The 72,089-nt window shown below is 42.7% G+C and overlaps 3 protein-coding genes and 2 pseudogenes across 3 annotated transcripts; 3 read left to right on the plus strand and 2 right to left on the minus strand.

Moving 5' to 3' along the window:
- Window positions 1-28,678: 28,678 nt before the first annotated feature.
- On the plus strand, window positions 28,679-30,099 carry LOC122655404. The gene is made up of 2 exons (XM_043849600.1): window positions 28,679-29,765; window positions 30,077-30,099. The coding sequence occupies exons 1-2, from the start codon at window positions 28,679-28,681 to the stop codon at window positions 30,097-30,099; spliced, it is 1,110 nt and encodes a 369-aa protein (XP_043705535.1).
- A 3,426-nt stretch (window positions 30,100-33,525) lies between these two features.
- Window positions 33,526-35,359, plus strand: LOC122655653 (annotated as a pseudogene).
- A 1,485-nt stretch (window positions 35,360-36,844) lies between these two features.
- LOC122655655 lies at window positions 36,845-51,337 on the minus strand (annotated as a pseudogene).
- Window positions 51,338-58,445: 7,108 nt separating this feature from the next.
- LOC122656300 (wound-induced protein 1) lies at window positions 58,446-59,047 on the plus strand. The gene has a single exon (XM_043850784.1). It carries the CDS (start codon window positions 58,662-58,664, stop codon window positions 59,019-59,021), a length of 360 nt encoding a protein of 119 aa, XP_043706719.1. The 5' UTR covers window positions 58,446-58,661; the 3' UTR covers window positions 59,022-59,047.
- An 11,001-nt stretch (window positions 59,048-70,048) lies between these two features.
- LOC122656376 (senescence associated gene 20) lies at window positions 70,049-70,611 on the minus strand. The gene has a single exon (XM_043850867.1). It carries the CDS (start codon window positions 70,594-70,596, stop codon window positions 70,075-70,077), a length of 522 nt encoding a protein of 173 aa, XP_043706802.1. The 5' UTR covers window positions 70,597-70,611; the 3' UTR covers window positions 70,049-70,074.
- Between the last annotated feature and the right edge of the window lie 1,478 nt (window positions 70,612-72,089).

Genomic DNA, 72,089 nt, shown 5'->3' on the forward strand with positions numbered 1-72,089 from the left:
TATCATCTAATATCACCATTCTCATAAGCATTCCCTGGATCTTGTCTACATCCTGCTGGATCCTGTTTACCTGGAATGACAAAGCCCATGGTGCGGGTCCACAGATGTTCTCATACTTTTCCAAACGCGCCCTTGGTTGCCAAGGTTCCTCATTTTTTGTTTCTTCTTCCCCTTCGGGCTCTTCATCATCGGATTCTTCTGATGCAGATTCTTGCTCACTTTCATCTTCTGCAGATGATTGTCCTTCTTCTAACTTCTCTTCCCTTTCATCATCGATGTCCATAGGAAAGATGCCTCTGGTGGGGTCATTCTAAAATTCTCTAAGACTGATATCATTGATCCATGCCTCCCATGTTTCACTTCTTCAGGGTGGATCCGAATAGGAGAATGAGTCTGAATACAGGGCCAGATCTTCAGGAGGGGTTTCGAACAAATCCCGAGCCAGGGTATTGGCTAACCAAGTCATGTTTTACAACTCATGGAGGGTCCTAGCAAGTATATCACTCTCATTTGGCATCTCCAACTTCTCACATCGTGCTGCGAAATTACTACACACGAGGTCTGGGAATAGAGAAGTGACCTGGTAAAAGATCTCTTGAGTATTGGTGGAAACATCCAATATATCTGCCAATTGGTAGAATATGTTCATACTCCATCACTCAAAATCTTCTCTAGAAACGGTCCAATCACTTCTAGGGACTTCTGGTGAGGATATCTCCTCATCATCCCTGCTTTCGTCCTCATCTGACGATATGGGTTGGATAAGATTGGTTGGGTCACTGTTATCATCGCTCCAGAGGTTATTCACCCAATCCATTGCAGCCACTCCTTCATCATCCATCATCGGACTCTGCTCGGCATACTCTATCCATTCCTTGTGGATCTCTTGGTCATCCACCTCATCTGAGCTATTGTCGGTATCTCCCCCTATATGGATAAGAGAGACTTATTTTGACAGAGCTTGACCAATAGCCAGTGCGGAGACTACTTTGAGGAGTTGGGGTGTGACTCTGGTGATTTCATTTCCTTCTTCTTCTTCAGGGACTAGGTGGCATACTTCGGATGGCGAGAAACCATATTTGCACAATGGCGTCATTGACTTGAGACCTTCTAGTCCAAATTCCAAGAAATCCAATTTTTAGAGCCGGTTGATGGATGATATGCCTCTGCAACGATCACATGGCTGTCCGCCTATTCGGATATTCCCGTCATAGTTAGTTCTGACACAATATATGCAGACCTGCATCTTCCTTGCCCATACTTGTCGTGACTGCTCATTTTTCCCTAAATACCATGGGATGGGCTGGATCAATGTAGTAGGATCTTGGAACAGTGCTCCTCCCTGCAACATGCTCACCGACCCTGTAGATGACTCCGGAGAATAAGACCCCTTCACTAGTGGTTGTAGGACTTTCTGTGCAGGCATCAGGTACTCCACCCAAGTGGCACCTTCTAACTTTGGATCATAGAAAGGGGAGTTGGGCTGATCCACTTCTTGAGACATCTCTTGTTGAGTTGGTAGTTCTTTTTCCTCTTTGAGTCTCTTGGTCAACATTGCTATATAGATATGCGCCTTCATGAATTTCCTCTTCTTTCCGATTGGATGAATCAAGTTGGTAGGATCTGCATGCTTGACATCTTCTTGAAGCATATTTACCCCATGATTAGGCAAAGGATTTGTTGTGACATTGAGCTGCTGTTTCTTCTGGAGTTCAATCTTACCCTCATCAATCAAATCCTGGATCGCATGTTTGAGGTGTATGCATCTGTCAGTATGATGGCCTTGTTGATCATGATAATGGCAGTACTGATTGGGCTTATACCATGTTGGTGGATTGCTCAAATCCACTGGCCTAGGGGGAACTGAGTTGATCATTCCCTGCTTCTTGAGCTTGGTGAATAACAACGAGGGTGTCATCCCTTCGAAGTTAAAAGTCCTCCTGGGTGCTTCAGGCTCAGTTTGGATCACAAGAGGGGTGGATCATGTGGCTACCACATGGACTTTTTCTGCTTGGTTGCTCGTCCCTGCCATATTTCCTCCTTTGGCTTTTGGATTCTTCCTTGCCGAATAGTTTGCTGAGGCCTCACGGGTCATACTCTGATTCTGCCTTTCTTTGAAGATCTTGTCTTCAATCCTCTTCCCAATTGTCATAAGAGCATCAAATGTCTTGATATACTGGTAGTATATCTTCTCACGATACTCCCCATACAGGTTTTCTAACAATATCTTGACTTGCTCCTCTTCAGTAGGGCGGTTCCACATCTTCGCGGCCTTTTCTCTGAACCTCATGATGTAGTTTTAAAACTCTTCACTTGGTTCTTGCCTCAAGGTCTCCAACTCTCTTTGAGTAATAACCATCTCTGTATTGTACGAATACTGCTTTGTGAACGCTTTAACCACAAATGCCCATGATTGGGTTTGAGTGTGGTCAAGCTGTGTTAACCACCTTAGAGCAGATCCGACCAATGAGTACAAGAACGCTTACCCCATTTGGTTTTCAGAAAGTCCCCATGATCTAGCAATGGTGGTAAAGATCTTGAGATGGGCTCTAGGATCTCTTGATCCATCAAATTTGTCTAACTTCCACTTGAAGTCTTCAGGAATTCTTCCTTTAGGGAAGAACAACAGGTCCTCTTCGTCTTTCTCCTTGACTTTGCCTTTGACAACCACTTCTAGTTCGGCCACCTTTTTTATCATCTTCTTCTCCCTTTCAGTTTCGGGAGGATCCATAGGGCGGCTATCATCCCCTTCTTCTACCAGTATGGTGATTGGAGTTTTGGGGGTCGCGGAGTTGGTTTTTCTGACTTCCTGCTCTATTGGCCCAAATACGGATCCGCCCTTAGACAGTTCGTTGACTAACTACACCAATTGTGTAATGAGTTGCCACATTTTGGCCATGTCTGCTTGCAGCCTATCCACTCAATTTTTGACGTGACTTTCAGACAAATAGTCCTCCATAGGGTCCATGTTACTCACAAGTGATATCTCAGCCGATGAACTAAAGGAATGAGAAGAGGATGGAGAGCTTGAGAAGAATGGTGGGCTGGCCCGAGTCAGTCTTCCATCGCATCGGATCCAGGCAGGCGAGAACAAAATTGTGCTTCTACGAAAGAGAGAAGAAAACCTAGTTTAGATCCTAAGAAGGCTTATTCCTACAAATTTTTTTTTATTTTTTTTCTTTTATATATGTATATATTTTTTTTTATTTTATCCTTTTGGGTTTTTATGATTTTTTTTTGTATTTTATAACATTTGTTCCATATTATTTTATTATGTTATTTGGATCAAGTAATTGGAGTGGTCATCAGAGTTTCAGCGGACTCCTTCTGAGACCAGACTTCGAATGCCGTCATTGCCAAAGCATTTCTTTTGTTTGGAAACATAAAAAAAAAAAAACAAAAGAAAGAAAGACCCTAGTTATCAGGTTACTGATGATTATGCCTGAAATCAACATGAGACGCCCTTATTTCGAGGGACACGTAAGGTTCCATCATATGGAAGCAAGCTTCCATTGTTCTTCGAGGGACCATCACGGGACTATGGAATTCCTTACTTCAAGTGGTGTCTCGATATTGAAGCCAAATTAATCATCCGGTAACCCTAGACTCGGTCTTTCTTACAGCTACCAAGGGTTAGTTTGTGGCGTGCCCTAATCATATATGGTCTATTTTCCTATATGATGCATGCAATGTGTGGGTTTTAATAGGACAGAACAAGGCCACCCTTGACAGAATCGATATACCTATTGCTCGTGGTCGCGAATTATAGGTACGTAGTTTTTTTAAGATACCTGGAGATCTCAGAGCAATCAAGCTAGTGCTTTTTTTGGGTGGCTAAAGCACCCCACAGCACACTAACGACTACCCTCGCTGGTGATTCTAAACTCATACAGTAAATATCAAGGGCTGTATGACGTGCCTCACCTCCCCGGGGGCAAAGGCACGACAGGGAGTACCCTCACCGTTTGATTTCACTTCGAGCACTATGCATGATGCAGTTAGTACACACAGGGGTTAGCCAGACAAACATATTATGGTATTTATTATTATTTTCTTTTATTTTTACACAAGAATTTGGAGAGAACATTTTGTCATTTCTTGGTAGCATCCATTTAGAAAGTTTGACCTCGAGTGGATGTTAGTCCACTCCCATCCCCAGTGAAGTCGCCATTGTAAGTACCGTAGTCCTCAACGTTGGACGAGGGTTCCTCAGCCTTAGGTGGGGGTGCGGGCATAATGATGCCGGGTGATATTGCCGATGTTTAAGAATGATAGTAGGGGGTTGGGATCACGCATAATATGCTAAAATAATGTGAAGTCGCCACCTAGGGTTAGGGCCTAGGACCCATTAGGTGTAGCCCTCTTCATTGTGAACAGAATCAGGCTACTTGACTCCATATGGTCTTGACCAAAGGTCCGAGTAAAGGGTCAGGTTACGAGTGTGGGAAGGTGTTAGGCACCCACCTCGCCAGGCCAAAATCGGTCTCTCTATGATAAATGCTACATAGCGACGAATATTCTCTCTCTTTTATTGCGGGGATTGGGGGTATTATGAACTACATTTATGAACTAAATTATAATCTAATGAACTACATCATATATGTAAGAAATATATACTAAAATGATGGAATGTGAAAAGACTACATTGAAATGATAGAAATGTGGTAATTATACCTGTGCAGATATATTCCCTTGGCTCAGGGGAGACGGATGAATGGACCGACCCCGATTCTTTTTGCGGTAGAGTAAAGACTCTTTCAAATGATCTGGTGGGGAGCAAACAGACAGAATAACGTCTGTAATCAAGGGGTTTTGGGTTATTAGCCGTACACTGACAGGATAACAACGCCTAGGGGTAAAAATGCTCTATGCTCGAAGGGATAATCAAAGGATCTATCCACGTCGAAGAAGGCTTCACTCACTCACACTCTCATAAGAGAAAGAGGGGAAAGAAGGGTGAAAATGGAGAAAAGGAGGGTGGAAATCACTTGGGGAGGGTCTCTCTACCCAAGAATCCTTAGCAAATGAGGGAGGGGACCCTCCTATTTGTAGGGAGGGCCCCCCTCTCTCTCCTGGCTGGATAAGTCCTCTACGGCGCCGTGGGTGATGTCAGTAAGCTGATGTCACACCCCCTCATGGCACTATGGAAATCAGGTACACGTCTCCACGATGCCATGGGAAGGATTCCCACGGCACCGTAGGAAGGATTCCCATGGCACCGTAGGAGCGCAGTGCCTTTTTCCCTTTATTTTTGGGCTTGAAATGGGCCTTTTTAGGTTAAAAATGTTTCAGGGTTCATGGGCCAGGTGTTTCGGGGTCTGGAAAGAGGGAAGGTACGTCGTCCATCATCCGTGTCCCGTCGTCATCATCACCAGAGGGGGTGACAAAAATCGGTGTCTACACAATGACTTCTCTTTCCTCTAGAGGCACAAAGTTTTATTGATAATTGGTTCGAGTACGTGAATACTGAAAAGGTAATTCAAACATCAAGCTGACATCACTTGTTTGCAACATGTATCTGATAGCAGAATCACCATTTCCTAAGTCAAAGCCTCTGGAGGTTTAAACTGTTCTGGTTTTAGAGGCTCCAAAGAGGGGAACCTAAACTAGTGTGAGTCAAACCCATGAATCTCACGCAGTTGCATCCTGGAGTCTCTGAGGACAGCCCCACTGTGTTTCTCGAATATTCTTCTTATCCAAGTATTCTTTTCAATCTTGGATCTCGTGAAATTCCTGTGTTTCCCTTCTTGCTTGGCAGCGCATAGGCCGGGGTTGATTCCCCCAGTTTTGACCCCGTCTGGGAATTTGTTTTATCTCTCTCTTGTCCATGATGAAGGAATCTTCCAAAGTTTTGAAAAGTTGCTCCTTCTGCATGACCAGGAGGAATGACTTTCCTTGAGGAGATACAAGCCTAAAATTCTTCAAGAGGTGGGGCTGTCCTGACCTTCCCAAAATGGAAGACATGCAACCGAGGATTCCATCATTTAGATGCTTCTCGAAGTGAATCACGATGAAGCCTAAAACATCTGATTCTCCAAAGTGTCAACAAATTGAGATCGTCTAGCAACGTAGGACCATTCACATGCATACGGAGGGTTCGTAACTGTTCCCTTTCCTTCTTCGGCCCTCGCATAATCCCTGCATCAAGGATCTTATTAGCACCTTGGACATTAATACGTCTTTAGGTAATAGCTAGCCCCTAACAACCCTAGGTACACTATAAGTCAAAAGGATAGATTTTGAAGGCCAAATGGCGGGATTTACCCCATTTGTAGGGGACGCCGGTTGGCGGGATTATGGAATGGACTAACAAAGTGCCCCCCCTTTTTTTGTTCTTTTTATTATCTTTCTTTTTTTAGACCACACTCGAACACGTCGAGTTGCCTACGTATCCCTTGAGAGGAATTAGGTCAAACATAGTTCAAGTTAATTAGAGAATTTAAATCAAACCCAAAATCTTCCCTCTCAAGGTCAGTGTGTTTTGCCTGGCAATATTGCACTCGCTCTATGAGGACCACTTCGACTGGGTCAAAATTTTCTCCTTGGATCATGTATCGAGGCCCTTCACTTCCTTAGATCCAAACCTCCTTCTTTGATATTTCGAGAGTGTACCCCCTTGTTGGACGCTCTAGCCATTCTTTGCTGGTATGACTTTAATTTCCTTTTCGTTCAAGAGATTGAATTCTAGACCTCGTCCATTCCTCTGCCGATAGCTAATACTCGAAAGGAAGGGGCCTGAATTTCCACAGGTAAAATGGCCTCTACTCCATATGCTTGAGGATACGGAGTTGCCCCAGCTAAGGTCCGATTTGATGTTTAGTAGACCCATAAGGCTAGTAGGAGCTTCTTGGCCCAATCATTATGTGCATCTGCCATCCTCTGCAATATGACTTTCACATTCTTGTTAGTTGCTTCCACTGCTCCATTGGTTTAAGGCCTGTGGATAGTGGACTTATTCCTTTTTATGCCAAATTTAGCACAAAACTCTTCCACCTTTCCTTGGAAATGCAAGCCTTGATCTGAAATCCATTGTTGGGGTGCACCACACTTGCAGATGATGTTTTCTTTTATGAACTTTGCTACCTCAGCTACGGTTAAGACCACATAAGATTGAGCCTCCATCCTCTTGGTGAAATAGTCGATGGGCGAGCTCATACCCATAGATAGCCTTTGGATTTATCTTTCCTATCACGTCAATTCCCTAAGTAATAAAGATGGTCATGGGGCATTCAACGGAAGCAACCCTATAGGAGGAATGTGTACAAATATCTGACATTAGGGGCATCTCTTGACCACAGTGGCACAGTCAACTTCCATTGTTATCCAATAATACCCCATCCTAAGGATCTTCTTGACGAGCATTTTTGCGTTCACATATGGTCCACAGACTCCTTAGTGAATTTCTTCCATAGTGGTCTGAGCCCGTTCCTTACTTGCGCATAGCAGTTGAATGCCATCATAAGACCTTTTATACTGTAGGCTTTCTTGGAGAAAGAATCGAGTAGAGTGCTTTCGCAGATGCTTCTTTTTTTTTCTTCCGTGAAGTATTCAGGATATTTCCTATAAGCTCATACCAGGGGCCTCCCATTCTTAACTGGCTCTCTGTATGCTAGACCAGTTCCCTCTATTTTTCTTTTTTTCTTTTTTTTTTGGAATTCTCATTCATCATTTTTGCTCTTTTTTTTTTTGGAATTCTCATTTTTTTTCTCAGAGTCTTGAAAATGGGTTTGCCCGTCGGAATTAAGTGAGTTACGAATCTGCTGATGAATTGGATGCAGCCTAAGAACCTTCATACTTCTTTCTCCGTCCTTGATGGTGGCACTTCCGTGATGGCCTTTATTTTGTCAGTGATCTGCCTACAAAATGGCCTTGTCAATTTGTTAATTTGACCATTGACATATGCTTCCACTTTTTGGTGCATCATGTCGCGCAATATGGTCGTAGCTGCTCCTTGATATGTTGCCCTAACATATTTTTATCCAAAAGGCATCACCTTGTAGCAAAACGTTCCCCATGGTATGATGAAGGCCGTCTTTTCTCGATCCTTTGGACACAGGCTGATTTGATTGTAGCCAGATAAACCATCCACAAATGACAGTAAGGTATGGCCTACAGTGTTGTCGACCAGTATGTCGATACGGGGCAATAGAAAATCATCCTTGGGGCTGACCTTATTTAAGTCACACATTCTGACCTTCCCATCCTTCTTAGGAACTAATACGATATTGGACAACTCCTGAGGGTATTGAGTCATTTGGAGGAAGCCTGCATTCCATTTCTTGATGACTTCTTCCCTACTCCTTTCCGGTCGTATCCGTCTTGGCTTCTGCTTAACAGGGCAAGTGTCTGGGTATATAGGTGGCCTATGCTGCACAATTCCTGGATCGATTCCAAGCATGTCCTTATAAGACCAGGCGAAGACTTTCTCGAATTCCTTGGGGAGAGAGGTCATTCGGGATACTTATTTTGATTATTCGAGGGCATTGGTCAGTTCCCAGATTTATAAGATGAGTGTCCTCTCAGACGGGTTAAGCTTTTCTTTGCTCTAGTTATTCTAACAAGTTGTTATGTTAAAAGACATTATCGTCCTTAGAAGAATAAGAAGAAGAAGGAGACAAGTAATACTGAAATCAACAATTTTATTCATAATAAGAAGGGGAGTACAAACGGACTCAACAGACTGGAAGTTTCTAACCTTTTTTGGGAAAGAAAATACAAACTCAAAAACAGACTCAGACAGGACTACATGAGAGTTGGTTGTTGTGGAAATTTTCCATCATTCTTGCTCCGTTTGCTATGGATCCTTGCAGAGATCATACGAGACACTGAGGTGCTGGCCCTCCTTCTTCCTTACTGATTGTTGCCATTTCAAATGGTCCCTCAATTCCATGATCCTCTCAGATTCTAGCCTTGCTTGCTTGATCTGGTTCCACGGCTATCCAATCTACTTCATCTTTGAAGAATGTCTCAACTTCTGGTTGAAGCCATGGCTCATTGTTTTCACAATAAGGAAAGTTCTCTCCTTCCTTCATGATCCTCGAGGATGACCCATTCGCCCTATAAACACATGCATCTATTAATCTCTTCTTTCTTGCGGTTGGCTTGGTCAAAAGGGTGGGATCCCCTTGTTTGGAATCCTCCTGTAGCGCATTCTCTCCGTGAGTTGGCCAAGGATTTGTAGTCATAATTGGTTGTTGCTCAGCTTGAAGTTTGACCTTGCCATCATAGATTAAGTCTTGAATCACGTGTTTGAGGATTAGGCACCTGTCCGTGTGATGTCCCTTCTGGTCATGATAGTGACAATAAAGATTGGACTTGTACCATGTAGGTGGATTGTTCAGATCCACATGCTTAGGGGGAACCGAGTCAATCATTCCTTCCTTTTTGAGCTTGGTGAACAATAGTGTTGGCGTCATTCCTCTGAAGTTGAAGGCTCTTTTGGGAGGTTTTGGCTCTACCTGGATTACAAACGGTGAGATCCATGCAGTCATCACCTGCACTTCTGTCGTCTGGCGGCTTGTTCCTGCTGCATTTGCTCCTTTTGCTTTTGAGCTTTTTCTTCTAGAATAAGCTCCCGTAGCCTCTCGGTTTACACCCGACGCTTGTTTCTCCTTGCAGATCTTATCTTCCATCTTCTCCTCAGTGGTCATGACTGCATCGAAGGTCTTGATATGTTGGAAGTATATCTCTTTATGATACTTACCATACAAACTTTCAAGCAAGATCTCTACTTGTTCCTTTTTTGTGGAACAATTCCACATCTTTAAAGCCTTCTCCCTGAATCTTGCGATGAAATTCAAAAATTCTTCTTGGTGCAAGGTCTCTAGCTCCTTTTTAGTGATGTCCATCTCAGTATTATATGAATACTGCTTTGTAAAGACCTTTTCCACAGATGCCCATGATCGGGTCTGGGTATGATCCAGTTGAGTCAACCATTTTGACGCGGATGCCGTTAAAGAATATAGAAAGGCCTGTCCCCACTGATTTTCCATAAGTGATCCACAAGATCTAGCAATGGTGGTGAAGATCATGAGGTGAGCTCTAGGGTCGCCTGATCCGTCGAGCTTCTCCAACTTCCACTTGAAATCTTCAGGGATTTTCCCTTCGAGGAACAACACCAATTCTTCTTCACCTTTTTCTTTACTCTTGTCTTTAACTGCCACCTTAAGCTCTTCAACCTTTTCTCTTGGTTTCTTTTCCACCTCAGTTTCAGGGCAATCCGAAAATCGACTGTCATCTCCTCCTTCTACCAGTATGGTGCTCAGAGTTTTGGGGGTCGCAGAGGTAGTTCTTCTTACTTCTTGTTTCGTGGACCCAGATGCGGATCCTCCTTTGGAAATTTCATGGACTGACTGCGTCAATTGTGCCATGAGTTGTCGTACTTCTGCCATATCTATTTGTAATCTCTCTATTTGGTGCTCTATGTGACTTTCAAATAGGTGATCGTCCATTGGATCCATGTTGCTCTCAAATGATATCTCAGCCGATAAACTAGACGAATGGGAAGAGGACGGGAAACTTGAAAAGGATGATGGACTGGCTTGGATCAGCCTTCCATCTTGTCTGGCCCAGATTGGTGAGAACGGCTTTTTTTTTTTTTTGTTGAGAAATGAAATCGTGCCTCTACGAAAAAGAGAAATCCTAGTTTAGATACTAAGAGTGAGTTTTAGTTTGATAAAAATTTCCAAAATCAAATAATCGAGGACAAGTTATTTATTTATTTATTTATTTATATTTTATTTTATTCTTTTTTTTGTATTTCAATTTTATCATTTTTTTGTATTTTATTTTTATCATTTGTTTGTATTTTATTTTTATCATTTTTTTTTGTATTTTATTTGGTTCAAGTAATCGAAGTTGTCATCGGAGCTTCCGATATTGTAGAAGTTCTTTCAGACCATACTTCAAATGCCATCGTCGTCTAAACATTTCTTAAAAGGAAAAATAAACAAACAAAGAAGAAAGCCTAGTTTTAGGTTCCTGATGATTATATCTTGAATCAATACGAGGTGCCTCATTTTCGAGGGACATGTATGAATCCATTAGACGGGAGTGGACCTCCATCTTTCTCTGAGGGACTATCGTGGGACTATGGAATTCCCTACTCCGGGCGGCGTCTCGTATTGAAGCTAGATTAATCATCAAGTGACCTTTAACTCGGTCCTTCTTATAGCCAACAAGGGTTAGTTTGTGTCGTATCCTAATCATATATGGTCTATTTTCCTACATGATGCATGCAATGGGTAGGCTAATAGGGCAGAAAAAGGTCACCATTGACAGAACCGATATACCTATCGCTCGTGGTTGTGAATTGCGGGTACTTGGTTCTTTTAATATACCTGGAGAGTAGGTCACACAATCTCAGAGTAACCGTGCTAGTGCCTTTTTTGAGTGGCTCAAGCACTCCACAATGCATTAGTGATTACCCTCGCTGGTGATTCTAAACTCGTACAGTAAATATCAAAGGCTGTGGCTTCACCGCGAATTACCCATGACTACTCATGGGGTCCAACGATTAACCACGAGGTAAATGTGTTCCCATGCCGTGTGTGTGTGCATGAAAGTGGTATAGGAAGCGGCTATCATCCGATCTCAGAGTACTTAGTATGACGTACCTCACCTCCCTGGGGGTAAAGGTACAACAGGGAGTACTCTCGTCGTATGATTTCACTTCGAGTACTATGCATGATGTAGTTAGTACACAGAAAAGTTAGCCACACAGGTTTTCACACAAAATTGGAGAGAATATTCTTGCATTTATTGGTAGCATCTGTTTTAGAAAGCTTGACCTCAAGTGGATGTTTATCCACTATATCCCCAGCAGAGTCACCATTGTAAGTACCTTGGTCCCTGCTGACGGGGTTTCCTCAACCTTATTGGCGATAGACTATTTGTCTGAGTTTATGGGGGTATCATTTTGATACATTATCATGGGGGTAAGGGTCATACTTCATAAAAATATTAAAATAAAATGAGGAGTCACCACCTAGGGTTAGGGCCTAGGACCCAATGGGTGTAGCCCTATCCGTTATGAACGAAAACGGACTACACGATTCCATATGGTTTGGTCAGAGATTTAGGTAAGGGGTCAGGTTACAAGCATGGGAAGGTGTTAGGCACCCATCTTGCCCGACAAAAACCGATCTTTCTGTTATAGATGCTAAAAGGAAGAATATTCTCTCTTTCTATGACAATAAGGCTACAGAATGTATATTATACCTATATTTACAATACATACATTAAAATGGAAAAAAACAAAAAACTACATTGTAACGACAAAAATGCAATGATTATACCTTCATAGGGGTATACCTCAGATCTTGACGATCTCCTGGCTCAAGGGAAGATGGACGAATGGACCAACACCGGTTCTTCGAACAGGGTAATGGCTCTCTGGATGTGTCTTTCGTTATCTGTAAACGGGCAGAATAACGGCTATAAAAAGGAAGTTTCATTACTTGTAAGCGGACAAAATAACGACTATAAAATGGGACTTTCGTTATCCGTATACAGACGGAATAACGACTTGATCGGGATCGGATCGCTCTTCGGATGTGTGGGTAATCGACGGACCTACCAACAACTCAAGTGGGTAATCGATGGATCTACCCGCAACTCAAGTGGGTAATCGATGGATCTACCCACAACTCAGAACGCTACTCAAAAATCGCTCACAAAGGCCTGAAAGAGGGGAAGAATCGAGCTGGGAGGGTCTCCCTAAGCTTAGGATTGCTTCAAATGAGGGGAGGGGGACCCTCCTATTTATAAGGGGTGTCCCATTTTCACAGCGTCGGGTAAAATGTCCACGGCACCGCGGAGAACCTCCACGGTGCCGTTGGGGACTTTTCCACGACGCCATGGATGACGTCATCCCACTGATGTCATAACTCTCCGCGGCGGTATGGTTCCGTACACCACTGCCGTGGGAGGCCTCCACGGGGCCGTGGGGCATTGTCTACGGCGCCGTGGACAATATGGTCCCCTTCTTCCTACTTTTTAAGCCTTAAATGGGCTTTCTTGGAGTTTTGGATGTGTTTGGGCCCATGGACCGTCTTTTTTGTCTTAGAAAATGGAAAGGGGTGTGATGTCCATTATCCATGTCCCATCATCATCATTGCCAGGGGTGACAAAATTCAGTGTCTACACATATATAGAAGCACGGAAAAAACTGAACGCAACAGTAGTGGATTCACAGATCTTCAAGGAAGAGCCGTTTTGGATGCTGTTATAGATGAACTTCAAAACCGAAAGTTAAAGTTCGTTTGAAATTGCAGTTGTCGTGGGATTGGAGAGGTAGCGGATTTTAAAGTTCGTTGTGGATATCTCCACAACGATGCACATGGGATCTTCTCCAATTGCCGTTCTTCATTCGTCTTAGAATGGGCAATGGTTGTCTTTTGGGTATTTTGTAAAAAACAAAAGCAAATACAATGGGACAAGTACCATGAGATGTGGAAGGGGGTTATTGTCATGGAAAGGATGGAGAAAGCCCACCACAAAGCATTGGCATGTTGTACTACACATTGTTTTGAGGAACACATCAAAGGAAGACATTATTGGTCCCACTATGAGAAAGGAGAACGTGATTGGACCAGGATGACAAGATTAGCTCCATGTGATTGGAATTTAGAGGCTACAGTATAGTGGTCTCTTTATTCAAAAGAAGCAGATCTTTTTACTCAGTTTAAGGCTTTAGGCTCATGAAGGATCAACTCCAATTTTGTGGGTGCCCCTGCTAGGGGTGTCAATGGGTCGGGTTGGGCCGGGCCTGCCTAAACCCTGACCCGACCCTAGAGGCCTTAACCCTGACCCTGACCCTGACCCGACCCTGTCAGGGTCAAGAAACTCTCAACCCTGACCCGACCCTGCCAGGGTCGGGCCGGGTCGGGTTGGTCTTGATTTATGGCACCGTCCACGTGTCTCATTAGACCATGTTTTTGTAACATAGGATCTCAACCTATGGGACAACTAATAAATATGTTGAAAAAAATGGCGTGTGTATAAACTCTCTCTACAGCTTGTAATGTGTCCCCTCAATAGGCCCGGAAGCTTATAGGGGCTACAACTAAATAACAATCATGTCAGTGACTCTTTTTATGGTCCTGATCAAAATAGTAGATGATCTACTCTTTTTATGGGTTCCCACTTCATGATGATGACAAAGCTAGTAGTTATCTCTGTACAATTCTCTTCTGTTTTTTTTTTTGTCAAGAAAATACTTATATTAAGTATATAATATATATATATATATATATGTAATATTATATACCTATAATTAATACAGGGTCGGGTCGGGCCGGGCCGGGCTAGGCCGAGGATCTAAACCCTGACCCGACCCGACCCTGCCAGGGTCAGACTATAACTAAACCCAAACCCGCCCTCAGGGTCAAAAAATCAGGGTCGGGCCCGGGCCGGGCTCAGGGCGGGTTCGGGCGGGTTCGGGCCAGCCGGGCTTTATTGACACCCCTAGCCCCTGCCAAGTGTTTCTTTTCTGTTGCTTGCTTTTTCCATCCCAAGTACAAGTCAAATCCCTCAAGTACCTATAAGAAGCATGGGAAACTAGCTGCAATTCAATATGGGATTCGAGTTATTCCGTTTTCTTTTCAATCTAAACAATGTCCAGGTCGGTGACCTATTGGTCAAAGTTCAAGCGTTTATTGAAGCAAGTAGTGAGCGAGTTTGATGGCATACTAGGACTTTGACAAAAGAGCATCCACAGTCCCATTTTGAATTCACGTGACCCCATTCAGAGGAATTGTGAGGGGCAAAGGGTTGGCCGTTTCTTGTATGGCTTAAAGTGTCACAAATTAACCATGCTGAACTCTAGACCTGTGATCCTGTTCAACAAGTTTGTGAGGGGCATTGTTTACACCCTATTTTCGGTCTATTTCGATCAATAGAAAAATAAATCGAAAAACGGTCAGTGACTGAAAACAATCAGAAAATGATTAGTGACCAAAAACTGTCACAAAAAAGGTCAAGGATCGAAAACGGTCAAAAAACAGTAAATGACTGACGAACTGTTAGTGATCAGTGAACGGTCAGTAGAGTGGTTACAACCAAATCTCAAAGAAGTGGATAGTTGTGAAATTACCTCTCAAAGAAGTGGGTAGTTATAAAACTACTTGGTAACTACAGAAACCACCTGAATTGCCAAGGATGCCTATAAAAAGAAAAATTCAAAACAAAGGAAGGGATCCACTAATCTTTATCTTTTATCTTTTCTTTTCTTTTTTAGGAGTAGTGTAATGTAGATTTTTTATCCTGCAATATGTATTTTGGCTTGTTTCAAAAGACATCTATTATCATTAAGTTGCAAGCTTCACAGTTCGTGACTGAGAGAGTTATGAAGACTTCAACAAATTCCTTTCTATATAATTAGCAATTTGGTCGTAGAGTATTGGTAGTGTAAATACCAAGTTATTAGCCTCATCAGTTTCGAATTTGGCAGAGTTGTAATGACTTCAACAAAGACGTTCTGTAAAGTAAGTAATTTGATTCCTTCTACTTCTTCTTGGCATTGCTCTTTGCATTTTTAAAAAGTCCTTGGATTACCAAAGCATTGGTAGAATCCATCGTCGCTTGAAAGCAAAAATTAGAATAGTTTCCACATCCAACAATGGTCTCCTGACAGAAGAAATTTGGGGGAAACACAACCACACTGCCAATTAAGAAGCAACCAATGAAGGGAACAGTGAGGCAGAGGAGAATAGTAAGAATACCGATCCACAAGGAATGGGTTCTTAGCAACATCGCAAACAGACCACACAGGAATGTTGCTGTCATGGTGATAATGGCAACAAGAATTAGTAACCCAGATAAGGCAATGGTCTTCCGTTGAGAAGCGCCTTCATAATTTTTTATGAGAGAAGTGCCTTCAAAATCGAAATAACTAAGAATCTCAGTAGTGAAGTAGAGAAATAGAGTGAGCACGGAGCATGAACAAGAACGCAGAGAAGCTACAAAAACATGAAGTAAAGACCAACCAAGTGTGTCTTGAAGGTAGGCAAGGGAAGCATCTTGTTTTATCAAAAGCTTAACAATATTCAAACCATTCTTCATGACTACTGCATAGTGAAGAGGAGTCCTCCCATAAATGTCCCCCACTCTAACCACTTCCGGCTTTACCTGTAGCAGCTTTTAATTTCGGCCATACAACCAACAAGTTCTCTTCCTGAAACAACAGATAAATTAATTATAATTAATTAGTGGGAGTAATTAGAACTCGACACCTTCTTTTAATTGCCCTTAACTTATTCTCAAATGTTCTTATTTAAGATATGGGTATAAAAGGGTTTTAAAAAATAGGTTGAAAATGAAATATAATTATGTCATTATAAAATGGTGTCATTTTTAATATATATTTTTCAAATACACATGTCAAATGACACTATTTCCCTCATGCAAAAAATTGTGTATCATACCAACATGGTAAAAAAATTGCATATATATATATATATATATATATATATATTCTAACAAGCATAAATACCATGAATTATCAATTGAGATTTAATTTTTATCTTATCCATGGTCTCAGAAAGTAGTCGAAACAAGCATTTGACAATGATAGCTAGCCCATAGATCATTAATTGATATATGGGATTCAACAGGGGTGGGGCGGTCATTTCTTCCTTCTTGTGTCTGACAAGAAACACCCCCTTACGAATCATTAAATAGGGAGAATTTATGGAAGAGAGAGATAGTGTAGGATCCTCATTTATGTGAGAGGGCATGCCAAGGACTGTGCACATGGACGGCGTGTAATATATATATAGGGCATGAGATCGTTGTCTGATCGTGTAGTCCCTGCACCAGCAACACCAATGAGAGTGCACACAAGGAATCAACATGAATGGGTTTTTTTATACGACATGAGGCGGGACAGTAATTTTGCACGCTCTTGTGCTTGAGCACAGGAACCTCGTGACCATGAGCGTTTTTTTTCCCATCTATATAATGCCTACCAATCTTTTTTTTTTTTTTTTTTGGGGGGGGGGGGGGGCGGTAAACATGATGCCTACCTCTGTCTTTGCACCATGGTACATGCATGTAAAGTTGTCCAACCTTTTGGGCCATCACATGCTGGTGATTGCGAAGAATTGAGAACATGGAATACTACATCATCAAAAACTTAGATCACAGCTCTAGATAAAGAAGTGACTCACAGGCCTTATTGACAAGACAACATAGATGGGGATCCTTTTCTATCAGCAACTTGGCAACATCACGGTGATAGTACCGCAATGTTAAGACATTGATTGAATGTAATTTGGATATGTTTTTATTCAAGATCAATGGGGTATAATTACAGTGTAAGGAGATACAAGGAAATGGAGCAATTATCTCCATGAAATCTATACAAATGAAATCATAATCAAAACATAATAAAATTGAATCCTAAGTTTCTATAATAGGTCCTATTTTGGCTGTAGAAGATTGATACAGATATACAAGGCAAGATCTGGGGAGATATGTGAATGAGTCAATGCCAACCAATTGCTCATTCAGTGGAGACAGTTAATACTCCCCCTCAAGGTGGAGCATGAAGGTCTTGAATGCCCAGCTTGGACTTGAGATGTTGAAATTGAGCCCGACCAAGTGACTTAGTGAATAAATCGGCTAATTGATCAGCCGAAGCAATTTTGTTAGGACAAATCAGGCCTTGGTTTAGTTTCTCACGAACGACATGACAATCTATCTCGATGTGCTTTGTTCACTCATGATATACTGGATTAGCTCCAATGTGAAGGGAGGCTTGATTATCGCAATAAAGAGTGATACCCTTCGGTGAAGTCAAACTCAGATCTCGTAAAAGAAAAGATAGCCAAGTGATCTCACAAGGAGCGACTGCCATGGCATGGTATTCGGCCTCAGCATAAGAGCGGGAAACCATGGTTTGCTTCTTTGTTTTCCAAGAGACTGGACTAGAGCCCAAAAAAAATACAATAGCCTATGGTGGATCATCTAGTCATTGGACAACTTGCCCAATCAAAACCATAGAAAGCAGTCAAATGAAGCTCGTTGTTGGCTTGTATAAGTATACCTTGACCAGGAATTCCTTTGAGATACCGTATGAGATGGTGGGCAGCCTCAAAGTGAGGTTGGCGTGGCTGGTGCATAAACTGACTTAGAATATTGATAGTATGCACAATGTCAGGCCTTGTAACAGTGAGATATATCAAGCAACCAATCAATGGATGGCATGGAGCCGGATCAAAGAGAATAAGTCTTGTGGAATCAGAGAGCTTCAGGTTCTATTCCATTGGAAAATCTGATGGTTTGGCACCAGTGATCCCACTGCCATTGAGAATGTCAAGTGTATACTTCCGTTGGCAGAGATAGAGTCCCTTTTTGAAACGGGCGACTTCTATACCAAGGAAGTATTTTAGGGGTCCAATATCCTTGGTATGGAACTGTTCACAGATACAAGTCTTGTTATCCTTTAGTAAAGTGTCTTCAGAACTAGTAATGATGATGTCATCAACGTACACAAGTTCGAAGACGGAGGATGATTGCTGATGAAGAACAAAGAGCGAGTGATCAGCCTGTGATTGGGTAAAACCGAAACCAAGTAGGGTGGTGGATAATTTAGAGAACTATTTGCGTGATGCCTGTTTGAGATCATAGAGGGACTGTTGAAGTTTGCAAACAACATTCTCCCACTTACGACGATATCCAGGGGATGGTAAGATGTATACATCATCCAAAAGATCCCCATGTAAAAAGGCATTGTTTATGTCCAATTGGTGAAGAGACCAGCCATTTGCCACGACAACAATAAGTAGAACACGGATAGTGACAAGCTTAGCCACAGGGGCAAAGGTGTCATGATAATTGACCCCCTCAATTTGCGTGTAGCCTTTGGTAACAAGATAGGCTATATAGCGTTCCATAGAACCATCCGCTTGCCATTATATTTTGAAAACCCATTTGGAGTCAATTGCTTTTTTGTTGGCAGGTAACGGAACCAGAGTCCAAGTCTTGCTGTTTGTGAGAGCAGTAATCTCAGTTTGCATTGCATCAAGCCATTTAGAATGTTTCATACCCTCGATGAAACTGGAGGGCTCAGTAGTGGTGGTCAGAGCAGTGAGAAAAGCCATGTGATGTGGTAAAAAAACGATGATAACTTGAGGAATTAGTAAGGGGATAAGAAATAACTTGACCAACAGGTGAAGACGCATTTGATTGGGAAATAGACACGTAGTAGTCTTGGAGATAAGAAGGAGGTTTAGTGATGCGGGAGGGACGTGTGGAGGGAGGAAGAGCGGGTGGTGGAGGTGGTGTAGGACAAGAGTTGGCATCAATAGTATCATGGAGAGCGGGTGAGGGTGTTGGTGGTATTGGATTGGAGGGGTAATGTCATCATGATCGGGTGAGGGAATGGGAAAAACGTAGGAGGGGGATGTGGAAGGGGTCTTATATAGTTGATATGGAAAAATGTGCTCATGGAAAATTATGTCACAAGAGACGTAAGTAACTTGGGAAGTAAGATCATAAATTTTGTAACCTTTTTGGCTATGGGGGTATCCAATGAAGATGCAGGAAGGGCACGTTGATCAAACTTGTGCTTGGCAGTGGTGTTGCGACCAAAGCCAAAACAGCCAAAAACTTTGAGATGAGAAAGGGAGGGGTACTTGTGAAATAAAATTTCATGGGGAGTTTCCCCTTTGAGGACAGAGGTGGGTAAACGGTTTATTAAGTAACAGGCAGTGAGAATGAAATCACCCCAAAAAGGTAATGGAAGATTAGCCTGAAAACGAAGAGCTCGGGCAATATTAAGGAGGTGGCGATGTTTGTGCTCCACAACGCCATTTTTTTTCTTTTGATGAGAAGAAAAATAAGTTATATTAAACAGCAAAGTTACAGTCGTTACGAGCCATATTTTTTACATAGGTTATGCCTAGCTTATATCCATCCATCGTGAAATTGACATTTTTTGTACAACTATAGATATAAAAAAAGTCTTTAAACCAAAACCACGGACATTTGGTAGGAGATGGAAGAGTATCAGTAATCAGTTTATGATCCACCCACACCTCTTTAATCTTCAACCCAATGTGAGCCGCACGATCACATCCATTACAGATCGCGAAAATGACTGCTGCTAATTCATCTTGATTAGGGAGAATACCTATATCACAAAACCTGAGCCAACCGCCCATCAAAAAACCATAAGCCCATCCCGTTACCTTGCTGTTTGAGTTAAAATAATACCACAAGCGTACGGGTCAATCGTAGCTACGGGTCGAACACGAGGAGATATACGCCACTCTATTTAATTAACTTAAAAGTAATGCAAAGTGAACCAAATTAAAGTGTTAAATTAAACTAATTAAACTAATGAAAATTAATGCATCCTAACTCATAAGCATCTAACAAAATTTAGGGATTAAATTGGCGTCCTAACACATGAGCATCTAACCTATCAAACTAAAGCGAATTGAAAGGAATAACAAAAGCGCAGCCACACTTCATAATCACATAAAAAGAAATAAGGGAATAAAAGTGCATCCACATACCACAACCATATAAAAAAAATAAAAGAAATAGAGGGAGAAGAAGAAGAAGATAGAGAGAGATAGAGGAAAGGGAGAATGAGATTAAGGGTTTAGAGAATGAGATACCTTGATGTGCTTGAATACTTGAATAAACTCACCATGGCTTCCTCTTCTAAATCTCCATGTCTTGTCATCAACATAGGAACTTAGACTAGAAAGCTTTAAACTAAAACTATTACAACCATTAAACTAGACTTATGAAATCAAAACTAAAAACTTAAGCCAAAAATAGGAAAAGAAGAGAAAATTTCACTAAGTGAATGAAATAAAAATTACACTAAAAAACTGAATTAAAATTGAACTAGAAACTAACTAAAAACTGAACTAAAACTAACTCCTTACAACCCAGAGGGCAAGGGGTATTTATAAGGGGAAGAGAGGAGAAGAGAGAACAGGGAAGTGTAGAAGAAATATTCCCTAAGAAAAGAGAATATTCTCTTCTCCTTCCTCTTTTACAATGCATTGAATCCTAAAAAAAAAGAAAAAAATAGAAAGAAGAAGAAGAGAAGATTGTTTACATAGACCTTCTATTTCTAGAAAAGTAAACTTCCAATTCTAACAAGTGCTTCCTTTTCTTTGTAGATATCTTCTCCAAGCAATAAAATCAAAGCATCTTTGATTTTTCAACTTTCCATAGGTGAGAGAATATCTTTCAAAATAAATCTATCCCAAGTAGAATTCCAGAAGTGCCCTTGAGAAGTTGGAGGAGAGAGAGAGTAAGGGTGATGACTAGGATTCCTTCAAGAATAAATAAAATACCCATTCTGTCTTTCAGAAAACGTGGAGCATGGGGTGCTTATATAGGCCTCACCATTGTGTTCCTTGCGAAAAATCACCCAAAATAGACCCAAATTTCGTCCAATTTGGAGTTCGGGAGCCCAAGATATCTCAAGTTGAAGTTGGACTGTCTAGAGCCCTCCAAATGGAATCTTTCGGGTACAAGAAATATAACTTCTGGTTATTGCGTTAAGATCCCTGGCATCTGAACTTTTGCTTCATTTTGTCCCTGTCCAATTGTCAATAATTACAAATAAACCCCTACAGACCATTTTCGCACTTCGTTATGGAAACGGCCGTAACTTCTTCGTTTCAACTCGGAATCAAGTGCCGTTTGAACCATTACGAAGCTGACTCGATGGGCTACGTATCCAAGCCATTAACACCTCTAAACAGCTTAAAAACATTTTCTTAGCATCATCTCCTCCATTTTCACAAGAATTCACATAAAACCTGAAAAGCACAAGAAAGCACCGAGTAACTCTGTCCAATGTGGTAAAATATATGTTTTATGCCCTAAGATTTCACACATAAATGTGCTCATCAGATTCCCTCACACTTGAACGTTACTTGGCCTCAAATAAACAAAAGAAAAACTAACCTAGAATGCAAAAATCCTAACTCACTTTCGTAGGAATCACGGTTGCACTTAGCATGTGCAACAAGCCTTTAAACCCCTAGGTTACCCCTAGTGGATGAGTTTTGTCTCATGGGTGTTTGCAGTGAATATACATCCAAAATTCAATTGTAAATGAATGCTGCAAATTTTAATCATGGCATAAGTAGGACAGTGCACATAATCCCAAAAAGTGTTCAACTAAAGATCAAGGAGCCAAAGGTTCCCCCATACTTGAATTTTATCACCCCACATCAATTCAAGTAACAAGCATGCATCAAGTTCAAGGGATCTCCTCGTATTTTCTGAACACTACTCACCTTCAAGTAAACCCCCCATAGCATCGATGGAACCAAAGACTTAGGCATTGAGTATTGTTGACCATACTCTTTTTTTTTTCAGGCATGAAGGCAAAAGTTTTTGTCTTTCTCAACCACAAACTCTATTTCTACTCCACTACTGTTCTCTGAATGACATGGTGGAGCATACACCAGACACCCAAATACTTGGTAGCTTCGGTTTTTGCATATATCCATAAGACATTGAGACATTGATGCAAGAGTTTTTTTTTGAGTTTCCTTCCAAGAAATTTCGATCAAGTCACCCTGCTTCATGAGGCACAGTGCCCTGTCTAGTCCCAAGGAATTCCACTTTCTTTTCTATTCCTTATTTTTTTTCTTTTTCTTTTTTTCATTCACTTCCACTTTCATGCCTTGCCTTGCCACAAACAAATTGGTCTCAACTACTAGCCAAAAGATCAAAGGTTCCATTCCTAGCCATCAAATGAAATAACGCTCATATTTTTCAATTCAATCCCTCTCACCGGATACAAACCAATTACCGTCCTTGAAAAGGAATTTTTTATTATTTCGCATGCTAGGACACCTAATTCCCTCTTTCTCTCGCTTTGCAATCAAAGAGACATATGCACAAAACCAAACTATTGTCACAGTCAAAATTCACCAATTAAGCCCAACATCCCCCCCACACTTAATTCATGCAGTGTCCTCAATGCATGTATAAAAGAAAAAAATAAGGACAAGGGAGGAGATGAAGGGGCTTACCAGATATAATAAAAAAAGAGGGTCATGAAGAATGATGAGCTCTATAAAAAGTGCTAGGAGCAGCAACAAAAATCTCAATCCATGGCCAGTAAATGGAGAAATAACTTCAGACCCAGAAAACACTCGACCATGAATTTTAGTAAAACGAGAAATAATATAAAAGTTAAGTACAACTGAGAAATATCCAATAGAAAAAACTATCCTCATGGGACAGTGGAAAATGAAGGCACTAAAACTCAGGCCATAAATCCTTCCCTTCTCTTCCATTTGCAATGTAGAATACCTATCATTCTTTGAAAAATCAACCAAGAACGGATCACAATAAGCATAAAAAGGATTATGAATAACCTCATCTAAATAATCATAAAAAATTGGAGGTTTACTCAAATCAATCCTAGCAATATAACTATCGGCTATTTGCATAACTTGGTTTGCCAAATAAGGATCATGGAAATATGCTTGAAAGGCATTATGGCTAACATTGTCCTCCTCAATAAAATCGTCAAACCTAGGAGGTTTGGACAAATCAACATGTGAGACAATGAAATCCTTAAAATGACAATTATCTAAGTTTTCCAAAGAGAGAGGAGGAGATCGAATTTTCTGGCTTTCTATGTTATCATGAAAATCTGATTCTAAATCAATAAATTCACTAGGCTCACTAAAATCAGAAATTTCAGGCAAAAGGTGGACTTCCCCAGGTAACTCATCAAACCTCGCTTCACTAATATCTTTAGGAGACTCAATCTCAACAAATAAATTGTCATGAAAAGCATCTTGTTGGGAGTGACTCTCATTAACCTCAAATTGGGGTGGTGGACTTTCAATATCATTAAACTGGGGATGGGGCGGTTCATTCTGAACAGGAATCTGGTAGCATAGACTAGGTTCAGGCTGACTAGGTAATGTACCCGTTTCCTCCTCTTGCACCATGGTTATCAGTTGAGAGAGTTGCTTCTCCATGGCATTTTGGCCTGTTGTGAGAAGGTCTATGTATTTCTCAAGCTCATTAAGTCTGGCCTCCTCACCCATGTTTTGAAACTCAAGGGGTTGGTGATATGGTTCAAGGAGAGGTGGCACATTGAGATTTAATGGAGGGTTGGGCATTGGAGGACCAAACTGACCATGATATTGGAAATTGGGTGGTCCAGCTTGGTTATTCCATTGATCCCACAAAAAATCGGGATGATCACTCCACCCCTGATTGTAAGTCCAAAAGAATTGTATTGAAATTGAAGACTCACATTCTCATCACCATAGCTACCCCCATAAAGATTAGGGCATCCTTCCATAACATGGATTGTCTGGGGAAGTGACCAATCAAAATTTCCCGAAAGCCCATAGTTGGGTTGGGGAGCAAAATTGTACTGGGGTGGTGCAAAATTGTTCTCTCTCTCACTACTTTTGGCTTCCCTAATCTGTTTAAATATTTCCTCCAAAATCATGGTTGCCTTAGCATCGGTCCATCTTTCCCCCAAAGTCTTATTTGGAAGTGTATCTTCCATTATTCTAAATTAATCACCTATCCCAAATTGAGGTCTCCCATAAAAAAAAGTTTAAAGAAAAATAAAAGACTAGAAAAAAAAAATACTAAAAACAAGAGGGAGCCCAAGGTAGATAGTGCATCTATCCCTCAGAAATCGAAACAATGGTTCCAAAGCTATAAGGTTGCCATATAGGTTGACAGCAAGGGAACCCGTATAGTCTTCACGAGCCACCTACGGGCGACTCCAAATGGATTCTGATGTAGGGTGGAGGACTACTATACGTTTATGTCTCCAACGCTCTCACTATGTCGCTTTCCTGTTATCAAGAGTGGTCACCTCCAAAGATAAGTCACATGCCAATCCAAACCACCCAACGAATCAAGGGGCACCAAGATTGGCTGGGTTTGGGCATATGAAGGACACGAGGAGATATACACCACTCTATTTAATTAACTTAAAAGTAATGCAAAGTGAACCAAATTAAAGTGTTAAATTAAACTAATTAAACTAATGAAAATTAATGCATCCTAACTCATAAGCATCTAACAAAATTAAGGGATTAAATTGGCGTCCTAACACATGAGCATCTAACCTATCAAACTAAAGCGAATTGAAAGGAATAACAAAAACGCAGCCACACTTCATAATCACATAAAAAGAAATAAGGGAATAAAAGTGCATCCACATACCACAACCATATAAAAAAATAAAAGAAATAGAGGGAGAAGAAGAAGAAGATAGAGAGAGATAGAGGAAAGGGAGAATGAGATTAAGGGTTTAGAGAATGAGATACCTTGATGTGCTTGAATACTTGAATAAACTCACCATGGCTTCCTCTTCTAAATCTCCATGTCTTGTCATCAACATAGGAACTTAGACTAGGAAGCTTTAAACTAAAACTATTACAACCATTAAACTAGACTTATGAAATCAAAACTAAAAACTTAAGCCAAAAATAGGAAAAGAAGAGAAAATTTCACTAAGTGAATGAAATAAAAATTACACTAAAAAACTGAATTAAAATTGAACTAGAAACTAACTAAAAACTGAACTAAAACTAACTCCTTACAACCCAGAGGGCAAGGGGTATTTATAAGGGGAAGAGAGGAGAAGAGAGAACAGGGAAGTGTAGGAGAAATATTCCCTAAGAAAAGAGAATATTCTCTTCTCCTTCCTCTTTTACAATGCATTGAATCCTAAAAAAAAAGAAAAAAATAGAAAGAAGAAGAAGAGAAGATTGTTTACATAGACCTTCTATTTCTAGAAAAGTAAACTTCCAATTCTAACAAGTGCTTCTTTTTCTTTGTAGATATCTTCTCCAAACAATAAAATCAAAGCATCTTTGATTTTTCAACTTTCCATAGGTGAGAGAATATCTTTCAAAATAAATCTATCCCAAGTAGAATTCCAGAAGTGCCCTTGAGAAGTTGGAGGAGAGAGAGAGAGTAAGGGTGATGACTAGGATTCCTTCAAGAATAAATAAAATACCCATTCTGTCCTTTAGAAAACGTGGAGCATGGGGTGCTTATATAGGCCTCACCATTGTGTTCCTTGCGAAAAATCACCCAAAATAGACCCAAATTTCGTCCAATTTGGAGTTCGGGAGCCCAAGATATCTCAAGTTGAAGTTGGACTGTCTAGAGCCCTCCAAATGGAATCTTTCGGGTACAAGAAATATAACTTTTGGTTATTGCGCTAAGACCCCTGGCATCTGAACTTTTGCTTCATTTTGTCCCTGTCCGACTGTCAATAATTACAAATAAACCCCTATAGACCATTTTCGCACTTCGTTATGGAAACGGCCGTAACTTCTTCGTTTCAACTCGGAATCAAGTGCCGTTTGAACCGTTGCGAAGCTGACTCGATGGGCTACGCATCCAAGCCATTAACACCTCTAAACAGCTTAAAAACATTTTCTTAGCATCATCTCCTCCATTTTCACAAGAATTCACCTAAAACCTGAAAAGCACAAGAAAGCACCGAGTAACTCTGTCCAATGTGGTAAAATATATGTTTTATGCCCTAAGATTTCACACATAAATGTGCTCATCACTTGCGTTCTAGATTGGAGCATCCTGCACAAATTAAAATGGGTGAGTTACTTATGGGTAGTGTAAGAGAAGAATTAACAATGTATTTATTTATATTGTTCATAACCCAATTAGGATTAGGTTTTTCTAAGGCCACCACAGCTTTGTTCTTAACTGCCCAAATGAATTAACAACTTATGGAAAAGACACTATAAAACCATCGGAGCATTTGTTTATCTTTCTTGAGAGAAATGAAGACTTGGGTGCAGAATGATTTCAGATCCGGTACATCGATGTGGTCCGTTCTTAATCCAAGAGGACCTCCAGCCCAGATATGCTTTACCCATTGACCGGAAAGAAAGAGATGCTTTGCAAATTCCTCCCCATTCTCACATAGAGCACAACTATTGTCAATCTGGATCCATCTGGAGAGAATATCCTTAGTGGGTAACCCTGCATTGATCAAACGCCAAATGAACAATTTAAATTTTGGTTGAATTGGACATTTCCATAAGAACTTCCACCAAGCAGAATCAACAGAAGAGATAGTCGTAGTCTCAGAGATGAGTGACTGGGCAACTATTTTGGTAGTAAGAACACCATTTGGTGCCTTAATACAGTACCAGTTTTCAGATGATGAGGACGTATTTATAGAGATGACAGTAGCAGTGCTCTGGACATTGAGCACCGCATTAAGTCGAGAGACATTCCAGGTGTCATTGGAGATGAAGGAGCTTACCAAAGCAGATCTATCTCCTGATGGAATGGGTGATGGTTGTAATGCCATTTTGTTGTGGAGTGTATACATAACTGGATTGTTGAAGAACGCCCAAGATTTGAAAAAAAATTAAAGTATCTTTGTTAAAAATTCTCGGCCATTGTCGGACCGAATTTGGCGGATGGAGATTTGAAATTGAGTTTTGACTAGTGTAAAAAAAATTCCAAATAATGGAATTGACCTCTATTTTGTGGTTCATTAAGTATACCTATGTTGAACAGGAATAGTCATCAACAATATTTAGAAAATAGCAAGCGCCGGAGGGTGAAGGTGTGTGATAAGGCCCCCAAATGTCGGCCTGAATTAATTCAAAACAACATTTAGTAGAAATGTTACTAGAAGGGAATGGTAACCGAGTCTATTTTGCAAGTGGAAAAATAGTGCAAACATCCTTACTTTTAAAAGAAATATTAGGGTCTAAATGGTTCGATTTATTAAGAAGGGTAGGGGAGCACTGCGGAGGCCAAAGGAGGGGAAGACTCCAAGTAGTAGAGACCACCATGTCTTTTATCCGTCGCAAAAAACTGTCTTCGTCTGTTGGTCCTGAAAAAGAAAAGAATTAGAGAGAAAAACAATTAGACAATTGGTTTGGGCAGTGAGTTTACTCACAGATAAGAGATTAAATTTAGAAGAGAGAACATGTAGTACATTATGAAGAGAAAGATGTGGAAATAGAGGGACATTAACAACACGGGTTACAGGGGCAGCGAATCCATTAGGTAACCGTATAGAAATGGTGGTGGATGGGTTAGAAGTGGAAAATAAAGTGGGGTCAGCGACCATGTGATCTGTTGCACCGGTGTCAATAATCCAATAAAAGGAATGAGGAAATGCAAGGAGAGTTGTACCTGCTAGATTAATCCATAATTAATTGTTTTCCTAATTGCAAGGAGAGCTATTTTGGTGGTCTTTTCATAATTGGTCGATTTGTATTGCTCGTGTGGTAGTCCTTTTCTCTGTCGGTTTATATCAGAATTTAAACTGAAACTATTGGAGATAATTTACCCATCCGTTACAGATCAGTAGATAACTCTCCCAGATCAGCAGATAACTCACCCATCAGATGACGTGGATATATTTGCGTAGTATACTACTTCACCAATCCACTGAAGTGGTGGAATCTTGTACGATTAAATCACTTACCCACCTCACCGTTTGCTTCTTTGATCTATCTCCCAGCCACAATTCTTGGCTTGTAATGTTAATCACGTATCTACATGAGACTATATATACCCCATCTCTTGGGATATGAAAATAGGGAATAAAATTCTTCATTCCAGCCATTATTAATCCGTTCTCTGTCCTACAACTTTATCATGGTATCAGAGCGAACCTAGTTATTTGCTTCATACTACCTCGTTCGTCATGGTTGACGATTCTGTCAAACCAGTCGATCCCTTCAAAGACCCTTATTCTCTTCACCATTCTGATAATCCCACTGCTGTTCTTGTGTCACCTCCTTTGAATGGTGATAATTACAACACTTGGGTTAGAGCTATGAAAATGGCATTGAGAGCCAAAAACAAGCTTGGGTTCGTAGACGGAACCATCTCAGCGCCTGTTTCTATAGCGGAAAATTTTTCTCAATGGATTCGTGTTAATGACATGGTTACTTCTTGGCTTCTTCATTCACTCACACCAGAACTGGCAATCAGCGTCATTTATGTGGATTTAATCCATGAAATCTGGATTGATCTTAAGACTCGATTTTCTCAGCCCAATACGACCAAGCTTTATCAGATCAAGCTTGCTATCGCAGACTGGAAGCAGGACAAACTCTCCATCTCTGCTTGCTTCACCAAGCTGAAGACGCTCTGGGATGAGCTATCTTTATACATATCTGTACCTACTTGTAGTTGTGGTGCATCTAAAGAACTCAACCTATTTTTTCAACAAGATCAAAGCATGAAGTTTTTACAAGGGCTCCATGAGTCTTTTGCTCCTCTGCGCAGTCAGTTACTTCTCCAGGATCCCCTTCCACCAGTTGCAAAATTATATTCATTGGCATTGCAAGAAGAAAAACAACGTGAAATCACTTCAGCAACCTTCGCCAAGCCAGAGGTTTCAGCGCTTATCTCCAATGTCCCAAAGACTATTTCTTCTAATCGTGGACAGCGCACTCGCCCACACTATGACCATTGTAACATGGATGGACATACTATTCAGATGTGTTATAAACTACATGGGTATCCTCCCAGGACTCCAATGCATTGTACCCACTGCGACAAGGATGGCCACACAGTTTCCACTTGTTATAAATTGCATGGTTACCCACCAAAGAAGAGTGCAGCTTCAAATTCTTCTCAGCCTAAAGGTTTACAAGCAGCTGGTTTGGTTGATAACCAGATTATCTCCTCAAGCCTCGTTAGTCCTTCCATCTCCGCTGATCAATATGCTCAAATCCTTGTCATTCTTCAACAAGGTAGTACCCCACCTTCTGTTAACATTGCAGGTAAAGCCTTATCTTTAATTGTTTCCACAAGTCATGATTGGATCCTCGATTCGGGTGCCAATGAACATATATGTTCCTCTCTAAATTCTCTGACTTCACTTGAATCTATTTCTAATTCTATTCTTGTTCAATTGCCCGATGGCACACATGCACCTATCTCTAACATAGGATCTCTTAAATTATCCCCTGATTTTCACCTCCACCATGTATTACATGTTCCCACCTTTAAATTTAACTTACTGTCTATTTCTAAAATCACCAAATCTTTAAATTGTTCAGTAACTTTCTTCCCTGATTTTTGTGTTTTTCAGGACCTGTTAACGAAAAAAAATGATTGGACTGGGCCATGTACATGATGGAATCTATTACCTCTCTCGGCCAACCAGCCTTCTTTCTTCCACATCTCATTCATTTGACTGATGGCATTGGCGGCTTGGTCACCCATCATCTTCTGTTTTACGCACTCTTGTTCTCTCCAATCCTTTTATTGTTATTTCCTGTTCTAATGAATGTAATATTTGTCCTTTGGCCAAACATTCATGGTCACCTTTTCCTCTTAGTGATACATGTTCAACGTGTCCTTTTGAACTTTTACACTGTGATATTTGGGGGAAATTTAATACACCTAGTATTTCTGGATCTCATTATTTTTTGACCATTGTGGATGATTATACTCGATGCACATGGTTGTATTTAATGAAATACAAATCTGAAACCAAGAATCATGTGCGTGCTTTCTTTGCTCTTGCCTCAAATCAATATAATGCTCGAGTAAAGACTACTCGTACTGATAATGGTCTTGAATTCTTAGATAAAGATCTCCAAGAATCCCTCCAAACCCTTGGCATCCACCATCAAACCAGTTGCGTCGGCACTCCGTAACAAAATGGAGTAGTAAAACGCAAGCACCGTCATCTTCTTGCAGTTGCTCGTGCCTTGTGTTTTCAAGGTAATTTACCTCTTCATTTTTGGGGGGAATGCGTCTTAACCGCTGCCTATCTCATCAACAAATCACCATCTCCGCTTCTCTCTGGGAGGACCCCTCATGAATTGCTCCTTGGCACACCACCATCTTATACCCATCTTAGGGTGTTCGGCTGTCTTGCATTTGCTCACAACCATTCTCCTACTCGGCAGAAATTTGACACCCGTTCTAAACCGGGTATTTTTGTTGGTTATCCATTCGGCCAAAAAAGATACCGTATATATGACATGGAAACTAAAGTTATTTACACATCTCGTGACGTCTTTTTTCATGAGACTGTCTTCCCATACAGTGATTTACCTGCTGCTCCTATATCCCACACTGTTCTACCCACTCCCATATTTGTTCCATGTAACACACCTTTTGATCTCCCTCTTCCGGTGGACCCCAACCCTACTGCACCTTCCAAAAGTACAGCTTCACCACCTCCTACCACTCCATCATCCACTAAATCATCCCCCTCATTACCAAGTGTTGCTCCACCTTGTACCCTGTTACTTTCTCCATCACACGCTGCATCTTCCACCCTATTACCAAGTGCTCCTCCATTGCCATGTGCCGCCCTCTGTTGACTCTCACATTGAGCCCTCCTCCTTCGCCCAGGCTGCTAAGGATCCTAAATGGAAGGACTCCATGGCTGCTGAGATAAGTGCTTTAGAACGCAATGGCACATGGTCTATTACTACATTACCTCCGCATAAGAAACCTATCGGCTGCAAGTGGGTTTATAAGGTGAAATTTCGATCTGATGGTACTGTTGAACGTTACAAAGCCCGCCTGATCGCGAAGGGCTTCACCCAGACTGAAGGGCTTGATTACCATGAAACTTTTGCTCCGATTGCTAAATTAACGACTGTTCGATGCCTTCTTGCTATTGCTGCCATAAAATCTTGGTCCCTTCATCAATTGGACGTCAACAACGCCTTCCTCCATGGTGATCTTCATGAAGAGATCTACATGACTCTTCCCCCTAGTTATTGTACAAAAGGGGACCGCCATGTTTGTCGTCTTAATAAATCCCTATATGGTTTGAAACAGGCCGGTCACAACTGGTTTGCCAAGCTCTCTATGGCATTGGGTCAAGCTGGTTATATTTCTTCCTCAGTGGATCATTCTTTATTTACCAAACGCCGCCCATCCGGCTGCACCTTCGTTTTGGTCTATGTTGATGACTTACTGATCACTAGTGATGATCTGGTTGAAATTACATCTTTGAAACAACATCTTCACCATACTTTTTACATCAAGGATCTGGGCTTACTCAAATATTTCCTTGGGGTTGAAATTGCTCGCTCAGATCAAGGTATTTTTCTTTGCCAGTGCAAGTATGTTTTGGACATTCTCTCTGATATGGGTATGATGGCCTGTCGTCCTACTGCTTCCCCCATGGAGCAACATCTCAAGCTCAACCTTACTGATGGGGATCCTTTACCCGATCCTTCTATCTATCGGCGTCTAATTGGTCGACTAATATATCTCACTTTCACTCGACCCGACATCAGCTACTCTGTTCAGGTTCTCAGCCAGTTCATGCAAACTCCAAGGACACCCCATCTTGCTGTTGCCCTTCGTGTTCTCCGCTTTCTCAAGACAAGCCCAGGTCATGGAATTTTTCTCTCTGCCAGCAGTCCATTGCAAATTCAGGCTTATGCTGATGCCGATTGGGCTGGCTGCCCATTCACTCGCCGATCTACCACTGGCTATTGCATACTTCTTGGTAACAATTATATTTCATGGCGCTCCAAGAAACAATCCACGGTCTCTCGCTCCTCTGCTGAGGCTGAGTACCATGCCATGGCTTAGGCTTCTTGTGAAATCCAATGGCTGATTTACCTACTCACTGACATGGGCATTCCTCACTCTCAACCGGCGTTACTCCATTGTGACAATCAATCGGCTTTACACATCGCCGCCAATCCTGTTTTTCATAAGCGCACGAAGCACATCGAACTTGACTGCCATTTCATCCGTGAAAAGCTTCAGAGTGGTCTTCTCCGCACTACTCATATTTCCACTGCTGGCCAGCTTGCTGATGTATTCACCAAACTGTTGGGTCACTCTCGCTTCCGCGAACTTGTTGGCAAGTTGGGTGGGTTGACTATTTTTCAACCCCCTCCACCTTGAGGGGGGTATTATATTGGAGACAATTTACCCATCCGTTACAAATCAGCAGATAACTCTCCCAAATCAGCAGATAACTCACCCATCAGATGACGTGGAGATATTTGCGCAGTATACTACTTCACCAATCTACTGAAGTGGTGGAATCCTGTATGATTAAATCACTTACCCACCTCACCGTTTGCTTCTTTGATTTATCTCCCCGCCACAATTCTTGGCTTGTAATATTAATCACGTATCTACATGAGACTATATATACCCCATCTCTTGGGATATGACAATAGGGAATAAAACTCTTCATTCCAGCCATTATTAACCTGTTCTCTGTTCTGCAATTTTATCAGAAATAAGTTTGAGATGTTTCTTATTTTCCTTTCCCTAATACCAATTTATCATATGTTTCCGGGACAATCTGAATTCCATGTACCCTTATGAGTTTTGATCACATTTGGGCTTTATCAGAACTCAGAAACTCAAGGGTTTTTTTTTTTTTTTTTTTTTTTGCACTAATTTCTTTTTTGCTCTTCTTTAAATTTTGATAACAATTTTTAGCTGTCTTGACTGAAAAATATTGACTTTCTGTACTACTATGGATTGGAAAGTATGTTGGGAACTCTTGCTGTAAATGAGAATTTAGGGATTTTTACCATTTCCTGAACAAAATGATGAAATAGAGTTTGATTTATTTCTCAGGTTCTTGTTGTGATTGACATCCTAAACTAGACAACCTTTTGCAATTTGAAGGTAGGGTGTTCTATGATCAAGGACCTCGAGAAGGCTCAACCTTGACCAGAGAATGGCTTCAACTGGTGATGAAAGAGGCTTAGAGGAAGGTGGGAAAGATTTAGGATCTGGTGCTGTACCAAATAAAATCAAGTCTTCTGTTGCCATTCTCGTTTCTACCTCTAAAAGGGAATTGTTAGACCATAAAGACTCTCATAAAGGTGCTTTGGATTTCTTAACAGCGGTTCCTAGTAAAGTCGGATTCCTGAAATTCGCTTCAGCTACTCTAGCATCTCCATCAACCAGGTTCCTGCAACTTGCTAAGGAAAGAGATGAAATTTCACGTTCAGTTCATTCTTCATCAGAAATTGGTTTCCGGGAACGTTTAAATTTGATCTTAGTTCAGAAAATTGATTGGGTTTCTCTGTGGAAAATCTTCAAAAAATGGATCAGAAACCCAATGAACATTGCTGTATTTGTTTGGATTATCTGTGTTGCTATTTCGGGTGCAATCCTGTTCCTTGTCATGACAGGAATGTTGAACCATGTCGTACCAACGAAATCCCAAAGAGATGCCTGGTTTGAAATCAGTAATCAAATCATCAATGCTCTCTTTACTCTTATGTGTCTTTACCTACACCCAAAGCGATTTCACCATCTTGTGCTTTTATGTAGATGGAAGCGAGACGACATATATAGATTCAGAGACACTTACTGCAAGAATGGCACTTACAAACCCCATGAATGGGCTCACATGATGGTTGTCTTGGTTCTACTCCATGTGAACTGTTCTGCTCAGTATGCCTTGTGTGGCTTTAGCTTGGGATACAAGAGATCAGAACGACCAGCCATTGGAGTCGGTCTCTGCCTTGCTGTTGCAATTGCAGCACCAGCATTTGCTGTTGTATACTGCATTATAAGCCCCCTTGGGAAGGAGTATGAGTCTGAAATGAATGAGGAAGCACAGGATCATATGGTCACTGTTGACACTGACAGTTCAAATCACCTAAGGGTGAATTCTTTTGAGAAGAGATTCTCATTATCATCTAGACATGAGCAGAGGATTGCAGAAAACAGACCCGAGTGGAGAGGAGGTTTATTTGATTATTGGGATGATATTTCTGTTGCTTATCTCACATTCTTCTGTAGTTTCTGTGTTTTTGGGTGGAATATGGAGAGACTTGGGTTTGGGAACATTTATGTTCATATTGTGACTTTTCTTCTGTTTTGTACTGCTCCCTTTTTGGATTTTCGGTCTTGCTGCCATTAATATTAACGACGACATTGTTAGAGAAGCATTGGGCATCACAGGGATTTTGCTTTGTGTATTTGGCTTGCTATATGGGGGCTTTTGGAGGATCCAGATGAGGAAGCCAGATGAGGAAGAAATTCAATTTGCCTACTAATGACTTCTGCTGTCGTAACCCCACAGTGACTGATTTTGTAATGTGGCTTTTCTGTTATTCATGTGCTCTTGCTCAAGAAGTGCGGACGGTGAATTTCTATGATATTGTGGAAGATAAATTTTACAGAAAACAAATGGATGAGAGTAGCGAGAGGGTACTGTCTCCTTTGCCCATGGTGGAGGAAGATTCAGTTCCAACAAGCAAGGACAACACCATGACACCACCTTGTCCATCAGTGATACAAAGAGAAGATACACAGCCATGCCCCTTTCAAAATGGCACTGTAAACTGTAAAAAGAATGGTGGTGTGTGGCGATCTATCTAATGAAGGAAAATTTTTTACTGAACACCTTTATTCATACATGTTCTCTACTTCTTTCCCTTATTTTTTGTTCTCTGTGTAACATCATTTTGTTTTTGTCAGAGATTGACCTTAGTTCCACTATAAGCTTCTGTAGGTTTTTTATAAAACAATTCTTTACAGAAGTGCTTTTGTCTCAAAAGCTTTGTATAGTTACAATCAAAGAATAGTTTTTGGTTGTTGATCAACTGTAGTTTCTTCTATATTTGGTCTGGAATGTCCCATATGTTTTAGGTGATCAACTTGTGCTTTTCCGAGAAGCCATAGCATTAACAATTATAGCCCTAGATGACTTGTTTTCAATCCCTGTGAATGATTGTGATAGTAGAGAAAAGAAGGGGAACAGAATACATCCTTCTATGAGGAATGCATTTTTCAGCTACTGTTATCAATTCAATCCTTATTGACAAGAATGAAACAAATTTTGTACACCAGTGGCCTTTGACAACAGCACTATAATAATGTTGGGGCACTGTTCTCTGTGCCGCAGCGCAGCCTGCACCCAGGCACATGGGGGTGGGCACAATGACCACCCTGCCCCCCTGCACAGGCTGCCCATGTGCCTGGGTGCAGGCTGCACTGCACACAGAGAACATTAATGCGCACAGAGAACATTCTCGCAATAATCTTATTCTTGGAATTGTGCACATATCAATTGAACTTGGCCGTCAAACTGCTACAGTGGTGATAAGTTGTTAGCAACTGCCAGTTTGTGGATTGTTGTTATGTTGTACAAACTTCTAGTTTTAGCCCAGAAGAATATAAGAAAATCAGAATATACTAAAATAGATTATTTAATTTTGTAAGAGAAGATTTGATGTGGCTGTCTTTATTACATAAACATTCTTATAATCAGTTGCAGTACTAAAATAGATTGTTTAACCTAGTAAGAGAAGATTTGATGTGGTGCAATTGTGCAACATGTCGTTCTGAAAACTAGGGCATCCTAACCATTTGAACCTGCACGTGCATTATGATTGTCTGATTCGAAAGAAATAAATAAATGAAGCTTTATGAACTGATAATACTTAGTTTAAATTAAGGAAGATTCCGATTCGAACAATGAAGCCAATACGAGTTGGGTTTTGGCCGATTCTGATTTGAACAATGAAGCCAGTCGTCTGATTATGGATTAAGGCAAAGAAATATTAATTGCTTACAAATGAATTAACATTTCCCATCTCCAAACTTGGAGGAAAACAAGTACCAGCAAATTAGATCCATTGAACAGTTAAACAATGCATAAAGAGTGTGAGAAACAATCTTCAAATATTTATTTCTCAAGGATTTGCTAATACAAATCTAAGACTAAACATTTTGATTGTTCATAATTCACAGTTACAGATGCACCACAATTCCCACATCCAAAAGGACCAAAACTTAGTAGGCAAGAAACCCAGAACCCACCATTTCAACATCTAAGATCCATAAATTTACATCATCTATGTAAGACCAAGAAGAAACAGACAATGAGAAGCAACAATCAACCACCATTAAGCCCTCTCACCACGGATCCTACGAGCAAGCTGGATATCTTTAGGCATAATAGTGACTCTCTTGGCATGAATGGCACAAAGATTAGTATCCTCAAAGAGACCCACAAGTTAAGCCTCAGCAGCCTCTTGTAGAGCAGATACGGCACTGCTCTGGAATCGGAGATCGGTCTTGAAGTCCTGAGCGATCTCACGAACAAGACGTTGGAAGGGAAGCTTTCGGATCAGCAGTTCTGTGCTCTTCTGATACTTTCTGATCTCTCGAAGAGCCACTGTTCCAGGCCTGAATCGGTGAGGTTTCTTCACACCTCCGGAGCGGATTTCCGAGCTGCCTTGGTTGCAAGTTGCTTGCGAGGAGCCTTTCCTCCTGTGGACTTTCTTGCTGTTTGCTTTGTTCTAGCCATTTCTATCTCCAACGGAAGCAGAAGCAGACACACAAAGGATGCACAGAGAGAGGGAGCAGAGTGGCTTGTGATTTTTGGTGGAAGGCGGGAAGGGTTATATAGATTTTGAGTTTTTGATGGAAGAGTTATTTGCCGTTCGATTTATACGGTTATGGACGGATGAGATTATCTGTAATCGAGTGACACGGATCGTTTTCCGTGTACTCTGTTTAGGTTCTTTCCTTTCTTCTTTTTTTTGTGTTTGGTAGAAGTTTAGATTCTTTCTGGGGTGTCTAGTTTGTGGAAACTAGAAGGAGTGCAGACCCTCCTGAGCAGTGAGCAAGGAACCTTCCGATTGGAATCTTTGTTTTGAGGAGTGACTGAAGGTGTACCGCTGTATCAAGAAGTGTGACGTAGGAGTATCTCCGTAGTATGACGCATATTCCTATCCAATGGTGTATGCGTAAGGTGTGCAACAGTACATTTAAGTTCTTTATAAAAAAAACAGAGTACATTTTTGTTCATTCGCACAAAAAAAAAAAAATATATATATATATATTGAAATTCATCCTCTAAAGAAATGGAAGGTTACTAATTTTTTTTTTATAGAAAGAGAATTCATTGCAACAAAGAGTCAGTTCAAACAATGGCTTCCGCTTCACACAAACGGAGAAGCTAAGGAGTGGTGAGAGGCCAAACAATTGGGGACTCAACCAAAAGGGAGAGTCACTACAAACAATGGCTTCCATTTCACACAAACGGAGAAGCCAAGGAGTGGTGAGAGGCCAAATAATCGGGGACTCAACCAAAAGGGCCGACCTGGCCAAGGAATCAGCCACAGAATTGGCAGACCTTGGAACAAAAGAAAAAGAACAGTCATCAAAAGATTTTTGAAGATGAATAATATCATGAACTAAACTATTAATAGTAATATCCAGATCCAAAGATAAGAGCTGGTTGATTAAACTAGACCAGTCGGATTCCATCATAACCTTCTTGAAACCACCCCTAATAGCAAGCACTAGCCCTGATCGAATGGCTTTAGCTTCGGCAATAAGAGCAGAATCACAGTGAACACCATATGAATAGGCCGAGAGAGAAAAGCCAGACTGATCACGAATGATATTCCCAATTCCACCTTTTTTAGAAACTTTATTCCAAACAGCATCAACGTTCAATTTAACCCAAGGTGATGAGGGAGGAATCCACTTGGAAATAGGCACCTGAATAGGAGATGAAGGAATATCCATGGGAGGAGAAGCATTGAAAGGACCTTTAATAACTTGATGAAATTCTTGGAATGCTTTATCTACAGCTCTAATAACTTCGGCCAGTGACCAAGTATGGTTCTTGGAAATGATATCGTTCCTGGCTCTCCAAATATACTAGATGAGTTGCAAGAGAAAACAGATCTTGAGCCTTTTTCTTATTAGCAGTAAAGATAGGATCTCAAGCTTTGAACCAATCGCTCATAGTAGCTTGATTTGGAAAATTAATAATTTGGGAGAGTGACGAACCGAACCAAACAGCTTTCGAAAAAGGACAGTTAAGAAAAATATGATCCACCGATTCCATAGTAGCTCCACATCTTTGGCAAGATAGATTAATGAGAATATTCCTTGAATAGAGACCATCTCCAAATGCAATACCATCAGCACAACTCTTACATAAAAAAAGCTTAATTTTAAGGAGTGTAACCGCATTCCAAATTCGTTTCTAGTGGACTTCGTTCAACAACAGATAAGCTTTGGAGGTGGAAGAAGATGTGGGATAGTCCAATAAGGAAGCTTCATTCCTATTGTTAAGGAGATGATACATTGACCGAATCGAGAACTTACCCGACTTAGCACCACCGCAAACTAATTTATCCTCTTGAGGACAAAGACCTAATTGAATCTTGAGGATTTCCTTCTTATCCGCAGGCAAAAAATACTCATTGAGCAAATTAATCCTCCACGTCTGCGTCCTTGGATCAATCAAGTCCGCAACTTTCTCAAGATTACAATTGTTGCGTGTGAAAATCTCCGATGCTTGGTTCGCCCACGGATGAGCCTGCAAAGACCAAGTGATGAGCACAAGAGAGCCGGTGTGGCTCCGGCCTAGGACTCTCCGATGCTAAAGTTAGATCACCAGTGCAACAGCGTAACTGCTAGTAAAAGTGAGATGAGGAATAGTGCTCCATACCTGGGTATTTATAGAGTAAGGAGGAGATGAGACGGTTGGAAGAGTCCTAGTATGGTAGGAGTCCTTCTTTCGGAAGGTTCTCTCGCGTAGAGCGGAGTGGAGAGTTATTTTCGGGGTCGGACTCTTATTAAGGTAAGAGTCCATGTAGAGTGCGATTCCGTGTTGCGCTGGGATCGCGGCTCGGTCCTTATCCCGTGATTCTCGGGATGTGCTGACGTGGCCCGGAGATCCCCGGTGGGGTGCTATGGGAGCTTCAATGGAGGAGGGCTAGGCCTACGAGGTCGGCCCATGGGGTCGGCAAGGGAGGTCAGCCCTGGAGGTTGGTCTCGGCCATGAGCTCGGCTAGGAGTCTATGGCTGACCCGTATAATCTCGGCCTCAGCCACCGGCTAGCTCGCTCAAATCAGGCTTTGTCAGGTGACTTATCGGATATGGGGTCGGCCCAATTCGGTTCTCGGACTGAGGTCGGGTCGGCCACATGGCAGCCTCCGATAGGTGGGATGTTTTATGCCTCATCACAAACCCCCCCACTCATCAGGGGTCGGCTCGGCGTTGATGAGTGAAGTTTCCTGGTCGCTTGTCTACAAGATTCTTGCGGTTGAGTCGAGATTATTTATTGCTGCGGATTTGAAGTTGCACGATCTGACGGTTGGGTGTTAGTGCCACGTCAGCAGAGTCATTATGGCGGGCTCGGGAATTCGAAACGTCCTTTGAACTGGGCCGTTGGATCATGTTGAGCTCTGGTCGGCCGTTGGATCAGTAAAACCCAAGGATTATAAATAGGCGACTCCTAACTATTCATTCTTCACTGCTTTAAGTTATTGACTTCTCAACAAGTTTGGATCCGTCAACTCGGTAGATCTCGTCGTTTGCTTGCTCGTGATCGACTCGGCCGAAGCTTCGTTCGTGATCGACTCGGCCGCCGTTTCGTTCCCGCTCAGCTCTTCTTCAACCAGTAAGTCTTCTCCGCCCAGTATGTCAGTTGGTAGTAGTCCTATGAGCGAACTGCTCTCCAGGGCGGCAGAGGGCACGAGTCCGAGCTGAGAACTCCCCGCTCGCTCTCCCACCATAGACCTGTTGGGCTCGACCTCAGACGAGCCCGATGTAGTGGAGCTTCGTCAGGCCGAGGTGGCCGAACCCCCGTTACCCCTGGAGTTTGACCACGCGGCCCAATCCACAGCCGCAGACCGGGCCGAGAACTCCGGGTCTTCCTCCTCCGATGAGGAATCAAGTGAGGGAGATTCGTCCGAGATGGGGGTTGGCTCGGTAAGCTCATCTACCGACGCCCCTGAGCCCGAGGAAGGCAGTGTCGGCACCGTTCCGAGCACGATCACGGAGGCCGACCTCGACTATCTGAGGACGACCTACGCCATCCCCGAGGACATTCAGCTCCGAGTTCCTAACCCCGGGGAGATGGCCTGCTTCATTAGGCCCGGCGAGGTGGCTCTGTACGAGACACCCTTCAAGTATGCGTTCAGGGTCCCCGTTCTCAGCCTGGTGGACCAGATCTTGGACCACTTCCACTTGTCTCCTGGTCAGCTGGTGCCAAACTCTTGGCTGGCCGTGTACGGCTTCTACGCTTTGTTCTGCGAGATGGGCCGAGGTGCAAGCGTGGCGCTTTTTTCTCGGCTCTTCTTCCTGAAGAAGTCTCCCGAGAAGGGGTGGTACTACTTCTGCCGCCGATCGGGGAAGAGTACGGCTCTAGGCGGCCACAAATTTCTGGTCGGCACGCCGACCTTCAACAAGTATTGGAAGCCTCGTTTTTTCTTTGCTTCCATTCCCAACAGCCCTCTCCGAACCGAGTGGAAGGAGATGAACCTGAACTATGTCAATAGGGTACTACCCCTGACCAAGAACGAGATGACCTTGCTCGACCTGATCCCCCAGCGTCCGCCCTTCGATGTCCTCCAGCTTCAGGACGAGGGGTTTCTTCAGAGTTGGCATATGACCCCGGGTAGGAGCCCTTGCCGAGCCTGTCTCTGTTGTCCGAGCTGACCCCTTTACTTAGTTTTCTTTTCCTTTTTTGACTTGTTTTTTTTTTTTATGTTCTCGGTTTCTCTTGCAGTGGTCGGCCACATTCCTCCTATGGACACAGCTCGGCTAAAGGCCGAGACCATCGCAGATAGGAAGAAGAAAAATTCAGAGAAGAAACCCCGGGGCGAGTCCTCCAAGGCCTCCAAGGGCAAGGCCGTGATGCCGGGACCATCGAACGCGGTGGTCGGTCTGGAGGCCCAGAAGAACACAGGTCCAGCCGGGTCTCCGAGGAAGGGGAAAGGCCGAAAAGGCGAGAGGAGCCCACCGAGAGACATCAAGCGTCAAAAGCTCTCGGTAAACCTGACGAGTGGCGGCCTTCCGCCCGTGGCTTCTCCCACAACATCTCCCGATACATCTTGGGGAGGGCTTCGGCCAACAATGTCCCTGTGAGGCCGACCTGGCGCCTCTTCCCGGGGGACTCGGCCTTGACGTCGGCCGCTCAGGCCAAGGAATGGCTTGATGCAGGTCGGATTCCTGCCGACAAGGAGAAGCTCGAGGCGTTGTCTGACCCCGAGCTCCTCTCCACCCTATTCCAAGATTTTAACATGGTAAGTTTTCTTGTCGGCTTTTGTAATTAGATATGATCTGGGTAATTGGTCTTGATTTTTGTTCTCGTGCTTTTTTGTAGGGGTTCGCCAAAGCAGTGGAGACCATGCTCCGCTTCGAGCGGCTCCTGACCGAGAACTATTCCTTGGACGTCCAGTGCAAGAAGGCTTATCAGGATGCCCAGGATGCCATTCAGAGGCATCGGGAGACCCAAGAGAAGCTCACCGCTGCTGAGGCCGAAGTGGAGAGCTCTCAGGCCGAGGTGGTCAGACAGAGAGAGAAGGTCCGGGCTCTGCAGGCTCGGCTCGCCGAGGTGAAGGAGAAGGCCAAGGAAGATCTGGCCACGGCTCGGAGCGCGGCAGTCAGCGACTATCTCCAATCGGAGGAGTACGCCGATATCTGCCATGAGATCAGGAAGCCTCCCTTCGCCGAAGGTTTTGAGGCAGGCCGAGCTGAGCTTTTGGCCGAGATCAAGGCGGCGTACCCTGATCTCAATCTCTCCCGTTTTGATGATGATGCGACTACCTTTGCAGGGGAGATGGGAGATAAGGAGGGAGCCGAGGTCACCCAAGCTCTGCCCCTTAAGGCACCTGCTCCGGCCGACGTCTTCCCTCTGGGAGCTGGACCCCAAGACCCTGCTGCCGAGCCCAGTACCGTGGACCCTTCCGAGGTCGCCTCCAAGTCCCACGCCGAGGAGACGGAGATGTAAAAATTTTCTTTTTTTTTTTTTTTTCTGGGGCCGAACTGCCCATTTTGTAACCGTGCCGATCAGCGGCTTACAATGAATAAAACAACTTATTTTTTCTAGAATTTGTCTAAGTATTTTAACTCGGCGCCCTCAGCATTCTTTTCCTTGCGTATTCTGTTTTGTTTGTGGCCAAGCTGCCGAGTCGTTTCACTAGCCGAGCTTAGGAACTCATTTCTTTTTCATCCATGCCTCATGTGGTAGGCGGTTTCGGTCATGCCACGCCCGAGGTCAATGTGATCCTCGCTTTGGTTGGTTAATTCGCCTTTCCCTTCGGTCCGATTGGAGAGGCTATCATATAAGCGGACGCGTGGCCGAATATCCTTCCTGGCCGAGCCTAATGCCTTAGCTTAGTTTTGTACTTTGTTAGGCTCGGCCAAATAGGGATGTCGGCCCTTGAGAGGTCGGCCAGGTCTATGAGGACAGGTCTTACGACTTGGCTGCCGACCTACGAGGGTCGGTCTTTGATGTCGACCTAGTCTATGAGGACCGGTCTTATGACTTGGCTGCCGACCTATGAGGGTCGGTCTTTGATGTCGGCCTGGTCTATGAGGACCGGTCTTACGACTTGGCTGCCGACCTATAAGGGTCGGTCTTTGAGGTCGGCCTGGTCTATGAGGATCGATCTTTCGACTTGGCTGCCGACCTATGAGGGTCGGTCTTTGATGTCGGCCTGGTCTATGAGGACCGGTCTTACGACTTGGCTGCCGACCTATGAGGGTCGGTCTTTGATGTCGGCCTGGTCTATGAGGACCGGTCTTACGACTTCGACCTGGGAGCTTGCCAATACGTTAAGTGGTGGAGAAAAGACTTTATTGAATCAAATGTCAGAACTGAAGCCGAATACAAGCATGCTCAATTATTGAAAAAACTTCTTCAAATTTTCCGAGTTCTAAGGTCTCGGTACCTTCTTGCCCCCCGGAGTCTGCAAGCGATATGTGCCAGGGCGAATTTGCTTGGAGACTATGTACGGGCCTTCCCAATTTGGTGCTAATTTTCCTTGTTGCCTCGGCTGGGATGCGCTGAGTTTTCTGAGAACAAGGTCCCCTTGGCGGAAATGCCGCTCTTTGACTCTTGAATCATAGTAGCTCGCCGTCTTCTGTTGGTACGCCGCGTTCCGGAGTAGGGCATTTTCTCGGCCTTCATCGAGGAAGTCCAGATTGGCTCTCAGCCCATCTTCATAGGTCTTCTCATCGAAGTTGAGCACTCGGTACGATGAGGCCATAACTTTAACCGGTGCGAGGGCTTCGGTCCCATAAGCGAGGCGAAATGGACTCTCCCCGGTTGGAGTTCTTACAGTCGTCCGATATGCCCATAGGACGCTTGGGAGTTCTTCCACCCATCTCCCCTTGGCCTCATCCAACCTTCTCTTAATGCCGGCGAGTAATGTTCGGTTGGACACCTCTACTTGTCCATTTGCTTGTGGATGAGCTACCGAGATGGGTCGAAAGTCAATGTGGAAGTGCTCGCAGAACTCTCGAAAGGCCGGGTTATTGAATTGCGCGCCATTATCAGTGATGAGAACTTTCGATAGCCCGAACCGGTAGATGACCTTATCTCGGAAAAATTTCTCCATGTTCTTCTCAGTGATTGTGGCAAGGGGCTCGGCCTCGACCCACTTGGTGAAGTAATCGATCGCTACTACTACGTATTTTCTGTTTCCCGATGCCGGGGTGAAATCTCCGAGAATGTCCATTCCCCACATAGCGAATGGGATTGGGCTCAGCATTGAGGTTAACTTTGTTGCTGGTCGGCTTGGGATTGGCGCAAACAATTGGCACTTCTCACACGTCTTCACGTATCTCATGGCCTCTTCTTGCATTCTTGGCCAATAGAATCCTTGCTGAAGTATCTTGTATGCAAGAGCTCGGCCGCCCATGTGACTCCCGCATATTCCCTCATGCACCTCGGCTAATGCATACTCGGCCCCCTTCGGTCCCAGACATCGGAGAAGAGGGGCCGAGATTGCTCTTTTGTAGAGTACTCCGTCGATCATCGAGTACTTGGAAGCTCGGATCTTGACCTTCCTTGCTTCGTCTCGGTTCCCCGGGAGCAGGTCATTCTCCAAGTAGTTGACAATGGGGTCCAACCAGGTCGGCCTGTCCTCTTCAATGTGCTTTACGCTTTCTTCTTGTAAGGAGGGCTTCTCCAATATTTCTATGTATACTGACCGGCTCAGGTATTGGAGGTCGGCCTCGGCCAACCTGGATAAGGAGTCAGCCGCGGCATTCTCTTTTCTCGGTATTCGAGTCATCTCAAAGTGCTCGAGCTCGGAGATCAGATCTCGTTCTCGGCCCAGGTATGCTATCATCCTTTCGTCTTTCGCCTCGTAGTCTCTGTTGACCTGGTTGACCACAAGTTGGGAGTCTCCTCGCACCTTCAACCGCTTTATGCCCATAGCTTTGCTGACTCGAAGTCCAGCTAGAAGGGCTTCATACTCAGCCTCATTGTTCGAGGCGGGAAACTTGAACCTTAGGGCATATTGGACCAGAAACCCTTCGGGGCTTACAAGTATTAGGCCGGCCCCGCTTCCTCCGGAGTTGCTTGAGCCGTCGACATTCATGGTCCAAATCGGGTCGGCAGTAGCCCCGACCTCTTCGACTGTCTTTTCTTCTCCGACCTCATGTTCGGGCCCCGTGCATTCGGCGATGAAGTCGGCAAGGGCTTGTCCTTTTATCGACGTCCTCGGTCGATAGCTTATATCGTATTCACTCAGCTCAACCGCCCAGGAAAACAGCCGTCCCGAAACGTCAGGTTTGTGCAATATCTTCTTGAGTGGCTGGTCGGTCAGTACCGCGATCGGATGAGCTTGGAAGTACGGCCTTAGTTTCCTTGCAGCCGTGACTAGAGCGAATGCTACTTTCTCAAACCCGGAGTACCTTGTCTCAGCATCAACAAGAACGTGGCTGATATAGTATATCGGCCTTTGAGTTCGACTCTCTTCCCTGATCAACACCGCACTGACCGCTACGGGAGTGGCGGCTAAGTAGACTTGAAGCTCCTCTTCTGGTTTAGGTCGGCTGAGAAGAGGCGGGTTCTCCAAATATTTCTTCAGCTCTTCAAAAGCTTCCTGGCATTCGGACGGCCAGATAAAGTCTTTTGGGTTTCGGATATTCTTTAGGGCCTTAAAGAACGGTAGGCACTTGTCGCTCGATCTCGACATGAATCGCGCCAACGCCGCCACACGTCTGTTTAGCCTCTGTACTTCTCGGATCGTCCTTGGAGGACTCATCTCTTAGATGGCTCTGATTTTTGCCGGATTGGCTTCGATGCCTCTGACAGAGACCATGAAGCCGAGGAACTTTCCCGAGGTTACGCCAAATGCACACTTGGCGGGATTCAGCTTCATCTGGTTCTTCCTCAATACGCCAAAGGCTTCTTCCAGGTCGGCCAAGTGGTGTTCGGCCTTCAAACTTTTCACCAACATGTCGTCCACGTAGACTTCCATGTTCTTTCCGATCTGTCCGCGGAATATATAGTTCACGAGGCGCTGGTATGTCGCTCCGGCGTTCTTCAATCCGAACGGCATGACCTTGTAGCAGAAATTCTCTTGGTCAGTTCGGAAGGCCGTGTACGACTCGTCCTCCTCATGCATCATGATTTGGTTGTAGCCGGAGTACGCGTCCATAAAACTCAGCATCTCGTGACCTGCCGGGGCGTCTATCAAGAGGTCGATCCAAGGTAGTGGGTATTCATCTTTTGGGCAAGCCTTGTTGAGATCGGTGTAGTCGACACACATTCTCCACTTCCCGTTCGGTTTAGGGACCATGACGACGTTGGCCAACCAGGTCTAGAATTTCTCTTCTCGGATGAATCCTGATCGGCGAAGCTTTTCCACCTCTTCTTTGATTGCAGTTTGTCGATCAAGTGCGTAGTTCCTTCTCTTCTGCCGGATTGGTTTTCGACCCGGATCCACATGGAGTCGGTGCTCAGCTATATGCCTGGGTATGCCCGACATGTCAGCGGCCGACCAGGCGAAGACATCGGCATTCGCTTTTAAGAAAACTCCGAGCCGCCTCCTTTGATCTTCATTTAGTAGTGATCCGAGCTGGACCACCTTGGCTGGGTCATCTTCGCTGAGATGAAGTGGGGTGAGGTCTTCCACGGGTCGTCATCTTCTCTCGATCAGCTCATCCCGCTGATCTTCGGGGAGATGCTCGGCGCACATGGCCATTCCTCGCACATTACCCTTGTTTTGCTTGACGAAAGTAGCGTAGCACTCTCGTGCCTTCTTCTGGTCGTCTCGGACCTCGCCGACACCGTTCTCGGTGGGGAACTTCATCTTCAAGTGTGTCGGGGAGATGATGGCTTGGAGGGCGGTCAATGAAGGACGGCCGAGTATGGCGTTGAATGCCACTATCGACCGTACCACCATGAATTTAACTTGGATCGTCGCCTGGCATGGAGCTTGCCCAATTGTGACTAGTAGGTCGATCGAGCCCTTGATGGTCGCGGCCGCTCCCGAGAACCCGTGAAGCGAGGTGCCTTCGGGCTTGAGAGCTTCATCGCAGAACCCAAATTATCGGTACGCTTCTAGTGACATAAGGTCCACGGATGCGCCGGTATCGACCAATACACGGTGGACGGGCCTGTTCGCAATTTCTACCTGCACCACTAAAGCATCGTCATGAGGTAAACTTATACCTTCAAGGTCAGCTTCGGTGAAGGAGATCGTCAACGCCGGCTTGAGTTTCTTGGCGGGCATCTCGGCCACTCCGACGAAGCGCGCGTTTGCCTTAGCCTTTCGAGTAGTCTCTTGCCCGGGCCCTCCGAGGATAGTGTATATGGGGGCTCCCTTGTCATTGCTCGGCCCGGATCCGTCCTCCTTCTTCTCGGCTCGGACCTTGTCATCGTCTCTTTCAACTCGCCTGTTTTCGGTCCTAGGCTCGGCTCTTCTTTGATCTCGGTCATCAGGCCGCCGACCTCCACGATCTTCTCGGCCTCCTTTGACATATCGCTTCAAATGACCCACTTTTATCAGCTCTTCGATTTCTCTTTTCAGCTGATCGTGACCGGTGTCCTTGTGGAACTGGCAATATTTGTTGGGATTCCGAGATGACCCCGCTTGCATCGGTCGGGGTCGACGGATGTACCCCCCATCTTGTATTTGCATCAGGATCTCCTTGCGAGACGCATTCAATGGCGTGTAGTCGGGGCTCCGAGCTCGATCCGACCTGTCAGCTCGGCGATCCGTCCTTGGCCTTTTGCCTTCCCTTCTGTCGTCTGTTGTCGGCCTTTTCTTGTCGGTATGACCTTCGTTGCCCTTCCGGGCTTGGAGGACCTCGGCCATATTTACGAATTCGTTGCACCTCTCCAAGAGCTCGGCCAGGTTTCTTGTCGGCTTCCGGGCCAAGTCCTTGATAAGGTCCATGTCGGCCAATCCGTTGCTCATAGCCGTATGGGCCGTGGCCTCATCCAAATCCTTGATATCTAAGGATTCCTTGTTGAAGCGGGAGACGAATGCTCGGATCGACTCGCCAAATCTGTTGCGTGTGAAAATCTCCGATGCTTGGTTCGCCCACGGATGAGCCTACAAAGACCAAGTGATGAGCACAAGAGAGCCGGTGTGGCTCCGGCCTAGGACTCTCCGATGCTAAAGTTAGATCACCAGTGCAACAGCGTAACTGCTAGTAAAAGTGAGATGAGGAATAGTGCTCCATACCTGGGTATTTATAGAATAAGGAGGAGATGAGACGGTTGGAAGAGTCCTAGTATGGTAGGAGTCCTTCTTTCGGAAGGTTCTCTCGCGTAGAGCGGAGTGGAGAGTTATTTTCGGGGTCGGACTCTTATTAAGGTAAGAGTCCATGTAGAGTGCGATTCCGTGTTGCGCTGGGATCGCGGCTCGGTCCTTATCCCGTGATTCTCGGGATGTGCTGACGTGGCCCGGAGATCCCCGGTGGGGTGCTATGGGAGCTTCAATGGAGGAGGGCTAGGCCTACGAGGTCGGCCCATGGGGTCGGCAAGGGAGGTCGGCCCGGGAGGTTGGTCTCGGCCATGAGCTCGGCTAGGAGTCTATGGCTGACCTGTATAATCTCGGCCTCAGCCACCGGCTAGCTCGCTCAAATCAGGCTTTGTCAGGTGACTTATCGGATATGGGGTCGGCCCAATTCGGTTCTCGGACTGAGGTCGGGTCGGCCACGTGGCAACCTCCAATAGGTGGGATGTTTTATGCCTCATCAACAATTTTGAGGTTTAATCGATCGGACTTTAAAATTGGAAATTGAAGGTATCCATCTATCATTCCATATTGAAATTTTATCTCCAAAGCCAACGATCCAAATAAGGCCCAAAATAAGCGAGTCCATGCCTTCCAATAAACTGCGCCAACCCCAGGAGGGCTGATGACCCAACTTAGCCTGCAAAAAATCCTTATTAGGAAAATAAATATTCTTCATCATAGTGGCCCACACCAAGGAAGGAGATGACCAAATCCTCCAAGCATTACAGGTTACCAATTTTACAACATAAATAGGATACCTCTCTAAGGAATTCTTTTTTTCAAGATCTAAGACCAGATTTGGTATGATTTCTAGTTCAATTTCAAATTGATTTCATGAAATAGTCAACAAATAGATTTTTGGTCAGGAGATTGAAATTGTTTTGGTTGTATCAATATGAAATATTTCATGAATAAAATATCCATTTGATAGTTCAATTTTTTAGGATGGATTCTCTATATTTCTTTGGGAAGGGTGGTGGTGGGGCGGTGGTGACAGTGGCAGTGGCGGTGGTGGCGGGGTTGTGGTGGCAACGGTAACAGTGGAGTGGTGATTAAACCATTAGGAGAAGAAAGGTGGTGTTTTATTTTTAACATGAAATTACTACTTTACTCATCAAAATAACCATGCGCTCATTAAAGAGCAAGAGTAAAATCAATAAGGTTCGACTTACAACATTAAAATTTCCATTGATGAAATATATTGTGTCTCATTAAATTACTTGTACACCCCCTATACTATGATCCGGTTGTTTGACACCCCCAAAGTTTGAAATTATTACTTGAAGCCCCCTTGCATTTTAAGATTTCTTACAATTAGCCTTTGTCCAAATGTCCATTAGTCAGTCACCATTTAGCGATGAAGTCATGGGTTAGAAAAATCCTAAATGCTCAAACTACCCTTTAAGGGTAGTGAGAATTGACCCTTCTACCCTTTGGCCATAGTAGAAGGAAAGATGTCTTCCATTTCACCGTTGAACAAACCTCCATTCCATTTGTTGTTGTTGTGGCGATTTGCAAACGTCGGAGAAAAATGAAGCAAACATCCTAGGAAGATCCCACCATGGCCATAAAAAAAACCCCAACCATTCTTACTTGTTTTCTGATTTTTTTTTTCTTGGGAGAAAAAGGGATCGGTGGAGCGCGATTGGAGAAACCAAAATGAAAACACCAACTGAATTTTTTGGCTTCAACGGTTAGAATAGATATGTATAAAGAATTTTTAAATTTGTACAAAATCACGCTTTTAAAAAAAAAATTTCCTTGGGCAGCCTTGGCTGCCATTATCGTGAGCCCATAAAAGGGTCTGCCTAGTGGTGGCGGTTGTAAGGACCACAACAAAGTTTAGCTGTGAAGGCCAAAGGAGGGGAAGAATCCAAGTAGTAGAGACCACCGTGTCTTTTACCCATTGCAAAAACTGTCTTCGTGTGTTGGTCCTGAAAAAGACAAGAATCAGGGACAAAAACAATTAGACAATTGGTTTGGACAGTGAGTTTACTCATAGTTAAGAGATTAAATTTAAAAGAGGGAACAAGTAGTACATTACGAAGAGAAAGATATGGAAATAGAGGGACGGTACCAACACGGGTTACTGGGGCAACGGATCTATTAGGTAACCGTATAGAAATGGGGATTTTTTTCCTCTAAGGTTCCCTCACCCATACGGTTGTGAGGTTCCTTTAGGGATGTTCAACATGTGTCACAGAAAAATCCAACGGCTGGTTTTTCATGACATGTATATGTTGGTAGTTTCCATTGAACGTGACTCTCTCTCTCTCCTCTCTCCACTCTATCCTCAAAACCACTCTCAATGGAAACCTCTCTCCACATAAGCAGTTTCTCAATGAAACTGCAACTCTCACAGTGTCACGTCTCCTCTCTCTCTCAACTATCTCGTCTTTCTCCTCAGCCAGGCTCTCTCTCTCCTCTATCTCGTCTCTCTCCTTTTTCTCTCCTCTATCTCGTCTCTCTCCTCTCTCAGGCATCTGCAACTGTTTACTCTCGGCCCTCCATAAACCTCCCGAGAAGAGTGACGATCGATCAGTCTCGCTCCACTACAAGTACTCCAATATGTGTTTGTGTTTTGTTTTTTTTTTACAAAAAACGTTTTTGTTTGTTGGTTTTACTTGTATGAATAAATAATAATTTCATGTATTAGCAGGTTGCAAAGTTATTAACATGGATTTCCTTCTCGACTGTGTCAATATAAAGTGAAAAGTAGAATTAGATGTTTGAACAATAGGATATAAAGTTTAAATTTTGAATGCCATTTCACAAGAGGAGAGAGAGAGAGGAGACGTGAGAGAGGAGAGAGTTGCTTACGTGGAGAGAGGTTTCTATTGAGAGTGGTTTTGAGGATAGAGTGGAGAGAGGAGAGAGAGAGAGAGAGTCACATTCAATGGAAACTACCAACATAAACATGTCATGAAAAGCCAGTCGTTGGATTTTTCTGTGACACATGTCGAACATCCCTAAAGGGAACCTCACAACCGTATGGGTGAGGGAACTTTAGAGGAAAAAAATCCATAGAAATGGTGGTGGATGAGTTAGAAGTGGAAAATAAAGTGGGGTCAGCGACCATGTGATCTGTTGCACCGGTGTCAATAATCCAATAAAAGGAAAGAGGAAATACAAGGAGAGCTTTACCTGCAAGTATAGCCAGTGGATGGGGATTACCAGTAGGGATAAGAGAGAGGAGCTGTTCAATTTGATTCGTAGAAATGGTAGGAAATGCAGCAGCGGTTGGAACAGAATCGCCAGACTATGACACGTTCGCAGCAGGGAAACAAGTGGATGCAATGTTATTAGTAGAATTGGCAGTGTTGCGAGACTTGGTCTAGTTGCTGTCACCTTTTCGAGGGGTCCAATTGGGAGGATAGCCATGTTGTTTGAAGCACCTGGAATCGGAATGGCCATCCATGTTACAAAAATTGCAATGATAGCGTGATCGATTGCCTTTAGAATCTGTCCAAGAAGGTGAGTGTTGAGCAGCCAAGGCAGCTTGGTCAAGAGGAACAGGATGCGAACCTTGTAAGGAGCGTTGTCGTTCTTCTTGAAGGAGCAGCGAATAGGCCTTGGCCGTGGTTGGTAGTAGATCCGTAAGGAGGATCTGACTACGAACAGCAGAGAACGAGTCATTGAGACCTTGAAGAAAATCGATAAGAGCATCAGTTTCAACATAAGTGTTGAGCGTGTTCATGGCGCCACAGCTGCAGGTGGGCAGCGAGTGATAAGAGGCGAGCTCATCGCAATAAGCCTTCAATGTAGTATAAAAGGTAGAGATGGAGTCAGTCCCTTGAGAATGATTAGAGATGGAACGTCGTATCTCAAATATACGGAGGGCATTTTGCTGTGATAATCTTTCGCAGAGATTAACCCAAACATCACGGGCATTTGTTGTCCAGAGAATGCTATTAGCGATGGAAGGGATGGTAGAGTGAATCAGCCATGACATGACCATGGAGTTGCATCGACCCCAAGCAAAAAATTCCTCGAAATCAGTCGCAGGTGGTGTGAGTTTGTCGTCGATGAACCCAACTTGATTCTTTGCTTGGAGTGCCATGGTAATGGCACGGCTCCAGGTAGGGAAGTTATCACCATTGAGGAGTTGGGTGACAAGGGGGTGCCTGGGTGGTCAGAGTTGTGAAGGAAATAAAGGGAAGTAGGATCAGCGGTGGCTGGTGTTTTGGCCATTAGAAGATCAAGAAGGTAGAAAGGAAAACAGAGGGCATTAGTCTGGGCTGCGTTGGCCTGGCCTGAGCTAACCTATCCTGGGCCGGCCTTGCTCGGGTTGGGTTATAAACCAGGCAACTAAAGCCCAAACAAAGAAAAGATTTAAAGCAAAATGGGCTTAAGCCCACATATCTATTAATAAAGCAAAACCCATGTAATGGATTAGATGTAAAACTTTGATTAAACAATCAGCCCACTTTATGCAAGTGATGGGATACAAGACATCAACCCCAACATAATCACATACTTCACACTCAACGGATTCCCACTTGATACTCTATCTATTCGAAAAGTGGATTCCTTATTGAGAATCTCGCATTCATAGATGAATTTCGTGATCTAGAGCACCGGTAGTTAGCCAGTGTTGGAATTAACTTTTGGTATACCCAAACACACATTCCCACTTGCAGCAGTGAGGACATATCAGGATTGGAGACCAGAGCCATCAATAATAAGAGTCTTATGCAAATATAAAACAGACAATCTTACATGCAGACTCCTATAATGATCCAATTCGATACACATGACATATAAGTCCCTAGTTACAAGCAATTTAAAAGTCTAATGGTCAGAAACAAACAATCACACATAATGGGAATTAATATCAATTGAACTATTAATATTAGGAGAACTAGTTTTTTGTCTGGCAGTGTGGGCTGCACCACCTCTCCCATGAGTCTATCTCTCTCCTCCTCATATACAATGACACCTCAGTTCCTTGTTTTGAGGAGGAAAGAGATAGACGTATGGGAGTGTTGATGTAGACCACACTCCCGAACAAAGTTTTTTCCCCCCTAATATTAGGTTTAGTGGACACACATATGTGTGTACATGTGTGATCTAGGAGGAATTGTAGTTGGATTTGGAGATCGACTTCAAAGATTTCTTAGGTATAGGATATAGTCACATGTGTCTTTTCTCATTTGTCCATGTTCTACTTGGCATCTGACGAAAATCTTCGTTGGCAATTCATTCTTTTGCAGTGTTTCCATCACTCTCAAAATAATAATGGACGATGAGGTATTGATTGACGTAATGTTTTAAGCTTTTTTTTCTTTTCTTTTTTTTTCTTTTTTTTTTTTTTTTTTTTTTTTTTGACTTGGCTTCTGTTGATGGCTATGCCGTAGGTGGGATACGTTGATAGCTATATTATATTTTTCTATCTGGGTATGTCTAGACTATAATCTTGTACATCTTTCTTTCATTTTTAATATACTTTTGCTTATCTTTAGTAAAAAAAAAAAAATGACTGAATGCAAAAAGTGTTTCAACAATATTATATACCTGAACTGCTTTTACTCTATATATTATCTTCTATCACCTTTTCAAATACTTTTGACATCATTGCTTGTGTGTAGATTCGCTTTAAAAAAAGTTTAAAAGCCCTCCCAGGTCTTCCTTCCTCCTAATTAGAGAAACCAAATAAAGAAGGTGTAAGACCTCCTTGATCACCTTCCTCGGTTCTTCCTATAATTATGGAGCTATGGAGCGGTTATGCCTCCACGTCTGATGGTGATGTTGTGATGTAGACACAATCCTTTTGGGTTCTGGATTTTCTCTTTGTTGTTTCTTTTCGTAGCTTTGGGTAATTTTGATTGCCCTTACTGTTTTGAAGTAAAATTCTAAGAAATGAGAACTTTCTGATTATCATCACATCATGCAGCTCTTCTGAACTCTGAACCAATTATAAATCTCTGATCACCTTCCTCGATTTTTCCTTTTGTTTTCAATGGTCCATGCTCCCTCAAAACAGATTAATTTACGGGAAAAAGATTTTTGTCCGGAAGTGTGGCCTACGCCAGCACTCCCATGAGTCTATCTCTCTCCTCCCCATGTGAATTTAAGGAGGAAAAAGATAGACACATGGGAGTGCTGGCGTATGCCACACTCCCGTACAGAAAACTCCTTCCCTTATTTATTTAATTAAAAAAAAAGAAAAGAAAAAAGATCTCTACTTAGTGATGTTTTCTACGCCTTCTCACAGGGCACCGTGAGATGACGCCTCTGCCCCCTGGGTAGATACCTAGGCGTGCTCACCTATTGGCCTACGCGCTTGTGTAGAGACCATGTGACCAAATAGAGATCTCTTGCCCAAAAAAAAATAGGATAATGTTTTTTGTCTGAGAATGTGGCCTATGTTAGTGCCCTTGGTCTCTCTCTCTCTTTCTTCAACAGGGGTAGATATGTCATTTCATAGGGGGAACAGAGAGATAGATACAGAAAGTACTGACATAGGCCATGCTTCGGCACAAAAAATATTTTCTCTTAAAAAATTTAATCATATTGATTTTTTTGTAGATACTAAACTGTTTTGAATATTAATTCATGCTTAAATAAAGTTAATACATGACTTGGGCAACATTTCCATCTAGGGTTATTATTACTCCTCCACCACCTATTTACTTTCAACATCTTCAAAAGTATATTTGTTTTTCAATTAATGCATTCCAAATAGAACAAACATATTCATATGGAGAATAAACATTAAATACCTCATTGGAAAATGAGTTTTTTTTTTGGATAGAAACAACAACTTTATTTAATCATCGTGTAATACATATAGATGAAGAAGAAACAAACTTCTATTCATATGGAGAATAAACATTTATATGCCTCATTGGATAACGAGTTCAGAATCCTATTTTTGCATTGATAATCTGCTTTTATCCATGCTTCCTTCTTAACATTAACAAAGTGATCATTGCTCTCATCAAGAATGCTTTTAGTTACAAAAAAAGAGACGACAAGTTGGTCTAATCCAAACATGATTTTTTCCTTCCATCTCTTATTGTTAGAACTATTAAACAGATCTATCTCATCAAAATCAGAAATGATTTTCAAGTTCTACATTACAAGAACAAGGACAGTACTTGGAGAACTTTCAGTAGCCATATACAACTCATCTATGTTCTCAATCTACGATCTTAAGAATTGTAGTAAATATAACAATGATATGAGATAGACTTATTTTTTAACTAAATAGCTTCCAAGGAAAATGTATTTCTATCGTTGTGCTAACAAGAAATGAGAAAATACAGAGGAAATGAGAAGATACAGAGATTTTGGGAATGTTTCTCACACTGAGCATGAGAAGACAAACTGCTTTCATTTATATAGAAACAACAATAGCTTAAGTTACATATTGTGCTTACACGTGGACATGAGGGGACCATGTGGACTATGATGTCAGAAACAGAAAAATTAACAAACTAACTAACAACTGTAACAGACTCAGTTTTATTTCTATTATTCACAAAAACTCACGGACTCGTCTACCTACGCCTAGGCACAACCATGCATGAATGACCGGGACACCCCTAGCAAGGAAAAAAAGACCAGGGGTGCACCGGTCATTTTGTTCGCGTCTGTGCTTGGGCGCAGGTACACGTCGTACTGCAGCATCAATTAACATTCTTTTTCCCTACAAAATATTATTGTGAAGAAGTAAGAAATGTTGTAGGTTCAAAGAACCCTTTCCTTTTGAAAAAGGAGAAGTGTTGGTGAGCCTAAGGTATTTTCTATGTTCTGTCACATATAAGAGAGGATTATCTGAACAAACAACATAGAAGCGCATAGAAATGAAATGTGATAATAATGCATTGAAGGGCAACAAGGTCATTTCATGTGAAAAGGATAGACACAAGCCTACCTGACGTATCGCAGAACCTTTTTCCCTTATTCAAGATGCCTATTTGTCAAAAGGGGTTGGGTTGGGTGTGGGCCTCGAGGGGATCAGGAAATAATGGGGCTTTGACAAATTGTGGATCCCACTCTCTCCACCACTTGTGAATCGTGAGTTCCAATGTTCTGAAACGTGGAAAATTATCTCCTTCGACCAGTGCCCCAGTCTCTCTAATAAGGTGGTAGATCCCACCCGGGCAGAGTGTTTGGGTAGGGGTAGAGCAGTCATTGTGCCCCCTTTTAGAGAAACTGGGGATTTGGGCAAGAAACTAAAGGAGATAAAGATCCCCCAAAACATGAAAACGGAAACGACCAAATAGTATTCTTTGGGTGCAGTGGCCATGTGACCAAATAGTATTCTTTTTTCCATGATTTTTTATTAAAAAAAAATTATTATTGCAAGAAGGCGTAGAGAATGCTATAGGTTTAGAGAATCCTTTCCCTTCGTAGGGAAAAATGTCTCTAAGCCTAAAGTAATTCCTATGCCCTCTACATATGATTTATTATTATTCTTTTCTCTTGAAAATTAAATTAAAAAAATATTATTGTATTATCCAGGGAATGTTGTAGATTCAAAGAACCCTTTCCTTCTGAAAAAGGAGAAGTGTCGGTGAGCCTAAGCCCTAAGGCATTTCTTATGCCCTCTCACATATGAGATATGATTCTCTGAACAAGGCAACATAGAGGAGCATAGCAATGAGATGGGATAAAAAAGTAGCATGCATTGAAGGGCAATAAGGTCATTTCATGTGAAAAGGAGAGAGACACAATCGTACCTAATGCCCAACGACTAAGAGAATCTTTTTTCCTTATCCAAATATGAGTTAAACAACGCCACCCAATCATGTCTAAGGCGTGGACACTGTACCTACACAGAACCATAAATGACCACCCAACCCCCCCCCCTCCCATGGTGCCTGGAAAGTCTGCCTTAGAATGGGGATTGGGCGGTCATTCCATGTCTAGCTTTGTCTCGGTGTCTAGTCAGGAAATGATGGGGCTCTTTGACAAATTGCGGATCCCATTGTCTCCACCACGGAAAATTATCCTCTTAGGTTCTTTGTCCGGTATAGTTCTCTAGTGTTTCTAATAAGAGGGGGTTGGACACCACCCGGGCAGTGTGTTTGGGTAGGAAGCAAGTTGATCATTTCCGCCCCTATGAGAGGAATCGGACGAACTGTACCGGCAAGTAAGGGTGTTAAACGGTCCGGTTTCGGTTAAACGATTTGGTTTTAACTGTTTGAAGGTAGAAACCGTAACCAGACTGTTGAACTAAACGGTCTCATAATCAAAACATGGACTATTTAGTAAACGGTTTCGGTTAAATGGTTCTATACGGTTTTACATGGTTTCGATTAGACAGTTCTATACACATTTACTACTCTATTTATTAATACTAGTTATTACTTATTACGTACTAAGTTATTAGTGTTTTTTTTTAAGAAAGAAAATCATTAATGAAGAAACGTGACTATTTAGTAGTTGCTACTTGCTAGGCTTTGATTTTTTGGTTTATCCAAAAAACAAAAAAGTTGTTAGGATTTTTACGGTTAGACGGATTGGTTATAATCGATTTTAATTGGATTATACGGTTTGAAATCATTGGATTAATTGGTCTAAATCGAATTAGACCGATTAAATAAATGGTGTCATTTTTAAAATTATAATCGGACCATTTAACTAAACGGTCTATCAATTTCGATTTAAACGATTTGATTCGATTTCGATAAACGTTTTCGATTTGATTTTGACACCCTTACCGGCAGGGAACTGAGAAGATAAAGATCCACCCACCACTCGTGAGTTCCAATGTCCCGAAACGTGAAACGGAAACGAAACATCTGCCCCTGAGGCTTGAGCCCGCACATCACCTTTTCCTCGTGTCCAAAAATCTATATAAGGCGGACCAACTCCTCAAATCATATCCTCATTCCTCGCTGTTAACTCTCCAATCTCCACAACCAGAGTCGCCCTTCTCTCCTCTTCCCTCTTTCTTTTCTCTATCTTCTTTCTCTCTTGAGCTTGATAGAGAGTAATCGTGTTTTTTTTTTGGTTTTGGTGTGTTCAGTTTTCTTTGCATTTCAGGGTTGTTCTTAGGCTACTGTGCCTGATCCAGCACTGGCTAACCCGGTAGAAATTCTGGAGGAAGAAGGGTCAGAATCCAGTAGTATACATGTGGCTCAAGCCCTATATGAAGCCTTAAACACGAGAGACGTAGCGACGGTGCACCGCCTGCTTGCATCGGACATTGAGTGGTGGTTCCATGGTCCCCCTTCACACCAACATATGATGCGATTGCTCACTGGTGCCTCTACAGACAAGCCCTTCATATTCTTACCTCTTATCTTCGCCGCTATTGGCTCTACCGTTCTCGTTGAAGGCACCGATCAGAAACGTTCGGTTTCGTGGGTTCATGCTTGGACGGTGACCCGTGATGGGATAATCACCCAAGTCAGGGAATACTTCAATACATCCCTCACTGTGACTCGCATCATCGAGAATTCCAATCAATTCTCACCAACATCTTCATCTGCTTCTCCACCGTCAGCGTCGTCGGAATCAACGTTCAAGTGCCAGCAGCTGTGGCAGAGCAAGCTCTCTAAGGCCATCGGAAAAGACGTTCCGGGGCTTGTTCTGGCGATCTAATTTTCCCAATCTCAATCAAAGTAGTGGTCCCAGAACGTTTAATAAAGGGGAATTGAAGAGCACTGTTAGTGTTTGATGGGTTGAGCTCATAAAAAAAGTTATTATAGAGAGTATTACAATATGTTAGCGATGTAGGGATTAGGGTTTCATTTGGGTTTTTTTTTTTTTTTTGTTTGTGTGTTTCTGTGGATTTGGTTTGATTTGGTCTCTGTCATGTGTCTGTGGAAGTCAGGGAAGGAAATGTGCAGGAAGCAATGGCTGCCGAGCCCATTCTATTCCCATGTCTCCATTATTGTATGGCATTGTCTTCAGCATCGTCATTTTTATCAAATAAAAGGATATTCAGTAAAGTGTTGTTCTTTGCGTATATGTAAACAACAACAAAATCTCCAATCTGGTTTTAGCGAATTTTCTTTAAAAAAAACAGAGGAAACAGAGTGGGACTCCACTATTAATATAAACAAGGGAGAATGTTCTTGATAAAGATGAAGAAAGCTGTACCTTCCCTTCGATTCGTCATGGTGATAACGAATTAAGGAATGCCGGTGTGGCTTTCGCCGGCGGTTTAAGATTTTAGACCTCAAGTATGTATAACTCTCTTGAGTATCGATTCAGATTTTTTTTTTGGGTAGAAAGTATGGATTGAGAGATCAGAGTCTGAAGTCCGGAATTGGTTCGGTGGGAGGCTCTGATCCCGGTTCACCCTGCTTCCAACAGTCAACACGGCTGTAAATGGATCGGACGATTGCCCTATCCATCAGGAATTTCAGGAACGTGTAGGGAGAAGAGGGAGAAGGTGGAGAGGGATCGGATCCCTCTACTGCACGGACTGCCCCAATTGCCATGCTGTGCAGACACTGGGCCGCGCACGCAATGACCGCCTTATCACTGCCTGAGTGCCTTGCCCGGGTGGGGGTAAGGCGGTCATTACTTGTGGCCCTGTGTCTGTGCAGCACGACACAGTTGGGGCAGCGTGCAGTAGACGATCCGGATCCGGAGGAGGGGCAGAGGTAGAGGAAGATAAACTAAGAAGGGGGGTTTGGGAGAGTTGCAGAGCCAGAGAGGGCGAAGAAGGTCGATTACTCGGGGTGGAGGAGAGAGAAGGACAAGTTACACAAATCGGAGGGGTAGGGAAAGAGACAGAGGGAAGAGCTCAAGAGGGAGAGAGAAGCCGAGGGGGTGAGGGGGGGGGGGGGATGGTGAAGCATGGTCTTAAAAATCAGGAGTCAGATCAGTGAATTTTGCTGATTCAGATTGGAATTGGCTGACACTGATCTCCATTTATTGGCCTGAGTCATTTTCTTTATAACTCATCTTGAATTGGATTGATTCATGAGCCGATTCTTGATTCTTGAACCGATTCAAATCGATATCCTCTTTACCGATTCAATTCTGAGTTTTAAAACCTTGGGGAGAAAGGACCATGGACAGAGAGCTAGAGATGGATGGTTGGCGGTGATGATGATAGATTGGGCTCCTTTGCGTCTTGGGGTTGTACGATTATTGTGTTATGTGCAATTTCCAAGTCGCCACCTCAGCACATAGCTACATATGCCCATCTAATGGTTGGGCCTGGAGCCTCTTTCAATCCGATGAGAAAGAGAGAGGAATATTGTGGAAGAAATGAAGAACAAAAGAAAACAGTTTTTTATTTTTTATTTTTTCCACTGATTTAATGGGTGATCCACTAATATGGATGGCATGGAAGTAATCGACGGCAAATTTCAGGCCAATCCAGCCACTGTTCATTTGTTCGTGTTGTGCGAAGAAATCTGCTGGAGAGATATTCTCCAAGAACACAACTGTCAAATTAATTCAGAGCTAGAAGAAATTAGGAAAACTAGAGTTGACACTGAGAAGCAATAGAATATCTTTATTGATTATTGAACTTGGTTTTCATGAGCGTCGGGGCTCCTTATTTATAATGGTTGGGGAGGATCTAAGGCAATCCTTCCCTTTTTTTACATTTCCTTTTTTGGGAGCACGGATTTAGGAAACTCTCACTCTAACTGCCCTCTTCCTGAGATCTCGGGATCCGGTGATTCTTGGAACACGTGGAACCTCCACCCGGTTATAGAACTACCTTAGTGGTCCTGCCCCCGTAACCGTCGTGCGCGTGATTCTTATTTGGCATGCTTCTGATCCAATCTTGCTTGCGGTCCAAGATTGGCCACGTGTAGGGTATACGGGTATAACAATATGTGTCCCTCCCTGCGATGAAGGAAGTCTTCAAGATATCAGGTTCATACATCCTGATCTGATTATAACCTAAGTAGTCGTCCATGAAACTCAACATCTCATGTCCTGCCGTAGTGTCTATTAGTAAATCAATGCGAGGCAAAGGGTAATAATCCTTAGGGCAAGATTTATTCAAATCAGTAAAATCAATACACATTCTCCACTTCCCATTAGGTTTGGGAACCATTACAAAATTAGACAACCATTCTGGGTAGATAGCCTCCTCGATAAAACCAGCTTCCAACAGTTTTGTCACCTCCTCGATCACCCTTTCTTGCTGCTCAGGGGCGAAGGTTCTTTTCTTCTGGAATACCGGCTTGGCAGTGGGATACACGCTGAGCTTATGCTCAGCCAGCTCGTGGTCTACCCCGGGCATGTCTGTTGCGAACCACGCAAATACATCTGCATTTGCCCTTAAAAAATTTATGAGGGCAATTCGTTTCTTTCCATTCAACCATGCGCCTATCTCCAAAGTACGTTTTGCATCTCCTTCAACAATTTCTACAGGGGCCAGATCTTCTGCAAGTTCATTCCTTTCTTGCTCGACGACATCTCGGTTGTCGTCTAGATTGATCAGTAGCGTTTGTGGCTCCTTCATAGCAACTGCGGGCAGCTATCTGACTCCCCCTACACTCTCCTATCCTATGGTCAGTAGGGAACTTCATCATTAGGTGTGGGGTAGAAACTACCGCCTGTAGCGCATTGAGTCCTGGCCGCCCTAAAATTCCATTATGGATGGAGTTCACTTTCACCACTAAAAAGCTCATCTTCACCGTTGCAAGTTTGGGCTCCGTTCCCATGGTCACGAATAGCTCAATTGATCCTTCGACCTGTACTGGGGCCCCATTGAATCCGTAGAGGGGGGGATTCCACTTTCTTCAGCATCTCAGGTTTCAGGAGCATTTTCTCGAAGGCATCATAGTACAAGATGTCAGCCGAGCTCCCGTTGTCTACAAGGATCCTCCCCACCATATAGTTGGCGATGATCATTTTGATCACCAGTGCATCGTCATGAGGAAATTGGATGTCAGCTAAATCTTCATCAGAAAAGGTTATGGGCTTATCCATCCTCCTTTTATCTGATACATCGGCTTGAAGCACATTCCGTGCATGATGTTTCCGTGAGTTAGAAGTTTCTCCCCCCATGCTCGGTCCTCCAAATATGGTGGTTATCTCTCTTAAAGGTGCATTCTCAGCATGTGGTTTACCTCGAGGTGGTTCTTCCTTATCAGCCTTGGAAGGCAATCTCTGTCTTCCCTCAGGCTCCCGAGCTCGATAATCTGGTCTTCTGTCGCTTCCTTCCTTCTTGACGAACCTTCCCAGGCGTCCCCTCTGAATAAGGGCCTCAATCTCATCCTTCAGTTGTCGGCATTCTTCGGTGTCATGGCCATGGTCCTGGTGAAACCGATAGTATTTATTCTTATTACGTTCATGTACTGGTTTCACCATCTTGGCGGTCCAGCGCAGGGTTACCTGGTCTTTTATCTCATTCAAGATATGAGCTCGGGTATGAGAAAGGGCTGTATAGTCTGGTTCTGGCTCTAGATCTGTGGTTCTGGGAACCCAGGCCTTTCTTTCATCCTTCTTTCTTCTACTGTCTTTGTCATCTCGACTGCTCTTCGAACCAATCTCACGGACTGACTCGTCCTTCTTTTCTTGGGCCTTCTTCTCGGGTTTATCTTCCTTCTCTGCCGCAAGAACTTCGGCCAAATTGATATATTTCTCACAGCGTGAGAATAGCTCGTACATATCCCCTGGTTCATCCATGATCAAGGACTTTTTTAACTCAACATCACGAATGCTGCTGCGCAATGCCTGGAATTTCACCATTTGGTCCAGGTTGCGCACTTCCAAGGCTTCTTTATTGAATCTTGTCAGAAAGCCTCTGATTGACTCATCGGGGCATTGCTTTATGGCTAGCAGATTGGCGGCTGTCTTCTTGTGGACTCTACTGCTCACGAAGTGGGCCAAGAAGGCCCTCCTCAGATCGGTAAAATTAGAAAGAGAGCACGGGGGAAGTTGTGAGAACCACTGTCGTGCCGCTCCTTTCAGAGTGGAAGGAAAAGCCCTGCACATGATTGCGTCAGAGGCACCCTGAAAGTACAGTAAGGACTTGAAGGTCTCCAAGTAGTCCTCCGGATCTGCGGTCCTTGCATATTGTTCTATGGTCGGCATCTTGAACCCTTTTGGAAGAGGTTCAAACCGTACCTCATCGGTGAACGCCAAATTCGTAGTAAAGTAAAAGTTATGATTTGGGGCTTGATTCTTTCCCTGTATGACTTCTTGGATCTGATCTTGGAGTTCCAAGATTTTTTCATTCAAGGCCTGCTCAACTTTGGTCATCTGAGAATCTTGATTCTTGGCGTTGCGTTGCGCCTCCTTGTTTCTCCATCGAGTGTTGTTAGCATTACTGTGGTTTTCACTATGGCCCAGAGATGGAGATCTTTCGCTGTCCTGCGAAGGAGGTGGGGGTATGGGGATCCCCTGTAAGAGGTCACGCTGCATCTCCATCATTTGCTCCATCTTATCTTCCCAGCGGGTCTGCATCATGTTGAACTGTTCCACCGTCACGTAACGCGGTGGATCCGCCGATAATCTGGGATGAGACCCCTCCTGGCGTGGTAATCCATTATTTTCCAGAATCAGATCCTCGACTCCCTGACGTGAGCCGATGGGAAGAGGCAATATTTCCCCCTGAATAGTAGGAGGGGGCGCCGGAGGAGCAATAGTCGCTGCTGTCGCGGCGTCGGTGGTGGCTCTAGTAGCCCTAGATTGATTTTTGGTGTTGGTCATGGTGGGATCTTCGCAGGTCTTTTCCTTCGGTTTCCACAGACGACGCCAAACTGTTGTGCGAAGAAATCTGCTGGAGAGATATTCTCCAAGAACACAACTGTCAAATTAATTCGGAGCTAGAAGAAATTGGGAAAACCAGAGTTGACACTGAGAAGCAATAGAATATCTTTATTGATTATTGAACTTGGTTTTCATGAGCGTCGGGGCTCCTTATTTATAATGGTTGGGGAGGATCTAAGGCAATGCTTCCCTTTTTTTACATTTCCTTTTTTGGGAGCACGGATTTAGGAAACTCCCACTCTAACTACCCTCTTCCTGAGATCTCGAGATCCGATGATTCTTGAAACACGTGGAAAAGCACGTGCCCCGATTTAATTGGGCTGTTAGATAGACTGCTATCTTTCCGCATGGAAGAAGGAAAACCACATGTTAAAAATGTGGGTGCACCTGTTTCCCATGAGGACCCAATTTAGGGTGTCAAATGGTTCGGTTTTGAGTATTTGGTTCGGTTTCGGTTCGGTTCCATGACTTGCGGGTGTGACCAGAAATCGAACCAAAAACCGAGTCGGTTCTAGGATCACCAACTGAATCCGAATTTGTTCGGTTTGGTTTGGTTACGGTTCTAATTCGGTTTCCAAATACGGTTCCAATTCGGGTCTAATTCGGTTTCGGGTTACAGTTCTAATTCGGTTGATCACTTGAAGAGTTGAAGTTGAAGAGTTGAAAAGGGAAACTGAGAAAGGAAAATAGAGAAAACCTAGAAAGTGGAATATGAAAAGTCATTAGGTAAAATGGTTACCAAAAATACAAAGAAAATTTATAGAGTTTTTTATTTTCCCCTATAAAAAGTGACATAAATTTCATTCCATTGGATAGTTATCAAAAAAATAATGAAAACATAGGAAAGTGGAATATTTAAAGTCATTTGGTTAGATATGGTTACCAAAAAATTTAAAAGATATATGGCTTTGGATTAAGTGGTTTATTCGGTTCGATTTCGGTTCAAATCAATGGGTCTTGACATGAAACCGAAACCGAATCGAACCGAATTAGAATACCATATATTAGAACCAAAACCAAATCGAATTAATTTGGTTCGGCTCTATTCGGTTAATTCGGCTCAGTTTCGGGTTCGGTTTTTGGTTTCGGTTTGGTTTTGACACCCTTAGACCCAATATGAGCCTTTGAATTGGCAAGAGAATGCTGTCTAGTTCCGTGGTGCTGCACCAATGTGAAGGGCCATTAAGAACGGGTGGAGGAGTATTTGAATGAATGAGAATGAGAATTATTTAGTTTATAGGGGGATGGGTTGAGCGGTAATTTCACGTGATTTTGTGTCTTGCCAGGTGCAAGGACGATGTGACCTGTTAGTAATTTTTTTTCCTAAAAAAAAAAACAATATCTATTTCAAAATTTAGAATGTTTTACCAAAATAATAATAGTATCTTGATCATTAGTACTCTTGGCATTCATGGAAGATTCTAGACTCGTCATATGGTTGAATTCTTATGTGCATCTTAAACCCATGCTTCAAAAAATATATTTAATATATAGTTGGAGGAAGGATTTATACATGCTTTCCACGTGTATTCCCACACCAAACCAATAGGTGAACAAGAGGGAGTGCTTCACAATTTCTACATTGGGGGTCCACGCAACCAAAGTTTGAATTTTAGTTATGAGTCAGCATGTTACATTGTGTTTGGGTGTGTAGGGTTGGAGTTCTTTTTATGGAAAGACTCTGAGTCATCAAAAAATTAGACAAATCCATATATTAAGTGTGGCCTTTTTTGTTGTTATGTTTTTTTTTTTTTTTGGAGACAGGAGGGGTATCCGACTTTAGGTCGACTAAATCCCCCCTAGGTTCGTACATGACCCCCGCACCATGCTTTTTGTTGTTATATTCAATAAGCATGATCATAAGATGATTTCATAATGATGGATGAGAATTAATGACAGAGACAAAAGCTTGAAAGTGAAAAGCAGAACCTCAGTTCTTAAGACTCTAGCTCGACTATATCCATTTTAATTCTACACAAAAAAAAAAAAAAAAAAAAAAAACTTTATTCATTTTAATCAAATTACCTCACATGTATATTATTCATGCATGCACTACTATGCTCTCTCTTTTAGTCTTGTACTTTTTAAATCTTTACTTTACCACATGCAAAGAGGGCAGACCTCGATACAACAGTATGATTGCTTGATTGCAATCTAGTGTTTACGGGTTTTCATAAAGTGGAGGTAAGGCTGCGTAAATTATAATCATTTTCAAATCCTACGATAAGGAGATCCACATGCACTAGGTATGTCATTTTACTTTGCCACTAAAACTTGACATGTGAATGGAAGAGTTAAGGTTCTACCAATCTATAGAATTTGGGTTCCATCTGATCTAGCACGTGACAAAATTTTAAGACCATTTAGGGATGACTTTCTCATTGGACTGCAAGTAGGAAACTTCCTCTACCCCTACTTATTTTATGACTGTAAATAGTTTTTAATTTTTTATTTTTTTTGGATAATTGATTATGATCAATAGTGCACAACAAAAGTATTGGGGTTATTTATTTGGATGTAATGCATGATAATGATGTTTTACTAAATGAGTCATCGAGATGATAAGTATTTCGGTATGCTGGGCACTCGGCGGCATGCACAACCTTTTTTCTTATAAATATTTGTATGGGGTGCTGTTCTCTGTGCCATAGCGCAGGTTGCGCCCAGGCACATGGGGGTGGACACAATGACCAACCTGCCCCCTGCATAGGCTGCCTGGCCATGTGCCTGAGCGTAGGCTGCGCTACGACATAGAGAACATTCTCCCTATTTGTATATAAGGAAATAGTTTTCTGTCCTGGAGTGTGGCCTACACTAGCATTCCCATGTGTCTATCTCTCTCCTCCTTAAAACAAGGGGACAGAAGTGTCTTTTCATATAGAGAAGAGAGAGAAAGACTCATGCAAGTGCTGGTGTACGCCATTCTCCCGAGTTGAATTCTTTTTCCCTTGTATATAATAGTAGACTATCTTTCCACGTGAGAACAAAATTCTTCATATTTCCCTTCTTTATTTTCAAAAAACTTAGAACAACGATTTAAGAAATAAGAAAATTGTAAAATGATGACAACTACACTCTTCTTATCTCTAGTTTTCACTTTTGATGCTTCCCAAAGGTGCAGGACAAGACTGACATATTAATGAGAATGAATGACAATGCTAAAAGAAGAAAAGAGACGAATGATTTACCGACTTTTCCTTCTTAATTAGGAAAGCCAAAATCTTTTGAAATTATTTATTAAGAAGAGATTCATGCACGGCCGAGGAAACCCCATTGAGAATTCATTTAATAGTAGAGGTAAGGGTGTCAAACGGTGGTTCGGATTCGGGTATTCGGTTTGGTTTTGGTTCGGTTTCATGGTTTGAGGGTGTGACCCGAAATCGAATAAAAAATCGAGTCGATTCTGGGACCATCAATCGAATCCGAACTTGCTCGGTTCGGTTCGATTACGGTTCTAATTCAATTTCCAAATCCAGTTCCAATTCGGGTCTAATTCGGTTTCGGGTTACGATTCTAATTCGACTGCATACTTGAAGAGTTGAAGTTGAAGAATTGAAAAGGGAAACTAAGAAAGGGAACAAGAGAAAACCTAGAAAGTGGAATATGAAAAGTCATTAGCTTAGATGGTTACCAAAAATACAAACAAAATTCTTTGAGTTTTTTATTTTCCTCTATAGAAAGTGGCATATAAATTTTATTTCATTGGATAGTTACCAAAAAAAAACAATGAAAACATAGGAAAATGGAATATTTAAAGTCATTTGGTTAGATATGGTTATCAAAAAATTTAAAAGATATATGGCTTTGGATTAAGTGGTTTATTCGGTTCAGTTTTGGTTCAAACCAACGGGTCTTGGCATGAAACCGAAACCGAACCGAATCGAATTAGAATACCATATACCATAAACGAAACCAAACCGAATTAATTCGATTCAGCTTGGTTCGATTAATTCGGCTCGATTTCATGTTCAATTTTCGGTTTCAATTTGATTTTGACACCCTTAAGTAGAGGTAGTCTGGATAATTCGAGGGAACCATTGTCCCCATTCAATGGTTTGGTGCACAGTTGAGTTGTGCACTGTGCATGAAACCTTTTGCCCTAGTTATTATAAAAAAAAATCCACTTATCAATATCAATAGGAAATGGTTCTACCCAAAAAAAAAAAAAAACAGGAAATGGTGCAATTCCTTTTTTATTTTAATAATGTAAATGATAAGGGTAATCTTGCTTTGCCAAAATGTAGGATTTGTTTTTCCATATGGTGATGTGCTTTGTTCTAGAAATATGGGTTTGGATATGGTAAATTAATGGTAAACACAAAACTAATTAAAAAAATTATATTTTAATAAAAGGCAAAATCAATAGTAATAAAAGCAAAGAAAAAAACTTAGAAGAGAGTTTTCGATAGTTTTTGTACACGGCCGTGCATGGTACATGATTGTGCTTTCAATCATTGAATGGACATGATCGTGTACACTGCACAACCCTTCATTCTCATCTGCCAGTTGCAAACACAGTGGTACACGGCCGTGCACGAAATCTTTTGCCAAAAACTTATTTGCAAATATGGGAAGTCTGAAGTATGACAAATGCGAGTGTATTTAAAGATGGATTTCGCACCTATCAAGAATATATCCTCTCAATGTATACGGGTTTAGACGTTTAGTAAGTTTTTTATTTACATAAATAATTATTGTTTGTAACTAGAAAGTTTCCCTCCTTCCCCCCCCCCCCCCAAAAAAAACAAAAAATATAGAAAGGTTCCCTTAATTTGTTTATTTTAACTTCATAGAAACTTTCTGCCATCCAAACTCACCCTAACTGAAAACGGGACCAGCATTAAGACTAGGGGGGATGTAAACGGATCGAATTCGGCTCGGATAGTGCTATATCCGCATCCGCATTCGCATTCGCATCCGATTAGCTTTCGGACGGATTCGGATAGTGCCAAACGGATACGGATATAGATACGTATCGGATATTTTATCTGTTTACATGTAAATATAGCTTTTTCGATAGCTATAGCCTATCCGTATCCGCATCTGTTTAGCTTTTGGACGGATTCGGATAGTGCTAAACGGATACGAACATAGATTCGGAAACGGATTTTGGCTATTCATTTACACCTCTACCTAAAATTAGACAGAGAAACCACTCTACTATGATTAGAATGAAAAGAATGTCTTAGGACTGAAGATGATGAACAAACAATGCCGCTCCAGTTCACATCAGGGCTTTGGCCCAAATAAGATTATAAGCTGATTTGAAAGAAAATCTTCCATTCATCATCGGAGTCCACCGACAAATATCATTACTAACTAAATATGGAAATGATTTGGAGTTAGTGATATAATCATGTAGGGGTAATTATTACAAAATTTTTATTTTTTATGTTTAAAATTTGAATTCCCTTCCCTTGAATTTCCTTTGCAACCAAACGGAGCCATTAGTTCTTTCTAACTATACAAGGGCTGGTTGGGTTTGCTTGTTCTGAATTAGATTCTGTTTAACAAAACTTCATTGGACAATAATCACACTAAAACCAATGAATTGCAATAGCGCAACTTAACCTTTGCATCAAGGCTTGCCCACTATGGATCTTTATCCCCTCCAATTCCCTACCCAGCCCAATTCCTTAGTTCCTCTAACAAGAGGGCAGGAATGACCACCTTACCTTTGCTCGAACACTATGTTCGGGTGGGATCCACCATCCCCTATTAGAGGAACTGGGGAACTGGGCCGGACAGATAACTGGAAGAGATAATTTTCTTACCCACTGTAGCAGTAAAATAAAAATTTAAACAGCTAATAGAAGACAATTTCCCAATTGACAAGCTAGAATTACATGCAACACCACATACACATTACAATTCACAAATGAGGTTTCAAATCTTCAATGATTCACCTCTAGCTAGCAAGACTTGTAGGGTCCAAGGCTGCGATGGCTCCAGCTAAGAAGACTCAAATAGCTAGTACGAGACCAGGCAAAGAGCGGTTCTGCTGGTCCCCAAGCTGACTCTGCCAAAGCGTCGTTGAGCTATCGTGCTTGACCACCTCAGCCTCGCACCTCGGACCACTTGAAGAAGGAGAAGGCCTCCTCAGGTCCTTCACAGTGAGCCATGTGTTGAAGTACTCCCTGAACTGAGTAATTACCCCATCTTGTAGTGTCCACACGTGAACCCAGTACACCTGAACTCCTTCCCAACCTTCCACTATAACTCTGTTTTCGTCAATGTCTGTTACACTTCGAGGTTGGAAACTGAATTCTGTTGAGATACACTTCCCCGTGAGAACCCTCATCATATGTTGGCAGCGTGGAGGTCCATGGAACCACCATTCCAGATCACTTGCCACAAGCCTACCCACAGTTGTTGGGTCTCCGCGTTTCAAGGCCCCGTAAAGCTCTTCCACCACTTCCTTATTTCTGATCTCCGGCGGTTCCGCCGGCAGTTCAGCCTCCATGCCAATATTGTCATTAGCCATTCTGGGTTTGCTAGGGAATAGGTAGCAAATTACACAATTTCACAGTTACGGTGAAGAAGTACTGAAGTGGGTTTTTGTTTTTCTCCCCTGGGTTTTCAAGGATTAGTGAGGTGGGTGTTTGGGTGAGAGTGAGATGCTATTTATAGGAGATTGGGTGAGCCATGCTTGATGGAGTTGCAATTGAGAGAAAGAGAGAGAGAGAGCGAGAGAGAGACATGGTTCTTTGGTAGTTGTCGATATCAATACTGTGCCGACACTGTATTGGTAGCACAGTACGGACTAGGGGTTAATGGTCAAAATTTTCATTTTTTAACGAATTTTAGAGGGGATAGAAAAGTATCCGATACAATCAATCCAAGCCGATATCATATCGATATCGTATCAATTTTACGTATTATCAATATTCGTTTCGATACAGTGCACTAAAATCATGGGGAGAGAGAGAGACGCACTAAATGTGGGATTATTCATTCCAGTGGGGAGTTGAACTGGAGGAGAGAGACAAGTCTGTTACTAAGGGGGCCAATAAGGGGGCCAACCATGGACTTAACGATACAGTCAGAAAGTTCCAGTGGCTGCCAAGGATGTTTTTTTGGTAAATGTGTAAACTCATTCATTGGATCCCTCGTAATCCATTTTCACACACAACAAATTGATCCTGACATCTTTTTTAATTTGATCTTCCACGTGTGCAGGGAAAAGAACATTTCATGCTACTGACATGTCAGTAGTAAATTATAAGATGGGGGTAAGCCGGTAATTACGTGCCTTGCTGTGTCTGTACAACACAGCACATGACAAGCCGCAGTAGAGGATCCAAATTGGTAAATTACATTCTTCAAAAAAGAATATTTTTCTACCAAAAAAAAAAAATAGTAAATTATGAGAAGCAGTTTTCTATTAGGGAGTGTGGTCTACGCCAGCACTCCCATGAGTCTATCTCTCTCCTCTTTAAAACAAGGTGGCAGAGGTATCTTTTCACATGGGGAGGAGAGAGATAGACTCATGGGAGTGATGGCGTAGGCCATACTCCCGGACAGAGATCTTTTTCCCAAATTATATTCATCGAAATACTATTAGCTATGGGAAAAAAATCCTCTCCAGTTCTCTAAAAATGCAGTGCGGTGCAGTTTGGGATTGGGATGTCACCACCTAGCAGGTGCGACATCCAATGGTCCAAGCTCGAAAAGAAAGAAAATAAAAATAATTGAGCTCAGACTATTGGATGTCATGCCTACCTGGTGGCGATAGATTTTTTTCTTGTCTGGTTCGCTGCCCGGTACGGTTGCCCAATTCCTCTCATAGGGAGGCGGAAATGACAACTTAACCTCACTTGAGCAGTGAGTTCGGGCAGGGGGTTAGATCATCATTTTTTACCCCCTATGAAAGGAACCGAACAACTGTACCAGACAGGAAACTAGAGAGGATAATGATCCGGTGGTGACATCCCACCTCCACACTGCATGTTGAAGAATTGGAAAGGATTTTAATCC

This window comes from Telopea speciosissima, chromosome 3 (assembly GCF_018873765.1).
Source record: "Telopea speciosissima isolate NSW1024214 ecotype Mountain lineage chromosome 3, Tspe_v1, whole genome shotgun sequence".
Classification (NCBI taxonomy): Eukaryota; Viridiplantae; Streptophyta; class Magnoliopsida; order Proteales; family Proteaceae; genus Telopea; species Telopea speciosissima.

What these genes read in the sequence shown, in the direction of transcription:
- LOC122655404 (XM_043849600.1), top strand. Translation starts at nt 28,679, where the DNA reads ATGGTTGACGATTCTGTCAAACCAGTCGATCCCTTCAAAGACCCTTAT. An exon ending in ACCTTCTGTTAACATTGCAG is followed by an intron (nt 29,766 to 30,076) that starts GTAAAGCCTTAT and finishes TGTGTTTTTCAG; the next exon opens with GACCTGTTAACGAAAAAAAA.
- LOC122656300 (XM_043850784.1), top strand. Translation starts at nt 58,662, where the DNA reads ATGATGCGATTGCTCACTGGTGCCTCTACAGACAAGCCCTTCATATTC.
- LOC122656376 (XM_043850867.1), bottom strand. Translation starts at nt 70,596, where the DNA reads ATGGCTAATGACAATATTGGCATGGAGGCTGAACTGCCGGCGGAACCG.